Source organism: Coenobita brevimanus, chromosome 55 (assembly GCF_032717465.1).
Source record: "Coenobita brevimanus isolate Jiangsu-jjx chromosome 55, ASM3271746v2, whole genome shotgun sequence".
Lineage (NCBI taxonomy): Eukaryota > Metazoa > Arthropoda > Malacostraca > Decapoda > Coenobitidae > Coenobita > Coenobita brevimanus.
In genome coordinates, this window is record NC_137008.1 from 43,264,393 (window position 1) to 43,336,481 (window position 72,089).

Here is a 72,089-nt window from a genome sequence, read left to right on the forward strand (position 1 = left end):
ATGTTTCTGCACACTTGCCAGGAGTTCTGTGCGTTTCTTTTATTGTTAAACGTGTTTCTTTTTCAGACAAGGTGGTTCTGTCGCGTTCGTCTCCCGACCTGCGTGTGCCTGCAGTCGGGGATTAGAAACTCGAACCGTGGCGGACATTCAGGTAGGCACTGGTCGCTGGCCTTTCTGTATGGAGGTTACAACACACAAAGATATGGCAACCTGTACAACAATCCCATTATCATTTTCACTAATGACACACAGCCTCAGATCCACACTTTGCCAACATAGAGAAGCGTTGATTTAGGAGGCCACTCTCTTCCTCTTAAGAGCAGGGTCTGTCCTATGGTGGACTCAAACTGACGTACACTAATACACATACCCATTTAATTTATAATATCTGGATATATTTTGGCCGTATTTCTTGTACAACTGTTAAGCTGGTGATTGGGATTTGTGTGTGTGTGTGTGTGTGTGTGTGTGTGTGTGTGTGTGTAATTCACCGGGTCGGTCAGGATCACTTGATGGTCGTGATCGTCAGATTTTTACTCTCCCGGAAGGGAGCTGAGAGCTCATATAGTCCGATCTAAGGGCAAGGCTGTGACCTTCACACACCCACACACCCGTCCCCTTGCTCAAGGGGGACAGTAACCACCCACTTCGTCAGTGAAACTTTTCACAACCTGAGCGAGGCGCGAGCTCCCGTCTACCAGATGGCAAGCGAGAACGTTACCACTGCGCCAGCGAGCGATGTGTGTGTGTGTGTGTGTGTGTGTGTGTGTGTGTGTGTGTGTGTGTGTGTGCTTGTGAGCGCGCACATATAATCACTACCGCTGTATGTTGAGGTAAAATAAAGTTACAAAAATCTAGTGCCACATACCATCGTCTCATGTTTAGTTGAGGAGCACTTGCCGCAGGTTAGGAAAAATATACAGATAGTGAGAGCTACTTGACAAGAAATAAAATGGAGAGTGCTAGCAGTTTCATAACACTTTTTTTTTTTGGCATATTTTAGCCTTGAAAAGAATGTTTAAGTAACGGAGTTGTATGTACAGACCATCATCATTCGTACGCTGAATAAAATCGTCTGGAGGTAGCATGAATGAAAGGTAGAAAAACTTACCCGTGATGAAAAATTTAATGTTCGTTTTAATGTTCGTGAGGCTTCCGTTTGTTCAGTGTTAACGTTGGTCGTAACTAGACTATAACCTTTGTGACTCGAAAAAGGGTTAATATTCTCTCTCTCTCTCTCTCTCTCCTATTTCACACACACACACACACACACACACACACACACACACACACACACACACACACACACACACACACACTGTTATGCCCCATTCCCTTTATCACATAAATTTTCTCTTACCGTATTTCATGCATGTGGCAATCCTCTCTCTCTCTCTCTCTCTCTCTCTCTCTGGATTCCATTGGTGTAGGGGGGGTTGAGATGAATAAAGTCGTTTGGAGTCAACCACAGTTTAATTCTCAAGTGGTTCAGTTCTTTACAGAAGATTAACATCATATTATTAAATGTACGCATACGATGATGTAGGCAAGTCCCTAATTTATAAGGATCAACATCGAAGCACTTGTGAGTATGGGATATGGTTCAAATGCATCGCACTATACATAATGCAGTAAACAAGGTGGTAGGAAGGAACACTAATGTTATTCTGGATCGCAGGATTCTGTAATAATAGCAGAATGTCAGATTTTGTCTTTTCCTACACTTCATCGTTTAGGTATGTCCGCCAGATATTGGCTTCAACTTTTGAATTTTGATTATGCACAAAACATTCACTCAGATTAAAATTATATGTTCTCAAGTACAGTAATTAATGTTACAAGAATCCTCCAGCCCCTCCACTCACGACAACAAATACTATGCAAAAATACCCACACACAGACACACACACGCACACAATATACTGTATATATAATTCACTCTCATCTTAAATTCACTCTCATCATAAATGTCGGGACCAACTGCTTAGCCCCGGGCTCCTACGCTCCTCATGGGGCAATGTAGGATTGGATGATGGATGGATATATATATATATATATATATCTATATATATATATATATATATATATATATATATATATATAGTATAGATAGATATATAGATATAGATATATATATATTTATAAAAACAGAACCTACATATACATATATATATCTATCAAACAATCTATTTTTATATATATATATATATATATATATATATATATATATATAACCCATTGGATCCCAGGGGTGCTGGGCGAGGCATGGCGCTGGGTGGGTGCTAGGCGTACCACCCTCCGCCTATCGGCTCATGGTCGCGAAGCTCATAGGTCCCCTACCCGGGGTTCCCTACTTTGTAAAGACTTGAAAAATCCCAGTTCTGTCCAATATTCCGGACACCGGGCTCCACTGGGATATATATACATACATACATACATATATATATATATATATATATATATATATATATATATATATATATATATATATATATATATATATATATGTGTGTGTGTGTGTGTGTGTGTGTGTGTGCATAATTTCTGATATTAAGTTTACAATAATGCCAATATGTTAACTGTTTTTAAGGAAAATAACGTGGTTTAAAAATGGAGATTAATTAACAAGAATAGTGAGAAAAACTTAGGCTAAGAAGTGTAATTCACAGTACTGCAAAATGCAAAATTGGATATGGAGTCTAGCAGATTTAGGAAAAAAAGAAAAAAAAAAAACTGGCGGAACCATTAAAGTTGAAACTAACATACAACAGAACCTGCAACGATATGTTTTAGAGATAGTTTTTACCGAAATATATGTAATATAAAATCTCTTGACATTTCGATTGTATGAATGAACGCTTTTTTTTTTTTTTTTTTTATGCAGCTTAATAATTAAATGGTTTTGTTCAATCTCTACGAATACATCCTTCTAGTCAAATGGGAAAAAATTATATTATGCATTAACAGTTTCAGTGCTGTGGACGCACTGGGATGATGTCTTTTATTCAGACTAAAATCTCTCACACATACTCGGTACATGTCACTGATGACGACGGTAGAGAAAATTTGTCCTTACCGTGGCCATCCGTGGTCCTCTCCGTGGGCATGACGCTGTGATGTCATCCGCTACGGTGCCTCTACAATTAACCTACAGTTAACGACAGTGGAGTTGCGGTGGACCTACGAAACAAAGGTAACGCTACGGAAGGTGACGGAAGAGCTCACGGTTGTCCCCAACAAGGCTACGGTTGACGACGGAAGACGACGGTCACGCCACGGATGATCATGGTGAAACTACGGCGTAGTCAATTGGAACCTACGATACCCGCGGTCTGCACGGATGCTTAGGCGGTGCCGCTACGGTTATGAAGAGCTAGACGTGTTGTTGAGAATGCCTTTGGCATTTAGGCTGCCATGGCAGCAAGACAAGATTTGGAAGGTAAAAACTCATTGGCATATAGGCTGCCATGGCAGCAAGACAAGATTTGGAAGGTAAAAACCTATTTATATCTACTTCTAACATCACACAAGAAAAGTTAAAGCATCCCGTGGCAGCAGGACAAGATTTGAAAGGTAAAAATTCATTTATATCAAGTTCTAACAACATACAATTAAAGTTAAGAGTTTGAATAATTATTTAAACATGCATTTCTACAAACTCACATGCAGTGTACAAAATCAGCAATATTTCATAATGGACATGTATTTACAATATATTTGTACTGATGACGGAAGGCCCCGGAAGACCTGTGGTGGCCTGCGGTTAATGATGATGGCCTGCGGTGGTCCCATGGTAGAAGATTTACCGTAGATCAACGTAGAAAATATCAAACATGTTTGACATTTGTAAGGTTGACGATGAATGATCACGGATGCCTACGGATGGCTACAGATACCCCCGGCACCTCTCCCAGTGGATCCAGGAAGACCCCGGTATACCTTACCGATGTCATCCGTAGCGATTGCCGTGTATGTGTGAAAGGGGGTTAACAAAAATTAATTATATTCGTGCATAGAAAATCGTACCAGTCATAATTTCTTCCTTCAGCACGATGTCGTTGATTTACAGTATATTCTTTCTATCCCTAGATGACTTTGGAAGTACGAGAAAGGCAATTCCTACTATCGCAGGCCACTTACCTTGCTGAGGGTTGATGTAAGGGACTAAGGTATCCTGTGAGTCAAGAGCTGCTTCTTACCTGTGTGTGTGTGTGTGTGTGTGTGTATTCGTTCTCATGAAGTGTCTTTCCATTAGATTTCTCGTGAGACCTAAAACAGGATTGCACGGTTCTTCTTCTCCTCCTCCTCCTCCTCCTCCTCCTCCTCATCATCATCATCATCATCATCATCATCATCATCATCATCATCATCAATCAATCAATCAATCAGTCAATCAGTCATCATCATCATCATCATCATCATCATCATCATCTTCATCATCATCATCATCATCATCAATGTCATTATCATTATCATCGCATCCGCGCTCGCAAAGCGAGAGAGGGTATTATAATGTGATCGACTAGTGTGTGTGTGTGTGTGTGTGTGTGTGTGTGTGTGTGTGTGTGTGTGTGTGTGTGTGTGTGTGTGTGTGTGTGTGACAAAGTAACTTGAACAGCTTTGATCCGAGTTCAACCTAATTTGGTGGAAGGGTTGAACGTGTAAAATAGTTAACCTAATGCTTTTGAGGACAACAGGTCCAAGGTCAAGGTCACGTGGCAACTATCTTCAACATATATTATCTGATTTTAATGGGGCGCTCACCATCCACTCACTCGATGTAGTGCTGCTTTGGGTGTCTGCCCTTTCCTTTCTTCCTTCCTTCCTCTGCTGCCTTTATTTCCTTCATTCTTTCCTCTTCCTTCTGCCTACAGGTGACTTTACACTCCCTTCTGTCTTTCTTTCCTTCATTCTTTCCTCTTCCTTCTGCCTATGGGTGACTCTACACTGAGTGACAAGCCAAATGGTTTCCTGTACATCAGAAAACCATTTACTACGCTGGGTGGTAACCTTATAACCAACTTATGGCACCTGGTGGTTTAGTGGGTAATTAAGGCGTTCCAGTCAGATCGAGCCTTTGTAGGTTTATGTCCGATGTGTGGTTGGGGTTTATTGCTAATGAAAGCCCACTCAGGGATGAGTGACTTTGGTCACTCTCATCTTAAACGTCAAGACCAATTTGCCAATCCCGGGCTCCTATGATTGTCATAGGGCAACATAGGATTGGATGATGGATGGATGGATCTGATTTGGAGCAGACTTTGCGGAGGGGTTGAAGATAAGGCAAGAATAAAAAAAATCGATTTTGTGTGAAATTCTCAGGGGTCATGGTCAAAACGAAAGGTCCGATGTCAGAGTCACAGGGTAAGGTCAGTTACGAGTATACCGTAGTTTAAATCTTTTTTTTTTTTTTTTTTTTTCATGGAAAGATTAAGCATCAGACAAGAAGAAAGGGATTAAATTTTGGGAACAACCATTCAGAGGTCAAGGCCACAGGGCGAGGTGAAATTTCAAGCGTCGTGTCTTTTTTTTTTTTTTTTTTTTCTGGTTTAGATCGAACTTGGTGGATGAGTTGAGGATTATCTTAGACGTTGAGTGATTATTTTTGAAGACAATAGATCATGGGTGATGGTCACATGGCAAAGGCATCTTACGGATTTTATCCAACGGAGGTTAAACCTTATGGAAGGCTTCAGGTTGAAACAAGGAGACTGATAGGCTACTCTATTTTGCATACAGTCACAACAGTTTTGAAATCACATGGATAGGTCAACTTTCTGAATCACCGGGCAGTCATCTCAAACACTTCTTATCTGATCTGAATCAAAATTTCGTGGAAGGATTAATGGTAAGGCAAGAATGAAGTAATTTATATTTTAAGAGAAATCTGTCGAAGGTCAGCATCATATGACAAAGACAAATATTCTGCCTTCAGACCACTTGATGGGAGCGGGTTTTGCATTCTTAGCGCTCTACTTGCTGTGATGATCATTACTATGCTTGTCATCATCATCATCTTCATCCTTATTAGTATCATTATCAATGTAGTTACCATTATCACTATCATTATCATTATCTAGTCCAGTGGTTCTAAAGCTTTTTGGTCCGCAACTCTCCAAATATTGTTGGCAAGACTCGCGACGCCCCATCTCTCTCTCTCTCTCTCTCACACACACACACACACACACACACACACACACACACACACACACACACACACACACACTTTCAGGCCTACTGTCTCTGGTTGTAGCTATAAGATGGTAGAATATCCTCTGTTCTCTTACACAAGTGTACAAATACGTTTGCCATGAATAACTTAACCTGCATTAGTGAGATGAATGGGCCTGTATTTTGTAGCATAATAACTGCATCCTCGATATGATGCTAGAGATAGCAACTCAGAGCTCATCCTCCACACCAAGCCGTGATTACTTGTTTTGAATATATGTCAGTGAAAAAAGAAAAAGTGGTTTCACATAAAAGGTCGATCCAAAAGGAACTTGTACATTCAGTGTGGCCTTGGATAATCCAGAATATTTCCCTGTGACTGAAATCCAGAATTCGTCCAGTGTTGTTGTTACAAACTTTGTCCATGAAGTCCTATCACTGGACTGCTCCAGCTGTGTGTCCTCCAGGTCTGATGAGAGTTGATCCACAGTAACAGTGAAAGGTTGTCGTATCCAGTCATATTTTAACGCATTTGTCTCTTTCAGGAAACTGTTCTTGTAGTGGTCCAGAAGGCCGCGAAGGTTAGCCTCACTCAGTCTGTTCCCCTACATGAATTGTATCAGTTTGGAAAACACTTCCACACTACCCTCCTCAATTTGCATGGCCCATTGATCCAGCTTCCTTGTGAATACTTCGCTCTTATTAGACATAAAAAAGATGTTTGTGTTTGGTCCTTGTAGTGATAATGTCAGCATATTAAGTTTTCCGCATATGCAAGACAAATAGATCAGATTTGATAGCCAGTCAGGGTCAGTCAAACGGTCAGCGAGTTGGGATCCAAAATTGAGTAGGTACATTCGCCAAAATCGATTAGGTATATACGCACCTCATCTTGCAACTCATGCCGGCGGGTGAGGACTTTCCCACGGGAAAGCCACCTAACCTCGGTATGGAACAGAAGGGCTTCATGATTAAAAGGCATCTCCTTGCAAAGTGTTGCAAACAGCCTAGTGTTCATGGGACGTGATTTGATATAATTTACACTGTTTAACTCTGGAACGAGGGTTAACCATCAAGATTATCCCTGTAAATAAGACAGTGCTTAAACTTTATGTGAGGTGTCACTTCTAAGATTTTTGCAGTTAGTTCTTTCCTTTTACCTACCGTAGCATTGCCCCAGCACCATTTGTATACACACCAACACATTTGTCCCAAGACATGTCCTTCTCTTGTATTTTGGTGTCCAGCTTCATGAAAATACTTACAGTGCAAGTTCCTGCCAGTGCAGTGGAAAAAAAAAAAAATAACATGTCTTCCTGAAGCTTTCAATCAAAATTGTGCTTGATGAATACAAGCAACTGTGAAGAATTTGATATAGCTGTTGATTCGTCCTGCAGCAAAGTATATTTACCATCTTTCATCCCGTCGGTCAGCTGTCAATTGAGATAAGGGGACAGTTTCAAGCTCATGTGCCATTTTATCACTATGCATATTCCTACTCAGCCACTCCGACGGTTTTGATGAGGTTTCCCCAGTTGTATGAGGCATTTTTGACTGCAGTTAAGTAGGCTACTCTGTTTGATGCTATTTGATCTTTGGTAGGGACTGTGGTTTGCTGAGACAACACTTGTTTTTGGCCCTGCAGCTGTTCTTCCTTCCAGCAGTAAAGTTTATTGGTTTATCAGCACAAGAGAATTGCTTGGTTTGAAGATGCCTTTTCAGTTTCACTGGCTTTAAGCTATCGTGTGCAACTCTTTCTGAGCATAAAATGCACTGGGGGTGATGCATCTCGTTAATGACACAAAATGTGAATCCGTAATGTATAAATTCCTTCTGGTACTTCCGACGTTTGGTTGGAGAGACTGGAGGGCTTCACCCATGCATTGGTCAATGTCCTGTATTTTCACTGGAAGTAGATGGCATTTTTGAAGGAATGTAGTCATTTGTTTCAGATACGTTTTTGTTATCTATTTTCTTATCTTTGTTCATAGGTGCATGGATTACCTTCAGCTACATCAAAATGTCTATGTCAAATACTAGACATGCAGTTAACAGTTTGGATCCTGTTAATCAGACAACAGTTTTTCCCAGACATCAAACCTCATGTGCTACATGCGCTGCGTTGCCGTGGACAGATGCCAAATGACTCCAGATCGGTACCAAAAATCTATGTCTGATACTACAGTAGACATACAGTTAAAAGTATTGTTGAGAAGTAGGATTTGCTAGTTAGGTTGTGCTGGAGTATTCCCGGCGATTTTCGATTTTTTTCGCTACATGTCAGAGTTGCCAGTTAGCCTGCTATTTGTGAGTGGAGGTATTTTGTATGTTGTACATTAATTTTTGTGCTCTTTTTCACTGTAATGTTTTATATAGGCGATTGTTTGTTAAATCATGTAATTTTATTTAAGTTTGTATGATAAATAATTTAGTGTTACGCAGTGTAAGAAAACTCAGGATATAATGGATGTCCCAGAGTTGGCAACTGTTGCTTCCACCGAGAATGTAGTAGATAATTCTAGAATACAGGAAGCTTATATAAGTATGTGGAAGGGACTGGAGGTTTGTCAGTTCAGTTTGAGTTTAGTTCAATGTCAGTGCAATTAGCGAAGATTGTATAGCCCCAGTACTTGTGAAAACAGTGAAGTGAAGTTGGCAAGCATTAATTGTTATTATTTGTATAGTCCCAGTACTTGTGAAAACAGTGAAGTTGGCAAGCATTAAGTGTTATTTTTTAGATAATAAATACAGGAAAATTAAGAAGCCGGTGTTTATTTACAACGCCTGAGCTGATCTCGCTGTTGTACAACGAAAGGCAGACCTTAAGAAGAACAACTCATTGGGCAACGTCCTTCCTACATTGAACTACTGTTTTTGATGCCCGTGGCGGTGTTGGATCGGTATATAACAGCTTGGATCTTTATAATCAGACACCAATTTTTCTCAAGCATCAAACAGAGTAATTTTGAGAATTGTAAGGTTTTTAGTGTACGTAAAATGCATGAAAGCCTGGCAACCCAGTCATGTGTACCAATGGTGTTTGGCGCCAAAAGCTCCTGTTGTGTAAGAGTTATGGTCAGGATGAGGGACAGGGGGAGGGGGAAACAGTATCTTGGTCCTGGGCAATATGACAGAACGCCTACCTTTTTCATCAGTTATATCTTTGGACTCAAAAGGAAAATTGAAAATATGCAAATTACTTAAAATGCTGTTGGGTAGGTATCACAATCTGACATTTGGTAAATTTTCCTTTTCCATCATAATTTACCATAAACTTCAATGGTAAGCATGCACAAGATGTAACGAATATTGCATATGTAGGCTTTGAAACTGTTGTATTGCATTGTCCAACGTTTGGTTTATGAAACAAATGTTGATTTTCCAACACAAATCTGGCAAGGTTTTCTCACCCTCATTCCAAACGCCTTCCACACCTATAACAGTTAGTGTGTAATGAGTATGATACATGACGCTGCTTAAAAAAAAAAAAAAAAAAAAAAAAAGATACACATTCTCTGGATTCAAGTTGTCACTAGTGACTACATATCACTTCTTTTAAGTCTATCTCCCCCATTATCCCCCCAAAAGAACGCCTAGTACTGAAAAGCGGTCACATTTTTTTCTCTCTCTAGAAATCATCTCGCTATCCCTTAAACATCTCACGACCCTCCAAGGGGTCGCGACCCACGGTTTGAGGCCGGATTTATCCCACTAGTATACTTCAGGTGGGTAGGCTCCAAAGAAAAAACGAAACACAAGAAGATGGAGATGGTGGTTAATCTTTTAGATAACTGTCCTGCTCCCTCAAAGGACGAGAGTTTGATCCCAGGATATGGCAGAGAACAGCATGATTTTCACGCCTATCGTGAATGTGGCAGCCCTAGTATGTGTTCAGCGTTAGCACCAAAGTGGTGACTTATGTAGGTGTGTGGCACGTGGGAGGACAGCTAGGCCTCAGTTAATGGAATCTCGAGTCTGTCATCATTGAACAATTAAAAGGAAAAAGAATATACAGTAATTTCAGAGTGCCCAGCAAAAGTGAATTCCCGCTCCACTCACTCATCATTCAGACTTTAGGAAAAGCAAGACTTCCAGTGATCTCTCTTCCCAATCACATGGTTGTGGTACGAATTATATGGGGGTACAGGAAGACTGATTGGATTAGTACGTCCAGCTCACAAGTTGATTTATTGAGCTGGTCAGACACTTGGACAAAATTTGCTTCCCCCTTGTTGTATTCACTCAATACTTAATTCAGGTGCAATATAATACTGGCGTAGCGAATCATATTCAAGTGAATAGTGGAACACAACAACGGGTTGAAAGGGTACAACAGGGAAGAAAGGTTGCTGGTGTTTTGAAACAAGTGATAAGAAATAGGGAAGTGAGCATGGAAGTAAAAAATTCGCTGCATGATATTATTGTGATACCAACTCAAACGGATGGAAACGAATCTCGGGACACAAGAGTGAGAGCGGTGGAAATGAATGATCTGAGATGAGCATGTGGCGCTATATGGAGAGACTGACAGATGACGAGGTGAATGAACGATATAGTTTGGATGTGGATGATAAAAACCGTTCGGAGAAATACACTGAGGTGGTTTAGCCATGTGGAGAGGATGGAGGCCGAGAGACTAACGAGGAGAGTGTATGTCAGTGAGGTGGAGGGGAGGAGTGGGAGGGGGGAGAGGGAAGGGGAGGCCGAGGATGAGGTGGATAGATGGAGTGGAGAGGTATATGAGAGAAGGATGTGTGCGCAGGTGAGTCCAGTGAAATGGCAGGGGAAAGGGCGACATGGAGGCGATTTGTTTGTGGCCACCCCTTACGGGACTAAGGCGTCTGGCAATAGATATTCTTCGTTTTCATCGTTTTCGTTTTCGAAGGGTCCAACATGCTCGCATGCGTCGGCCTTGGTCACCTAATGGCGGCTCTCCATGCTGCTCCATCTCTGGCAGCTTCCCTACTTAGTCCCTTAACCCTGAGGTCACACTCAACGATCTCGTCCCAGGCCTTTTTCGGTCTGCCTCTCGTCATTCTGCCGCCAGCATTAACACTTCGCACTTTCTGCATATGACAGGGTGGATAGACAGTGAGTGTGGATTATGGAGTAGATGGGAAGTTGTTGAAGGCCATGAAGAGTGCTGCAGTGCGTGTGGATAATGAATTGAGTGAATTTTTTTATTTGAAGGTTGGATTGAGACATGGATGTGTCATGTCTCCATGGTTGTTCAATCTCTATATGGATGGGGTTATAAGAGATACAAGATAAGGTAGAGCAGTGGATGGTGGGGCGGCCCTAGTGAGAGAGGGCAGTGTTTGGAAACTACCTGTACTGTTGTTTGCATAATTGATACTGTGTTGTTAAGTGAAGACAAAGAGGAGCTTCAAGGCTTGCTGAATGAGTTTGGGAGAGTGTGTAAGAAACGGAATCTAAAGGTGAATGTAGCGAAAAGTAAAGTTATGGTCTTCGAGAGAAATGACGTCAGTGAATGTACAATGAGGCTGAATGAAGTGGAAATGGAAAATGTGAGTGCGTTTAAGTACTTGGGTAGTGTGATGAGTAAGGCTGGAAGTTTAGAGGGTAAAGTGCTTGAAAGGGTGCAACAGGGAAGAGAGGTTCCTGGTTCCTTGAAAGCAGTGATAAGAATCAGAGAAGTGAGCATGGAAGTGGAAAAGCTACCACATGACAGTACTGTGATACCAACTCTAATGTATGGAAGTGAAGCTTGGACCTTGTTGGAGGGACAGTAGTCAAGAGTGAGAGCAGTGGAAATGAGTTATTTGAGAGGAGCATGTGGAGTCACATGGAGAGACAGACTAACATATGAGGAAGTGAAGGAGCATTGTGGTGTGGATGTGGATGTGATAGGAAGCGTTAGGAGAAACACACTGAGGTGGTTTGGACATGTGGTGAGGATGGAGAGTGAGAGACTGACAAGGAAAGTGTGTGAGCGAGGTGGAGGGGGGGGAGAGGGAGGGGGAGGCCAAGGATGAGATGAAGGGATGGAGTGGAGAGGTATATGAGAGAGGGGAGTGTGAGCTGGGAGCAGGGCAGTGAAATGGCGGGGGACAGGGCGACGTGGAGGCGAATTGTTTGTGGCCACCTCTTACGGGATTAAGGCGTCTGGCAATAGATAGACAGATAGACTTTCTGCATCCAATTATAATCCCTCATCCTCTCCACGTGCCGAAACCATCTCAATCTACCTCACCTCATCACAACAGCAATGAACTCCAGTCCCATCCTACCTCTCAACTCGTCCATCGTAAACCTAGCCCCCCAAGGCCTTGTACTTAAGGACGCACTGCACATTGACCTAATCACTGCCATTTCTGTTCGTTTGAGCCTGCGAATATCCTCTTCCATTACTGCCCAGGACTCTACCATACAGCATTACACCCATAACACATGCCGCATACAAAGATCCCTTAGCACGGAGAGAGAGCCCTCCCAATGTCGAGAGAGGCAACAGCTCCCTGAGCTTCTTTCACCTACTCCTAGCCATAACAACTGTTCGAGAAGAGCTGTTTACTAAACAGTCACCATGCTGGAACTGAGACCGAGGGAGGGGGGTCTCTAGCGGTCTCTGGATAAACTAACCAGCCAGACACAACAGCACCAGCAGGTTCTTCCCACCTGGAATTTTTTTGTGCGATCATAATTTCCACCCGGATGCAAACACTTTGTCTGCAAATTATGCAAAATTTACGAATACTGGTTTCAAACAGTCAGGTCACAGAGTCTGGTTAATGGATCGTCCAGATAATGACTGTGCAGACGATCGAAAGATTACTGTAATGTACTGTATCATTATTTTATTGTATTTTATGCATAGTTTTCATCCTTTACTCATCGGAAAGCTTTTAGGATAGAGGGTTGAGATGGAGAGTAACACAATATCTGGCACAAAGACGAATGTTGAGCTGACTGGGGGTGCGTACTATGCAGTATCCGGCATTACATGTAATTCAGCTACTTGCTTGGCTGAATTCCAGCAGATAAGTGAGAGTTTACTCATCTCCCTATTTCTCTATCTCTCTATCTACATGCAGTATAAATAAATAAATACATAAAAATCTATACATAAATATATATATATATATATATATATATATATATATATATATATATATATATATATATATATATATATATATATATATATATATTTTCATCATAATCATCATCAGCCATTGCAAGTACTCTGCTGAACAAAGGCCTCTACCACCCTTCTCCACAAATTCCTTGACTGAGCCAATCTCTGCCATGTTTTCTCTACAAACTTCTCTACCTCATCTCTCCACCTCCTGTCTGGCCTTTGTCAGCTACGCTTGCTTACTAACTCTTGGAGTCCAGTCAGTCAGCCTCTTGCTCCATCGGTTATCCCCTATTCTTGCCACATGGCCTGCCCACCTCCATCTTTGTTCATTAATAACTTCAATAATGTCTTTTACCCAAGTGGATCTTTTCCTGTCTCTTAAAGATATGCCTAACATTGATCTTTCTATTGCTTTTTGAGATCGGATTAGCTGATCTCCCATTGATTTTGTCAGTTTCTAGTTTTCACAGCCGAACCTCACAGATGGACTTATGCATTCGTTATATACTTTTTGTTTCGTACATATAGGCCACCTACTTTTCATGATGTCTCTATGTTTACCGAAAGCTTTCCATCCAGCTGTTATGTATCTTTTAATTTTGTCATGAATTTTCGTTAATTTTAGTATTTGCCCCAAGGAATTGTACTCCTTGACTTTGTCAAGAATTCCTGCACTTATTCTGATGACGCTTTTTTGTGTATTTGGATTAAACATTAGTTTTACTTCAACTCATCTTTAGCCCTACTTTGAGATTTTCTCTATTCAGCTCATTGAACATTTCTTGCAATGTCTGCTATTTCTGAGATTAGGAAAATGTCATCTTGCAAATCTTAAATGGTTTAGCTTTTGTCCATGTATGTTTCTCCTTTGTATTCCAAGTCTAGCTTTCTGAAAATGATTTCAAGACATGCTGTAAAAAATTTTAGTGAAATTGTATCTCCCTGACACACGCCCTTCTGATTCTTCATTTTTTCTGATTTTTTTTTGTAATTTAACTGTTGCAGGTTCGTATTTATATAAGTTTTCGAGCAATTTTACAATGTTTTCATTTACTCCTTGTTTTCGCAGTGAATTTATAGTTGTTGTGTGCTCCACTGAGTGAAAAGCCTTTTCGTAATGAACAAAACCTAAGCACAGTGGTTTATTATATTCTTTAGTTTTCTCATTTAGCTGATTCATTGTGTGTAGATGATCAATAGACGAATACCCGCTTCGAAATCCTGCCTGTTCACAAAGTTGCTTTTTTTCTAAATTAGTTGTTATTCAGATCGTAAGGAATAATCAAATGGATCGATAGTTACTAAGATCTTTTGAGTCGCCTTTTTTTGTAAAGTAAAATAAGTATTCCATTGCACAATGTTTTAATAACTGTCTTTATTTTTTTATACACTGAGTAAATATGTGGGTGAGCATGCTTTTTATCCATCTACTTTTGCATCCAACAGTAAATATGCAACTATTCCATCTTCTCTGCGAGCCTTCCCTCTTTTCATATTGTAAAGAGAAATGCTTGCTTCGTCTAGTGTCACATCAGGTAATTCACTTGTGTCGACTCAAAAGATAGCTCTTGGTACTATTGTCTGTGATGTATACAGTTCTTTGTAAATTCTTCAACTCTCTTCACCATCTTATCTCGGCATTTAATGACTTCACCGCTTTTGTCTTTCAGTGATATATATATATATATATATATATATATATATATAGAGAGAGAGAGAGAGAGAGAGAGAGAGAGAGAGCGAGAGAGAGAGAGAGCCAGATTCGATCTCAGAGGTGAAACAAATAAGGTGACTCAAAATAAAAAGATATGCAGGTATATGCAATAAAAGTAAACAAAAACAAAGTAACCTTTCAGTTAGACATAAATGAGCAGATTTCTGCCTCTAAGTTGTGTTGAGTGTGACACTGATGAGTTGGAGAATCAGTTGAGGTTGTAGGGAAAATTAATACGAACAAAGCCCATAGTCGTTCAGCAATAACCCTCGGTCTCTTGAAGAGAAGAAAGGGGATGAAAGTAAAAGCAAAGAAAGATGAAATACAATAAGCGGAATTTAATAAGCTTATCAACAAGAGGCAGAAAAAAGAAAATGAACTACTGTCTAAACATGGATCAGATCAAAGAAACCATCAATAAAGAAAAAGTCTGAAACAGGTCCGAAGGAAAATGGCACTAGGAAAGCAACAAATTATATTACTGAAAGACATGAATGGTGAAGTCATTAAATGCAGAGATAAGATTCAGAAGAGAGTTGAAGAACTTTACAAAGAATTGAGTGCATCAATACTACCAATAACTATCTTTTCAATGGACACAAGTGAAGTGCCTAAGGTAACACCAGAGGAAGTAAACATTTTTCTTAATCATATGAAAAGAGGAAAGGCCTCAGGACAAAATGGAATAGTAGCAGATTTACTCTCGGATGCAAGAGTAGAAGTACAAACGAGGCTCGCCCAGTTACTTATTCTGTGTATAAAGAAGAAAATTCCCAAATAATGATGTAATACAATAGTTATTTTGCCTTATAAGAAAGGCGACTCAAATGATATCAGTAACTTTCGACGCGTGAGCTTATTACCAGTTATTTACAAAGTCTTCACTAAAGTCATTGCGAACAAAATACTCGTAACAGGAAATTTGGAAGAAAACCAACTTTGTGAACAAACAGGATTTCGAAGCGGGTATTCACCTACTGATCATCTACATGCAATGAATCCGCCAACTGACAAAACTACGAAATATAATAAAACCACCGTGCTTAGGGGTTGTTGGTTACGAAAAGTCTTCGTCTCAGTGGAGCACATAACAGTTATAAATTCATTGCGGGAACAAGGAGTAATTGAGAACATTGTAAAACTGCTCGAAAACACATATAAAGAGGGAACTGCTACAGTTAAATTACATAAAGACTCGGAAAAAATTAAGACTGATAAAGGCGTGCATCAGTGGGGAAGCAGTTTCATCAAAATTATTTACAGCATGCCTTGAAAGCATTTTTAGAAAACTAGAATGGGAGATCAAACGAGTATACATAGACACATTTAAGATTTCCAGATGGCATTGTCCTAATCTGAGAAACAACAGAGACTTTGCAAGAAATGTTACATGACCTGAATAGAGAAAATCTGAAAGCAGGGCTAAAGATAAGCCGGAGTAAAAACTGACGTTTAATCCAGATACACCAGAGAGCGTCATTAGAATAAGTAAAGAAAGCTGAGGGGTACAATTATTTCGGGAAAAAAGTAAAACTAGTGGAAGACCATGAAAACGAAACAAAAACACGTGTTATAGTTGGACGGAGAGCATTCGGTTAACACAGAGACCTCATGAAAAGTAGCTTGGCAGTATGAAACGACATGCATATGGCGAATGAATAATCCCAGCAATGAAATACGTCTGTGAGCCCTGGAAACTGACTACCAATGGGAAACAAATTAATCCGTTTTCAAAGGACAATGCGAAGGTAAGAGCATGGAATATCTTTGAGAGACAGAAAGAGATCAACTAGGATTAGAGTGGAAATTAAAGACAAAAGACATTAACCCGCACAATGCTGAAAAAAAAAAGAAAGAAAGAAAACATACCCCTCTACTCCGGCCGATTTTGGAGTTTTTCCTGGCTAAATGGGCTTGATGCATCAATATAAGATCCCTGGCACTGATAAAAGTAATCACTAAGGCTAGATAGTTGGTTAAATCAAGGCAGGCTGTGCCACTCTACCTCTGAAATATGGTACTGAGAAAGCAGAGTGTCCGTGAGCTTGTGAACCGATTTTGATTTTTTTTCGGGCTAAATGGGCTGAATACATCAATATAAAATTCCTGACACTAGTAAAAGTAATCATCAAAATCAGAAAGTTGGGTGAACTGAATCAGGTTGGTGCCACTCCTCCTCTGAAATTTTCGAGGTTACTGAAAAGAGCTTCTGTGAGCTTGTGAACCGATCTTGGATCCTTTTTTTGATTAGTAAATGTGCTTAATACATCAATATGCGATCCCTGACACTAATAAAAGTAATCACCAAAGCCAGAAAGTAGGTTGAATCGAGTCAGGTTGCTGCCACTCTACCTCTGAAATCTTCAAGGTTACAGACAGAGCAGAGCAGCTGTGAGCCTGTGAAGACTCACTCGCCTCCCGCGCTCCAAAATCAGTGTTGTAAGCACAGCAGAAAAACTGTAGAAGTTATAGGGATACGAAATTATCTTCAGTTTTACTTTGCATGCAATGACTCCTCAATGATGCAGGACGTAGATCTACGTCACCGGCGTTTTTGAAAGGGACGTAGATCTACATCACTAGCATGAAACAAGTGAAAGAGGTTTTAACAGAACAAAAATGGAGGTGGACAGGTCATGTAGCAAGAATAAGGGATAACCGACGGAACAAGAGTGACTGACTGGACTCCAAGAGCCAGCAAGCATAGCAGAAAAACAAAACAAAAACAGGCAGGAGGTGGGGAGATCAGAAAGAGAAGTTTTGGGACAAAACTGGCAGAGAATGGCTCAGTCAAGGAATGCGCGGAGAAGGTTTGGAAAGGCCTTTATTCAGCAGTGGATTTGCATTGGCTGATTATATATATATATATATATATATATATATATATATATATATATATATATATATATATATATATATATATATATATAAAGAGAGAGAGAGAGTACTGGAAACCATTTTCCAATTTGCATAATGAAGCTGCGCCACAAACAATTCTAAAATTAGATTTACCCAGACATCCAGGCTCCGGTATGTACTGTACAGTTACAGTTAAGAGGCCAGTGTCAAAACATTAGCCTAAAGAGACACATGATGCTCAATATAACCTGGAAAAATAGTGGAACTGCAAAATAATCGAAAACTGCTGAAGAAACAGACTTAAGAAATACAGTATCAAAAATGTACAACATGTAACCCGAAAAAGATATCAATTATAACTTTACCATCAGACCCTGAAAGGATTATGCAAATATGGAGAGGGCGACTGCTTTTAACCTTCTTAAGAGATCCATTACGTTCATTGGTTAAGCAATAAAATTTCACTTAGGATTTGCACTGGGATCTGTGTGTGTGTGTGTGTGTGTGTGTGTGTGTGTGTGTGTGTGTGTGTGTGTGTGTGTGTGTGTGTGTGTGTGCTGGGGGGGAGGGAAATGATACATAGCTAATAGTACTATGAGATGGAGGAAATGACCTGAATAATAAGACTAATGAGGAGCAGTGTTACCCCGTATGCATGTATATATGTGTATGCATATATATATATATATATATATATATATATATATATATATATTATATATATATACAGTATAGATAGATAGATAGACAGATAGATAGATAGATATACAGTATATATATGTGTGTATGTATGTATGTATGTATATATCTGTCTATCTATCTATCTTTTGCCAGACGCCATAATCCCGTAAGGGGTGGCCATTTGACTTTGAGTTATTTGTTTTACGGGGAGGGGCACTAACTCTCCACCAACCTACTTGTTGACACGTAGGGAGCAGGCATGGTTTGGATGTATGGTTACCACCCAGCGTTGTAAATGGTTTCTTGGCTTTAAGGAAACCATTTGGCTCGTCACTCAATGTAAAGCCACCTGTAAAGGAAGGAAAAGCAATTAGAAGTGACAGGAAACATGGTAGAAATTGGAAGAGAGGAGGGCAGGCACAGAAAAAAATGATAAAGGCTAATGAAGAAGTAGGCAGCTCTACATTAAGTGAGTGGATAATGGTCGCCACCACCCACCACGAATATATATATATATATATATATATATATATATATATATATATATATATATATATATATATATATATATATATTGTTACATAGCCTATGATTTCATCATCCCTTGTATAATTCAAACTTATGATACAGTTTCGTTCATGATTGCATCATCCTTTGTATGATCTTAATGTACAGTATGCTGCATGTTTGTTCACGATTCGCCACGTGGCTTCCATAGTGACCAGGCTTGCGTGTTCTACCTCACTCCCCCCTTCTCCCCCTTATAGTAGAGTAAGTCGTTCTTTCTGTTGTTCAGAGCAGGATTGTCAACTCTTTGTCCCCTATGCCTTCATTTGCGCGTCCTTCTTACAAGTTGAATCAAGCTCTGCCAGCCCCTATATAATGAGCTCAGTCTCTGCATTAGTTGCCACTTAGATCTACTCCTCATTATGTTCACATCTCTGTCCTCCCCTGTACAGTATATTATTATTTTTGTGAGTGCTCAGGAAGTCTCCAGCCATCTAGCTGCTGTATAATTTGAGTACAAGTGTTATTACCATTTTTCTTGTACTGTATAGCTTAAGGAGTTAATTCGTAAGCCTGGTAAAGTTTTTATGATTCATATTGGTTCCATACTGTCAGCCAGTATTAATAATATTTTGTATCTGTAATAATGTTATATCTTGCTTTAACTGAGCATTATCCGGGTTTCTCATTTTATCAGGGCTGACTTAGATAAATTTGCTCTTGCTAAATTCTTGTTAATAGAGGCTATTGCAGTTAACCATATATGTAACCTGTTTTGCCATTACATTATCCTTATGAGTCCTGAATGTTTAGTTGTTAGTTTGAGCATTAAACTTTAACTTGTAATTTTACCAAAGTCTTTTATTTTGAACCTGGAACTATGCGGGATAGTAGTGATTTTAGTATTCTCACTTGAAGTGTTCATTATCTCTCTCTGTTCCGTAACAATATATATATATATATATATATATATATATATATATATATAAAATGTGTGTGTGTGTGTGTGTGTGTGTGTGTGTGTGTGTGTGTCCCTATGGCGGGGGGGGGGGACACAATCTGGCCGCACTATGGGGTGGTACTATCACTTTGCGGCCAGGTTGTGTTAGGAATAATTCTGTCACCGTATTCCCTGCGTGTCGTGAAAGGCGACCTAAAGGGGCGGGGACTAGGGACCCCTTCCTCAATTATATTAGTTCCTGTAATGAGACAGGGAATAGAAAGGGATGGGGGATTGAGATATCCCCGTACCCTGAAGACTGGGTCTATGAATGTGTGTGGATGTAGTACGATTGAAGCGAAAAGGAAGGAGATTGGGAGAAAGTGAGAAGAAAGTTGGATGTGTTAGCTTTAGTGAAACAAAGATGAAAGGGAAGGGTGAGTCTATGTTTGGAAGTGTGAATGGAAGGATGCCAGGTGTTGATAGAGGAAGGTCGAGAGAAGGTGTGGCCTTGTTAGTGAGGCAAGAAGTGCAGCAGTGTGTGACTGAATGGAAAGAGGTGTCATCGAGACTGATGTGAGTGACAGCGAAATTTGAACGTGAGTTGTGGGTGTTTGTGAGTGCATAAGGGCCTGGTAGCGAAAGGGATGCAGAAGACAGGGAGTTATTCTGGAATGATGTTGATGAGTGTCTGTAGAGTTTTGGAGCAAATGTGAATATGGTAATGATGTGAGATCTGAATCCTAGAGTGGGAATTTAGCAGCTGAAGGTGTAGTTTGTATGCATGGTGTGCCTGGAAGAAATGAAAATGGGGAACGAATGATGGGGATGTGTGCTGAGTGAGAAATGTTGATGGGAAATGTCTTGTTTGAGAAGAAAGATATTTATAAGTATACATGGGTGAGACAGGAGGGTGGAAGGGTTGTTGATAGAGCATTGATGGGCTATGTGGCTGTGTCCAGGAATGTAAGAGGAAGATTGTTGGATGTGAGAGTTTTGAGAGGGAAGGGTGGAAGTCTGTCTGACCAATACCTGGTGCAGGGAAGGTTGTGAGTAGGTAAGAGATGAGTGAAAGCTTAGAGAGTTAGGTGTGCCAGGGGGGTTTTGAAGGTCAGTGAGTTGGATAAAAGAGAGAAAATGATGGATCATCAGGAGAAATTGAAAGATGAGTGGAACGCAGTGAAAGATCAGGAAAATGGCAGTGTGGAGGAGGAATGGCAGTTATTTAAGAGTGCTGTGGTGGGTCATGTGGAAGAGGTGTGTGGTGTGAGACGATTGAGTGGTGGTGTAAGAAAGGGAAGTGAATGGTGGTGCGAGGAAATAAGTATGGCTGTGGCTGAGAAGAGACTTGCATATGAAGTGTGGTTGCAGAGGAAGGATGAGGTGTCATATGAGAGGTATTAGGAAAAGAGGAATAGGGCGAGAAGGGCTGTGCATGATGCTAAAGTGGCAGTAGATGAGAGGTAGGGTAGGCAGTTGACTGAGAATTTTCAACAGAATAGGAAAATGTTTTGGAAGGAGCAGAAAAGTGTGCGAAAGGGAGAGTCTGGGAATGAAGAGCCAGTAAAAGCAGAGGATGGAAGGATGTTAACTGAGATGGATGCAGTAAGGAAGAGATGGGAGGAGTATTTTGAAAGATCGTTAAATGCAGTGGTGGAAAGGGAGGCTGAGATAGTGGCAGATGGAAGGGTGCAAGGAATAAAAGTGGTGGGAGAGTTGACTGATTCTTTGATCACCATGGAGGAAGTGCAGGAGGCAGTAAAGGAGATGTTTACAAAGAAAGCTGCAGGTATGGATGGATGTACTGTGGAATGTCTGAAAGGTGGTGGAGTGACTATTGTTGAGTAGTTGGTAAGATTGCTGAATTTATATTTTGTGAGAGGTATGGTGCCAGCTGACTGGGTGAGTGCTTGCATGGTTCCGCTATATAAAAGTAAGGGTGATAAGTATGAATGCACTAGCTTAGAGAAATAAGTCTATTGAGTGTTGTAGGCAACGTGTATGGTAGAGTGTTAATTAAGAGAGATAGAGAGGATACAGAGGGAGTGATTGATGAGCAGTGTGGCTTTAGGAGAGGGAGGGGATGCGTGGATCAGGTGTTTGCTGTGAGACAGGTGTGTCAAAAGTATTTAGCGAAAGGTAAGGATGTGTTTTGGGTGTTCATGGATTTAGAGAAAGTGTATGATAGAACTGATACGAATGCTTTGTGGACTGTTTTAAGACTGTATGGACTTGATGGTAGGTTGGTAAAGGTGTGAAAAGTTTTTTATGTAAATAGTAGAGCGTGTGTAAGAGTGGGAAATATTGCGAGTGGTTGGTTTCCTTTGAGAGTGGGGCTGCGGTAGGGATGTGTGATGTCGCCTTGGTTGTTTAATATTTATTGGATCGTGTTGTAATGGAGGTGAATGCAAGAGTTTTAGGTGGAGGTCTGAGTCTGGTGAATGTTGATGGTAGAGAGTGGAATCTGAATCAGCTGCTGTTCGCAGATGATACTGCACTGGTGGCTGATTCAGAGGACAGATTGAGACACTTGGTAGAGGAGTTTTGAAGGGTGTGTGAAAGGAGGAAATTGAGAGTAAATGAGAATAAGAGTAGAGTGATGAAGTGTATAAGGTTGGTAGATGGTAGGAAGATGAATATAGATTTGAATGGTGAATTGCTTGAGGAGGTAGAGTGTTTTAAGTATTTAGGATCACACGTTGCTGTGGATGGAAGAATAAAGGCAGAAGTGAAGTTTAGAATGATTGAAGTAGGAAAGGCGCTGGCAGGAACGAAAAACATGTTTAGATGTCGTTCGCTTTGAATGGATGTAAAGAGAAGGTTGTATGAGGGTGCTGTGGTACCGACTGCATTATATGGGGCTGAAGCATGGAATATGGGTGTAGCAGAGAGGAAAAGTTTGAATGTAATGGAGATGAGGTGTCTGAGGAGTATGTGTGGAGTGACGCGTATGAATCGAGTGAGAAATGATGAAGTGCGAAAGGGAACTGGAGTTGTGCGAAAGATAGCTGGTCGAGTTGAGCAGACGGTGTTCCGATGGTTTGGGCATATGGAGAGAATGGATGATGAGTGATTAATTAAAAGATAACTGAATCGGATGTGAAAGATGTAAGGCTGAGAGGAAGACCACGATTAGGATGGATGGCTAGTGTGAATAGAATGTTGGACGTGTGAAGGATGTCTATTGAGCAAGGAAGAGTGGCTGTGACTTGAGAGAAATTGTGATTGAATAAACGATGACGCAGCCCTAAGGGGATATTCGCCCGCATTTGGTCTGATCAAGTCAGGTGCGGGTAAGGGAATGGGTCCATTATAATGTGGTTGGGGTAAACCAGCTCTGCTGTCGGGCCCTGCTGCGGATGTCGCAGATTGCACTGCGCAGTTGACCCTCGTGCGTTGTGGTGTGAGGATCTGTCCCTTCTCCTATTGGGGCTAAGATGCAAATGAATGTATGTGTGTGTGGATAAGTAAATTGGTAGTGTGTCGTCCTGTCCCGGCTACCTCCCTTTCTTTGGGGGAAGTAGCCTAGGTATCTGTCTGTGTGTATATATATATATATATATATATATATATATATATATATATATATATATATATATATATATATATATATATATATATATATATATATATATATATATATATATATATATATATATATATATATATATATATATATATATATATATATATATATATATATATATATATATATATATATATATATAACATAGAGATGAATAGGTACGTAGATAGATAATTCTGGTATATACTACTATGCATTTCAGCGGCTGTGTTACCTCGATTTTCTGGGTTTTCTCGGTAACGAAGTGTTGGATCACTATTATACTTTGCCACAGTTTATTTCACACCTAGCGCTAATTTCTGAATGCATAGTGCATTACCAGAAGTGTATGAGTAAGCTACATACTCTTGACAGTTGAGAGAAATTCCCGATATCCAGAGACAGTATTCGGACACAGCCATCACTACGTCACTCCTTAGACCCCACCCACCTCTCTCCCCCTACCTGTATGATCCCTCCTTCCTTCTATCACTCTTTACCCCCTCCCTCTCTCAACCTCCCCCCTTCTCTCTCTCTCTCTCTCTCTCTCTCTCTCTCTCTCTCTCTCTCATGGAATTCAGTTAAAATAATTTCAACCTTGCACTAACCCACGAGATGTATATGTCTCTCCAACTGGTGCATGCATTAGCCATAAAACAATGAGGTGTGCGTAAATTGTCTTTCTTTGCCTTTGCCTTCATCTGGGCTATATACTCTTTGTAGCTCATGGATTAATTTCCATTTTGCCTTGTAGCCTCTACCCTAAAGTACGATTGGGGATGAGCGCCAGAGCAGTAACATGATGAATTCGAGATATTTTATTATTACACTGTATTATTATTATTATTATTATTATTATTATTATTAGTAGTAGTAGTAGTAGTAGTAGTGGTAGTAGTGGTAGTAGTAATAGTAGTAGTAGTAATAGTAATAGTATTACCGTTAGTATTGTTATTATTTTTATTATTAGTAATATTAATAATATTATTATTACTATTATTATTACTGTTATTAATATTATTATTAGTATTAGTATTATCTTTATTAGTATTATTGTGTATAATATATATCTATAAATCCTTTTTAGGACAGAAATGAAAACGGAAATTAATCCATGGGATAACTTTTTAAGAAAGAGAACTACAGGTTATATGGAAGAGTATTTCATAGTTCAAAGTACACTGTGAGCGGAAGCGGATATATGATGAGGTGACAAGTGATGACAACATGAGTGCACAGCATAACCTTTCTTTTACTCCACGTCATTTTCCAAGAACAAGTCTTCCTCATCATCGCTGTCGAGGTTTATGATGACGGGATCTATGCTGTGGTGTATGTTGTCTGTGGCCCAGTACTCCTCCTCATAGCCTTGTGACCGGCGAACCTCACCTGCCCACACCTCTGCCGTTACACCCATTTTTGCCTCCTCCAGCCTGGCCTGCAAGTCTGCCCGAGTGAAGTGTTGTAAGGACGAGCGCACGTGTCTTTTCATGTGCCCCCATACTTGTTCCATGGCATTCAGTTCTGGATGGGCTAGTGGCAAGCGAACGACCTCGTAACCCCGCATTCGAATGGTGTTGTCGACGATTTATTGTGGCTGTGGACGGTTCCGTTTGCATATGAGCAGGAGCTCAGGCCGTGTCGCGTGTGGCGGGAAGGGCAGCCTGTGTTTCTCCAACCATGTAATGAGGTCAGCTTTCCTGGTGGCAGTGGTTGGGCAACGACTCTCCTCCGTCTGCTGGCTGTGATATGGCGCATTGTCTAATACAAGCACAGATGGTTGAGCCAGCGAGGGCAGGAGCTGTGATGTCAGCCAACGAAGGAAGAGCTCCCCGTTAACCTCGCCGTGGTAGTCACCGCTGGTTGTCTTGGTGTGGTAGCACAGGAACGAATCTTCCACAAAACCATCAGCGGTGCCGGCTGCAACTACCACAAAGCGGTCCCCTTCTCCGGGGGGCACGTGACGGCTGTACGTGGTGCTTGTGGCAGGTTGCGTTGTGTCCACCCACTTCATGCTGTGGTGCATCCTGGTGGTGAACCATGTCTCGTCAAGGTACACCACCTGCATCCCTCTCTCCCGGTGTTGCTTGAGTGCCCTGAGAGCATTAATCCGCCGGCATACAACGTCCAGGGACTCCTTCCTCACATACATAGTCCGCTTTGATGTCCTATAGCGGAATCCCATATCGTGGAGGAGTAGCCACACGGACGTATCCGAGGTTGCCATCGGAATGATGCCGTCGATCATCAGCTCCTCCGTCAGGGAAGCAATAGTCATAACTTCTTTGGCGGCGAACTTTGAATGGACTTTGCGACGAATGGCCGCTACGGTGAAACTGTCGAATCCGGCCGGTGTTGTGGGAGGTGTTGCAGGTGGTGGTGGTGGTAGTGCCTGGGCCGCCCCTGCCTCGCAGTTGGTGGTGCGATGCCGCCTTTCCACTGCCCTCACCGCGCGGACGCTCATGCCGACCGCATAGGCAACCTTGTCATACGGCCTGCTTGGTGATAGGTCAATATTACAACATTAGTGATATGTCTTTTACCTTTGGTGAAGTATTATCAGGGCTGGAGACAAAATTCACCTTGATCCATTACCGCTTTAACAACGAAACCTTGGCAAAGAAAATGTATAAATAAAACACACACACACACACACACACACACACACACACACACACATACATGAAGGTGGCTTCTGTCCTTAACCCTTAAATTTCTTACACCACCCACCATATGTGAAAATGCATGATGTGCTGTATTATAACCAAGTGAATACCTTATATGGTGTATTATTGGATCATATGACAATTTCTTTACCCATGTTCGGGTATGTATAGATAGTTTATGCGTATCCGTTGATATGGAGCCCATCACTCATCAAGTTAGTGATGGGAATGAATGGGTTGCAGTAATATAGCTATAAACGACACGCACCTGTGCAAACTGAACCTCAGCCGATTGTCTCTCTGTTCCTTGGTAAACAAGGATAAAAGCCTCATGACAATGCCATTCCTGCAGCCACGGGGACAATGACGTAACTTATATGCCATACTGTTAATCCTTGGAGCCAACGTCCTGTATTTCTGGGGTATTACCGTAGAGTGCAGCCACAAACCCGTTTAACAAACCATGTAACTTCGCAACACCTCAAACTGCTCATCTCCAGTAAACCATGTGTTTGCCATCAGTCTCGCTCGTTATTACCCTCCACATTACCGTACCCAAGGCTTTACTTCCACATTATTTCACTTTACAAAAATGACGCGTGCATGTTGGTATACCATATTTCTATATACTTCAGGAATACAGCATGCACCGTAAGTTATGAATCCAAGAGAGAGAGAGAGAGAGAGAGAGAGAGAGAGAGAGAGAGAGAGAGAGAAGGGGGGAGGTTGAGGGAGGGTGGGGGTAAAGAGTGATAGAAGGAAGGAGGGATCATACAGGTAGGGGGAGAGAGGTGGGTGGGGTCTAAGGAGTGACGTAGTGATGGCTGTGTCCGAATACTGTCTCTGGATATCGGGAATTTCTCTCAACTGTCAAGAGTATGTAGCTTACTCATACACTTCTGGTAATGCACTATGCATTCAGAAATTAGCGCTAGGTGTGAAATAAACTGTGGCAAAGTATAATAGTGATCCAACACTTCGTTACCGAGAAAACCCAGAAAATCGAGTTAACACAGCCGCTGAAATGCATAGTAGTATGTACTGCATATTTATCTATCAAGCACAAGCTTTTTTCTTTCATCATCTGTCACACGTATTTTCCGAAATGACACCCCTTTTAATTTTTTTTTCCACTGACATTTTTAACTCTGTACACTTTCTCCTTCTCCTCTTCCTTCACCTCTTTTCTCCCTCTTCTTTGAGTCTCCGTGTCATCTTTATGTCCCTTTCACGCCTTGTCCCTTGTTCTCCAAACTCCCTTCTTTACTTTTCAATATTTAAAATTATCCCTTTAATGTTTTTTTTTTTTCTCTCTCTCTCTCTCTCTCTCTCTCAAAATCCACACACACACACACACACACACACACACACACACACACACACACACACACACACACACACACACACCCTCTTCGTCTTTCTCCTCCTCCTCTTCCCCTTCCTCCTCCTCCTCCTCCTCCTCTTTCCCTTCCTCCTCCTCCTCCTCTTCCCCTTCCTCCTCCTCCTCCTCTTCCCCTTCCTCCTCCTCTCTCCCCTCTTCTTCTTCTTCCTTCTCCTCCTCCTCCTCCTCCTCCTTCTCTTCCTCCTCCTCCTCCTCCTCCTTCCTCTTTCACATCTCCCTTGTTCACCCCTTGTCTCTCATTCCCTCCTCTCTCTGTCTGTCTGTCTGTCTGTCTGTCTGTCTCTGTCTGTCTGTCTGTCTCTCTCTCTCTCTCTCTCTCTCTCTCTCTCTCTCTCTCTCTCTCTCTCTCTCTCTCAGCCCTGACCTCGCACGCCCCCTATTTACACAGACAGTCAGAAGCAGCTAAACTAATCCTACGCTAATTGCAACCCCGCTCCGCCACTCCCCACCTTCCCCAAGCGTCGTGTCATGGCTTGTGCGGAGGTCCCCCCTGTCGTTCCCTTCGTCATGGCACTTTCATTACGTTCTTCAGACTGGTACCATTGCTGTCCTCTCATTACCTTCTCTGGGATTCTTTTATTACGTTCATTAGGATCCTTTTATTACATTCTTGGTCATTCTTTTATCGCACTTTTTGGGATGCTTTAAATATGTTCTTTTGGGTCTTTTCATTAAACTTTTTAGTAGTATGTTCTCTATAATCCTTTCACTACATTCTTTAGGACCCTTTCATTACTTTCTTCCAGGTCGTTTCATTAAGGTCTCTGAGCTTCGTTACCTTTTTTGGGATCATTTTATTATGTTCTCTGGAATCTTTCCATTACTTTTTTGTACTTCCATTGCGTTCTTTGGATTCATTTTATTTTTCCGTTATTGTCCGTTATTATGTTATGGGATCTTCGTAATTTTTCTTAATGAGTCTATTATTAGTCTATATATGGACGTTTTATAGCATTTTTTCTGAGGGGGACGTTTCAAAGCATTTTTTAGCGGCCTTCATTAAGTTCGGCCTATCATCGCGTTCGTTTTTTGGTCCTTCATTGCGTTTTAGGGGCCCTTTACTATGTTTTTAAAGGCCATTCATTGCCTTTTTGAGTCTTTTCATTCCATTCTGTATGTGCCTTCCCCTACGTCCTTTATGAGTCTTCTATGAGCCTTTAATTATATTATTTGGTGTCATTTCATTACATTGTTTACGAGCCTTTCATTGCCTTTTTGAAGTATTTCATTGTGCTTTAAGAAGTCCTTCCTTAGGTCATTAGGAACTTTCATTACCTCATTTATATTGTATTCATTTCGTTCTTTAGGGGCCTTATTTTTCGTCATCAAATGGTTGCAAATGCGTTCCTTCAAGGCCTTATACTGTTTTCTTAGAAATCTTTCATTCGGTTCTGTGAGGACCTTTCATTTGCTTCCGTATGTGACTCCCACTACATTATTTGGGAATATTTTGGCACATTCGTTAGGTCTTATTCATTGCAATTTTAAGGGCCTCTCATTACGGTCTTTAGGGGCAGGGCAGTAGGTTCGTTTGGACCTTCCATTTCCTTCGCTAGAAGCCTTTCAATATGTTCTTCAGTGTCCATCGATTACAGTCCTCCTGGGCCTTCCATTGCATTTTTAGAAGCCTTCTATTGCGTGTGTTATTCGCCTTGCATTACATCCTTTAGGGGCTTTCCATTATATTCTTTATGGGCCTTCCGTTACATCGTTTAAAGGCCTTCCAATCCATCCCTTAGGGGCCTTCCATTACATTCTTTAGGGGTATTCCATTGTAGGGGTATTCCATTGTAGGAGCCTTTAATTACTTTCTTTAGAGGCCCTCCATTACATCCTCTAGGGGCCATCCATTACATTCTTTAGGGGCCTACTACATCCTCTGAGGTCCTTCCATCGCATTCTGTAGGGGCCTTTAAGTACCTTCTTTATGGGCTTCCATTATATTCTTTGGGGACCTTTCATTATATTTTTGATGGGCCATTCTTTACATGTATTTTAAATAGCGGACTCTTCATTACATGTTTTAGTGGCCTTGCATTACCTTCTTTTGTATTCCTTTAGTATATTCCTAGAGTTCAGGTACTTGTTCTTTAAGGCGTCCTCGTCTGTTTTGAAGTTATTCCGTCACTTTACTATTTTTTTATTTCACATTTTTTGTGGTCTCCCCCCCCCCCACTTCAATTACATTCTTTCCGGATGATCTACGTTTCTTTATGGCCATATCCTTTCTTTCAACAATTCGTAAAGACCATTTAATATGTTTTATGGCTCGTTGGTTCGTTCTTTAGGCTCAGTTGGTTTCATTCTTTAGGGTTTTTTTATCTACTCTTTATGACTCTCATGGACTTTTTTCTTACTTTCCTGAACAACGTTTTATCTATTATTTAACGCTTTTTTCATCTGGTTTGGATTTTCTCTCATGACTTTTTGCTAACCTTTATCATGTATTTGTAACCTCTGTATCTGTTTTGGTATTTTAATTCCTCCATCAGAACCATCTCATTGCGTCCTTTGGGATCCCGTTATTAGTTCTTTATGGTAATTTCATGTTTTATTGCCCACTGATGCAGTTATTTTGGATCTTAGTCTTTTCCTTAAGAGCCTGTTGTCTGTTCTGAGGTTCTGTTATTAGGTTCTGTAGACTTGCCGGATCTCATGTTAGCCATTCTGGGTCCCTTCATCGTTCTTTTTAGTAGTCTCATCATTTTGGAGTTCTTTCATTACGATTTTTTCGGTCCGTTTTACTTTTCTTATGATTTCCTACTCTGTTTAGGGATTTTGCATCATTTTATCTATTCTTTATAACAGTCAAGGGATTCTTTCAGTATTATTTGCAATTATTTTGCCATTTAATCACGACCCTCTCACCTGTTTAGCAGGTCCTTTCAGTAAGTTCTTTAGAATCACCTAATTTCATTAATCACGACAGACACATTCCGCTTTCTGAATCCTCTTCGTCCACATCTCTAGGCCTCTCTCATTCCGATCATCGAGTCTTGTTCTTCAAGGTGCTCTTCTTCAGTGTTGTCTTCTGCTCTCTCTCTCTCTCTCTCTCTCTCTCTCTCTCTCTCTCTCTCTCTCTCTCATTCCAGTCATTGGGATCTTTTCTTTCTGTTCTTCAGGGATCTCTTAGTCCTTTCCCAAATGATGCTTTATTTTTTCTTTATATCCTTTCGTTTTGGCATTCAGTGTCCTTGCCTGTTGACCTTTATGCCTTCTTAATTCTTTTCTGGGTTCTCTGGCCTAATGCATCATGATTTCATCGTTTCCTTTAACACCATCACCCACACATTCCGTTTATTAAGCCCTCCCTTTCCGCTTCTCAGGCCCTTCTCATGGCGTTTATCACAGTGCTCACATTCCCTTCATTAGAGTCTATTCGCATGCATGAGACGTTCGTAATAACAGAGGCTCTGATTGTAAATGTATATGCGTTAGATTAGGCAATGAGGTGATGGCTTACGCTCGCGGACTAGATGTGGACCGAGGATGTTGTGTTCCATATAAACAAAAACGTGTGTGTGTGTGTGTGTGTGTGTGTGTGTGTGTGTGTGTGTGTGTGTTTAACTATTTCTTCTTTTTGCATTTTTCAAAAAGAAATAAACCATTGCCACGTCCGTTGACCAACATTAATCGTTTATTACCACATCATGTAAAACTCCTCCGTGGTCCTCCAGCCAGCACCTTCCCAGCCCCTCTCGCCCACTCCTCTCCACCCATCCCACTTTTTTTATCCGTACCCCCTGACACACACACACACACACACACACACACACACACACACACACACACACACACAATAGACAGAGAGAGAGAGAGAGAGAGAGAGAGAGAGAGAGAGAGAGAGCGAGAGAGCAAAATCTTTTACCTCTGCCACAACATTTTCTCATGTATCACCCATCGTTGCAGGGTGTACTCCTCTTTCCGTACTCCATCACCCATCATTATCTAGTCCCCTTTCACCCACATCAACTTCTCCTTTCGGCAATCCCACCAATTTTTGTTTTTCCGCCATTGAGGTATTGCTTTATAAGCCTTCCTGTATTATTTACCTCTTGAGTAATTTGCTCCACCCTTTTCTCCCGCATGCCTCACCATCTACCACGATCCCAACCCATCCCGTCCACAGCTCTCCATCTCTTCTCCCCATTTCGGGACTGATAAGGGGAATACCTACCGTACAAGGTCTTTCATCGCTGACATAAACAATAACGATGAAAATGAGAGAATCTTCCTGAGATGTGGTCTAGTTTTAAGTTCTTCTTCCATCTATCACTCCAGCCTATGCAGTCAACGAAACTGCGTCAGAGCAAGTCCGATTTCGACCTCCGTGCGAATGTGGCCAGAAACATAAGATTCTTCCTCACTCACCAGCAGAAGCTGGCAAGGAAAAAAATGAACGAAAAGAAGCATAGGATACTGTGCAGCATGACTCCACAGCAGGAGTCCCACCAAGATAGCCCTGAGGGGCCCCATCCTGGCTGTAACATGGTCTGGGTTGCGGTATTCTTCTCAAAATTTCGTGTTTCTAGGTAAAAAAAAAAAAAAAAAAAGAACGGCTGTGTATCTTGGTGTTTCATTGGACTCTAGGGGGCATCACCCTCGTGGGGCAGCATGAAATCTGGGTTGGGTGAAGCTCTACCACTATGCAAATTTTCTTGTTTGTAGTTAAAAAAAAATGCATGACGAGGGTCACCCCTCTTGGGGGCGAGGGAGTCCTATCCTGTCTATTACCTAGGCTTGAGGGAAATTTACCACTGTGCAAAATAAAGTTTTCTTACTGTAGGTATATTCATAATACTATGGGTGTACATACCGGCAGTGTCTTGGACCCCGTGGGACCACACACCCTCCAGGAGTCTATGACGATGCCCCCGGGGATTTCAAGATCCAACCTTTCCATAATCTGGTCGTGGTGAAGATTTACCGCTGTGCAACATTTCCTTTTCCTAGGCACTCTCGGACGTTGTCAGTTGCCAGAAAAAGCGTTATCTGAGAACCACCTGTGTGGTAGGTCTCCATATTATAATTGCAAATCATACTAGATAGATAGATAAATAGATAGATAGAGAGACAGATAGAAGCAGGAAGTCAAATGATGAGAAGGTGTTGTGTTTGCGAGAAGCGAGCAGCGCTAAACGCTTACACGGAGGAAAGCTGACGACAGCGGCCAGTAAGGAGATGATTCAGTTAGCTGTCAGCAGTCCTCTCGTGAGAAAGTTCTGTTGCCATGAGGAAGATACGTAATACACACACACTACTACACGAGATGTTAGAAAAGAGAGTGGAGAAGGAGACAAGCGACCCTATAGAGAGGTCGAGACGGAGATTAGCTTTAGAACAGAGAGAGAGAGAGAGATAGCGAGACAGGGAGGTAGCTACCCAGGACTTATACTATTATACCTGTTTAATATTTCCAAGACAAATAAAAATAGTCCATACTATTCTTTACCTCTCCCGTCACTACATGACATCTGGTGGGGAAACTACTACAAGATATAAAAGCCGCTCGACCACAAGTCTAAAATATACGCCTCTACAAGCAAATACAAAGTCGCTGCTTTATGATACAAAGTCCTTAAGACATTTGGTAGCAGCGAACGTATACGAACCTCGTCTACGAATCAACATTAAATTCCTACAAAATATCAAGATTGACAACAACCAACAATATCAGTTCCTGCCCCCTCCGTCTCCCAGATCATTACGCTGATGCAGAGGTCAAGAGATCACTCGACGCCTTGCAAGTAGCTTAACGACAAACCAGCAAATCTGCGGACATCGTCTCCGAATTAAAAGCAAATTTCTACAAAAGCAACCGAGACTACAAGGTTAGCTTCAGTTCTACAAAGTCTACAGCCATCTACAATCAACTACAGCCATCTACAATCAACTACAATTAACAACTCTACGTCGTCTGTATAATCTTCTACACGCACCTACAAGTAGCGGCGGTCTTCATCCTACAACGAGTAAATCACAAGAAAAAAGGACCAAGAATACATCAAGAAAGAAAGAAAACATACAAACAAACAAACAAACAAACGAAGAGTGAGAGACGACTCACAACTCATAACCACCAGACCTCACCCTCCTCTCTCTGCTACATCCACCCAACCCCCACCGCTTACGCAGGTGTGAAGAGGTCAAGACAGCAAAACATCAAGTCCATATTCACAACTCGTCTTACTCACCCGTCTTCACTCAAGTTACTCATCGCTACTCATTCACTCACCACCGCTACCAGTGTGGGAAGTTGAGGTCATCATGCGTGCTTGCTGAACAGACGCCACGTCAGTCAACACACCACCTGCACCACCACTCACACCATTTCCCACCACGGTAAAAATTAGTAAGTTACATAGTTACTTCATTTATACAATACACAGTGATAGACAATAAGCTTCTGCACAAACATATAAAACGTGCTGTATAGTTACAGTTTAAATACACATACTTACTTCAGTTATCTGCATAACTCAAACACTAAATAATCACCAACAATAAATATTCTACACTGTATATATTCATTCATTTATTATAACATTTATTTACTCCCAACGAGTGTTACCATTTATACCTACATAAAATACGTGTTTCATATATACAACTATACATTATTACATCTACAAGTGATAAAGAAAATATACCATCACAGTTACTCAGTGAGCAATTAAAAGAACTGTATTAAACATTTATTAATTAAAGCTACCTAGTGGAAACAGATAAATTAAATTACAAGGTAAACTAGAAGAAAAAAAAAATGGCCAACACAAATGCCGTTAGCAAGAGTGAACATCTTCAACACAATCGTGAAGACAATGATTTCCACACAGTGCTGACACACATATTACTCACGATAGGTACAGGTGAACAAGTCAGTGTGTATAGTTAATACTGTATATATGTATATATATTTTTTTTATATAAAATAACAAAATATGGGACTATATAATATCATTTTCAGTAGTATCTGTGCATTATAAACTAAACTTTAAAAAAGTATCTCAAGGAAATTAGTCAGGAATTATGCAACCATGAACAACATGGAAAAAAGCGTACACAAGCAAAGAGAAACAAACTATGGAAAATCAATACATACAAAACAAAAAAAAAAAAAAAAAAAGAAAAGGAAAGGAAAGAAAGAAAGAAAAGTAAGAAAGAAAAAAGAGAAATAGAGTAAGATCACATAACAAACAAATGAAAATAAGTGTAAGTGTTACTACATAAGTCAAAATACCACGTAAACTACAAACAAAAAAAGCAAATTGTTGTCTCCACATACAAGTGGCACGACACATCATCACTATCATCGACCGCAGCATATGTTAGGACTGCAGTTATTACAATTGTTACTCCATATTATAATTATGTAACGACAAACGATTGCATTATGTTACACTTTGCCAATTATGTAACAGTTGCATTAACAAGATGTAACTTTTATGTAACTTTAACTACAATTATGTACCTACAAACGATATGTAACAATTATGTAACGACAAACGATTGCATTATGTTACACTTTGCCAATTATGTAACAGTTGCATTAACAAGATGTAACTTTTATGTAACTTTAACAACAATTATGTACCTACAAACGATATGTAACAATTATGTAACGACAAAACAGTTGCATTAACAAGATGTAACTTTTATGTAACTACAATTATAAGGCCAACACAATTATGCATTAACACAATATTTGGTAACAATTCATAAAATGTTACAATTATGTAGTACCACAATGTTAGTACAATATTATAAGTCATACAATTATAGCACAATTCTGTATTACCAGTATCATCATACAAGTTAGGTGAAATATTAGACATTACTAAAGTGATAACTCAAATATGTAATGTAATAACCTAGCAGTATTACCATTGCACAATTATATGCGTAATATTACTGAATAATCACTATTTACTATGAATAATATATGTATACAATATTCATACAATTATGTTACTTTACAATATTATGTATTTCACTTAATTAGCTTATAAGTTCATTATAATGTATATATAATATGTATTAATATGTTATGACTATTAAATGTCGATGGTACGCCATTTTGCGCGGCAGAGCAATGTGGTAGGTCTCCATATTATAATTGCAAATCATACTAGATAGATAGATAAATAGATAGATAGAGAGACAGATAGAAGCAGGAAGTCAAATGATGAGAAGGTGTTGTGTTTGCGAGAAGCGAGCAGCGCTAAACGCTTACACGGAGGAAAGCTGACGACAGCGGCCAGTAAGGAGATGATTCAGTTAGCTGTCAGCAGTCCTCTCGTGAGAAAGTTCTGTTGCCATGAGGAAGATACGTAATACACACACACTACTACACGAGATGTTAGAAAAGAGAGTGGAGAAGGAGACAAGCGACCCTATAGAGAGGTCGAGACGGAGATTAGCTTTAGAACAGAGAGAGAGAGAGAGATAGCGAGACAGGGAGGTAGCTACCCAGGACTTATACTATTATACCTGTTTAATATTTCCAAGACAAATAAAAATAGTCCATACTATTCTTTACCTCTCCCGTCACTACATGACATCTGGTGGGGAAACTACTACAAGATATAAAAGCCGCTCGACCACAAGTCTAAAATATATTTCTCTACAAGTAACTACAAAGTCTTTATGACACCTGCTCCTCCTCTTCCTCCATCCTCGGGAGATGCCGTGCCTCGCCCACTCTGTAGTGTTAAAATAAAAATGCTTATAATAATGCCTAACGTCTATATGAGGTTCATTAAGGCAAGTGTTCAAGTTTTACTTAGTATCAATCTTCTCCAAGGGTACGACATACAATGGTGGAAATTATAATTCACGTCCCCGTTTCAGTTATTCGTCCAGACAGACTGATTATTGCAGAGTCGCACTCTATTGTTACAACTGTGTGTGTTTACCCAATGTATTGTTTTTACAGTAAATAACTGTGCATTTCAGTGATATATACTAATGTACTGAAAATCATCATGTATAAGTTAATACTCTGGAATAATCCACTATTGCCTTTAATCCATATACGACTAGAGACCACTCCAGATTTGGATAGAATTATTTAGCAGTTTATTAACAAGAAATAAATAGCTAAGAAACAGCCAACTGCTTCATTACAGTGACATCTTTTCTTTCGTAATTTTGCTATCACCAGACAATTTTACTCACCCTAGGGAAGGTCGTTCGTATTTAAGGGACTGAAAATATTTTCTGATAACGATATATGATAATTTAATACGGTATATCGTCAAGGGAAAATAATGTAGCTGATGAGGCGGTGGGCAAAGCACGTAACAGATCTGTGGTATTTTTATCTGGCTTGTCAAATCCTGACGATATCATTCATCTTAAGATTCACTTTTGGAAGTGGAAGGGCTTGAGATGGCTTAGCTCAAGAACTCCTTCGCTACATTAGGTCTCTTAGCTAAAGAAATTCGTGGTGATAGGAGTACATAACACACAAGACGTCACCGTGGTGAAGAACTCAAAGAAATAATATATACATGTAACTGATGAGGCTGTAGGTGTAGCACGCAGAAACACTGCTTTATAATAAAGCAAATTAATAAATACAAATGAGGCCTCCAGCGTGGACTCGGGTTGAGTTACTGAAACTGGATAATTAACTGAGTGGAATATGACCTGTTTCGTAACGTCGTTGAAATTGTTGTGCTTAGCTCCATTTTGCTATCGTGTTGTGCCTGTACCTAGTTAGCGCAGCCTTGACAACATGCAACCCTCCAAGTATTTGAATAATTCTCAGGGTAATAATGGTTCCAGAGACATGAATGACTGATCATTCGACTATATAAGACTATTTGGCGTGTCACTGTAATAGGTGCAGTTACCTGAAGGCAGCGTTACACTAAATAAGTGAAAATCATCTCATATGTGTCGAATATTTGAGTATCATTTTTACTAAGCAGCGACGTGTGAGGAATCGTATTTTCCGAAAACATGTATACTTCTGAGAGTCATCATGCTTTTAACTAATTTACTCTCGTGACATCTTTTTTGTATTTCTTTTCTTGTTACCTCCAGACACTTTTAATTAGCTTATAGTGGTTCTCATGCACTGATGGGATTAGAAGAAGTCTTTACTAACCCTTTCAGCACCATCTCATATATATATACTGTATATATATATATATATATATATATATATATATATATATATATATATATATATATATATATATATATATATATATATATATATATATTTTTTTGTTTTTGTTGGTACCTCCAGACACATTTTGTTCGCCTTTGGAAAGTCGTTTTTAAGGTCAAGTTCAAGAAAACTGGTGGCCCGATAACTCGGTTATGAATTATTATTATTATTATTATTGTGGTAGGTGGGGGCGCTTACCAGCCACTCACTCGACGTAGTGCTGCTCTCGAGTGTCTGCCCATTCCTCTCCTCCATCCTTCTTTCCTTCTATCCTCTTCTGTCTTTATTTCCTTCATTCTTTCCTCGTCCTTCTGCCTACAGGTGATTTTAGACTCCCTCTTCTGTCTTTCTTTCCTTCATTCTTTCCTCTTCCTTCTGCCTGTGGGTGACTCTACACTGAGTGACAAGCCAAATGGTTTCCTGTACGCCAGGAAACCATTTACTAAGCCGGGTGGTAACCATAAAACCAAATTTTGGCGCCTGGTGGTTTAGTGGGTAATTACGTCGCTCCAGTCGGATTGAGCCGGTGAAGGATTAAATCCAAGAGGGTGGTTGTGGCCTAATGATCACATAATGCCACTCAGGGATGAATGAGGCTGGTCACTCTCATCTTAAATGTCAGGATCAACTTGCCTAGCCCCGTGCTCCTACGCTCCTCATCGGGCAACGTAGGATTGGATAATGAATGAATGAATTATTATTATTATTATTATTATTATTATTATTGGTATTAGTATTTATTATTATTATTATTATTATTGGTATTAGTATTTATTATTATTATTATTATTATTAGCCATACCACGTTGAGTACACCGCTTCCCGTCCGATCAGCGAAGTTAAGCAACGTTGGGTCTGGTTAGTACTTGGATGGGTGACCGCCTGGGAACACCAGATGCTGTTGGCATCCCTACGTGTCAAGTGGGGTTGGTGGAGGATTAGTGCCCCTCCCTGTAAAAACAATTAACTCAAAGCCCTTGGCCACCCCGTTTGGGATACATGGCGTCTGGCAATGAATGAATGAAAATATTATTAGCATTAGTATTATTGCTGACCTCATTTTCCCAGTTTACAGTAATTCCTTTTACTCTGACAGTTTTCTTTACATATCATTTAATATATTGGCCAGTCGACTTTGCAACATGTTCACGTAGAGTTTGCTACCCAGGCCAACGATTGGGCTGGGGTGTAAATTGTTGCACCCTCAGAATGTGCAGAATTTTACTTGTTTGAAATCCTCATGAAAAATCATTATGACCATGTAAAACAGACTTTATCAAAATACCGTTTTTTAAAAGCCAAAAGTATTTTTTAAATTGTCATAATGATGAACTTTTTGAAGTTAGGATCTTTTTTTGTAGTATATTTATTGGAGATCCTCAAAATATAAGATTTGCCTCCTAAATTAAGAGAATTGTTTCAGTGTATCTAATATACTATAGCACTAGCCGTGTGTGTGTGTGTGTGTGTGTGTGTGTGTGTGTGTGAATTTTGGGTAGCCGAAATTACACATTCAAATCGCACCAAAATTGGCGCAAAAATCGCAAAAAATTCGGTGATGTGAAAAAACTTGGCCCCATCACGATTGAAAAACTTTTACTATATTTAATGAGCGATCACATTTTGACCAAAAAACGCCGCTCCCCGCGCCCGGCATAGGATCTCCTTAGAAAATTTTGCTCATAGGTACAACTAAAATATACCACAGCAGTAGCCGTGTGTCTGTGTGTGTATTTCGGACTTGCGTTCGGACAACTTCGGTTCCATTCCCGAAGCTGCAAATAACATAATCAACTGGTTAGCTGCAAAAAGTCCAAGTGACAACGTTAGACTAGAACACCACATAAACAGACCATCATGGGCCCTTCGATGTCGCCTTGACGGCCAATAGTGACAATGTTAGACTAGAACAGCACATAAACATGACTTGGATTACCTGAAATGATTGCAGTGCGCGTGCAAAGCGCGAGAAAATGAGTGAGAAGCACGAGGATACAAGTGCGAAGCACAAGAAAGCAAGCGCGCAATGTGAGAGCCCTCCGCAGGAGCAAGTGCGAGGGACCCGAAGGGCTCATGAACACTTGTAAAGATTTAAAGAGAGAATATGTGTAACCTGTTTTGTCTGGCGATGCCTGGAACCACTGTCGGCATACGCAAGCAATGTGAAATAGAGTTCTGGCACTCGCCATAAGTCGAGAAGTGCTTATGTGATTATTATGGGAAGGAAAAAAAAAAAAAAAAAAATCACTGCAACCAAAGCAAAAGCTGAATCTACAGTGAAGTGTGGAGAATTTGAATAATACTCTTATTTAACTATTTTTTTTACCAAACCCTAATCAACTTGAAACGGCTCTGCTCGTTCGAAAACGTTCCACAATCCACATCATAGTGTGGAATCCTATTACATGATACTTTTTTTTCTTTTATCATGATCAGTACTATATTGGGCATTATCCCGAGCCTCTAAAACATTACTGATCACAAGGGCTGGCGAAGTAAGAAAGTAATAAGAAGCCCAAGCAGCGTGCGAGCCACGGGATGGTGGAAGGAACAGTCCATTAGTGGTGATTTGTGGACTCTGCCGGAAGCCACTCACCCCCCACCCCCACCCCACTCTCCCTCTTGTTCCATCTCGTCTCACTCCCTCTCTCTTACCACCCACTACTCGCACTCCATCCCCTCCCTCACCTAATCCCCCCAGTCCCCTTTCTCCTCCTTCCAGCTAATATCTTCCCCCGCCACCCCAAACACCCAGCGTTTTGACACTGGGTTAGTAGGGCGGGGCGGGGAGTGTCACCTGGGAGAGAAAAGACATGTAACTGGGATCATATGACAAAACTCTTTATAAACGTCCTTGACCAACAAATGTCCATAACAGTGTACTATTATACTAAACAGGTATTTTATTAACTGATTTATTTTATTATTTTTTTTTTATTCCTTCCCGCGAATACTCACAATTGTTTGGTTGTGAAGTGTATGGAGGCTGTACGAATGCAGAACTTAAACTCAAGAACGTTCCCAAATTAGGAACTCTGGGCCGTAATCACACTCTCATGGGCTGAAGTTTTGTACATGAATGCTTGTTAGGTCTCAGCTATATGGTGGAAGCCTACGATATTTGTATGCTCTTTTCTTTCTTCTTTCTTTCACACACTTTTCAGTTTGGTGCCACCCCTTCATTTCTGCATCATTTCATATCAGACAAGAATGTTTTCATTTATATCCCCAAACACTTTTTTTTTTTTTTTTTTAATTAGGGTTGTTTAACTTACTTTGCTGAGTCAGAGATCACACCACATAAACACAAATTTTGAAATCCTGCGTACTTGGATGTTCATTACTCATCTTGGCAATTTGCCCGAAGTATGTCAGAGCATAGGAACTGTGAGTAGACCATCCCACATTCCGTTGGGATTGTTGGGAATCTTTATTTACTGTCCTTTTCCACCTCACCAATTCTTTACCTTCATGTACAGCTATTGAAAACTTGACAGCCAAGTTAGAGTGAATGTTCTTCAGCTTAAGTTCTGTATAGCCTTGTAGTGTCACCCATAGAGCTGCCGGATACTTCACTGCCAGACTGCAGCATCTGTTAAATACGATGGACAGTATGAAACTGGAAAATGATTCCCTGACGATAAATAATCTACTTTGGTGACCTACTGGAAAAAAAATTCTTATGATTATTTTAGAACACTTTCCTTGATAATTTATTGAGCTCTGCCCACTGCAATTTGGTCTAAAACTGATCTCTCTCCATGTTGAATAACAGACTGTAGCAAGAAATTAACGCTAGGAAATAGCAATAGTCAAGAAAAAGTGCTATAGAAAGAATAAAGAGCCGTAGTACTCTCTTATTCCGCCACTGAGCCGCGGGAAATAGGCTGCAAACGAACGAAAATCTCCGCCAAATTAAGGTGGACGTACCACGGGTGCCGGGCAGACCGAGCTGATGACAGACTGGTGGAATATATTGAAGGGTAATATTCGTAAGGTAGTTGTGAAAGTTACTTAATCTGTCCATCACGATGACGTATTTTTTACTTCTTGCTTCTCACAGAAATTTTAATTCATGTTTTTAACTGTTGGAGTTAGATACAGCATTCAATACCCATATTCTGCGTGGGTGCTCTCCTAAGTAGAATATATCGTCCGGTAGAAATTACAATATAATCAAAACGACGTCCTCTGACTAAAAGAGTACATGACGATGATAAAGCTATGCGTGGAGTGGATAGCTTCGGATATGGGTTTGGCAGTATCGAGGGCTAAGCTAGTGAACGAACTTTTTAGGCTTCTGAATCCACCCTGTCCATCTGTACCAGGAAACTCAGGAATGATGTCAGTTATGATAACACAGTGGTGACTGAGTAATATAACTTGGGTTCATAGTAAGGCTGATAAAGACATACATGATTAAAAATCATGTGTGGATTAGGCAGCCTCTGAGGTGGAGCTGGCAATTCGAAAGGCTGAACAGTGTATGGATGGATATATGTTTAATTTCACTGGACTTATTTGGTATTTTCAGTTGTTTTCCAGCATTCTGTTACTGTGTCCTACCCATCCTAATGAAGCAGTGGGTAACTAAATGGTAAAGATGAAACTGTTAATGATGATGACGATGATGATGAGGAAAAGGAGGAGGAGAAGGAGGGTTAGGAGGATGAGAATGAGGATAAGAAGGAGGATGGGGAGGAGGCACAGGTTATAGATTATTATATCGTGTGTTGGTCGCAGGGCTGATAATGAGCTGAATTTATAATCCGGGCCAATTAGTGATTTTTTAATGGACCCAGTGGGTTAAGCTGAAGCTACGCAAGGGACAACACTTAAATCAACGATAAACGAGCTAAGGTGGAACAGTTGGCTGTATGAGGAACTAGTGGTGGCTGTAATACGATTAAATGATAAACAAAACTGATAGGAAGCCATAAAATACTTCCACCAATCCCATATGTAGTTTAACACTCTTAGGCTGTTAAATAAAATCGTATTGCCTCAGCTGGAATGGAATATTTGAGTTGATCCAACCATGAGATGGTAATGAAGGTCCAGTATAGGCTTGTCAGATATATGGTCACTTGGCCGAAGAATATCGTGTGAGTTAGTTGGTTAAAATAGAAAGAAGACACGAACATGAAAATTTTAGTAGTTACCGGTAGGTATAATCGATACGAGATTGGCATTTCTTAGTTGTTGAGACCACCCAATAACAAATTTATTTGGTAGTAATCTGGTAGAATACGCAAATAACTTCAAAGTACTGCCCACGACGTACCGGTATTTCTTTAAACTTACTACAAGTCATCTACGACCAGAAAGCAACTACTGTATCTATCATCCAGTCCTTTACTGTCACAAGTGTAATTGCCATGGGATAGGCTACTTAATCCAGGCATTTAAGGCAAGTGTAGCCAATCGTTAATCCTCGAGTGTTTTTTGTGACCAATAAACCTCAGTCCCTCCTCGGACGCAACCCTTATGGGCCCCATCCGGTCGCAGTGCCTTATACCGCAATACAGCCTGGCGTCCATTTGACAACATAGTTATCGCCCAGAATAGTAAACGGTTTCCTGAGCAACAATAAAATTATGGTCTTGCCAGTCAGTGTAATGTTATCTGAACTTCCAAAGAGTGTTTGCTGGACACCCCTTCTCCACCTACAACAAATTGGATAATATAATGTAAGAATTTGAGCAGTAAAACTGAGGAAACTTGTCAAGGCTGCTCTTGCAGGCAATTTGTGCAAGTTTGACCCTAACTCTATGTTGCTATGACTCACTCTCAGCTTTTTAAAAATCTGACATTAGCTACAATAAATAGAATATCGGTAACGACCATGAAAATCTCAGTCTCGTCTGATCCACTTTCAGGTGAATAAAATCGTCTGGCGTTAGCTGGAAAAAAATACCAGAGACGACTCAACTATGAGAAGGATAATATTATGTAAGTCAAAATGGCCGGAAAAAACTGATACATACCATGCATACATATTACCTACAGTATAATTGTCAATAAGCTTCACCATATAAATGGCGAAGCTTAGCCTATTGTTTTCGTAATATTATTATTACCGTATTTGTCGTTGCATTCTTTTTCTTAGATCTTGATGCAGGAAGGTACCCTAGGGTAACCATGTACTTGTGCCAAATGTATGTGACCCTGACCTATTTTGAAGGTCATATACTCATTTTTGGTACAAAAAATGCATATTTGAAATTGAAATATCTCAGAAACTAATTGAGATACATTTATTTGGTGCAAAGTCCTCAGATAAAGTTTGCTGAGAAGTTTGGCTGAATATTTTGCAATTTAGCCTAGTGGAAAGTACCGAATTCAAATCTGCTCAGTGTTTTCTTTGTTGCAAGTTTTAGAGAAAACCACAAAAGCTGTTAAGCTGTAACTTCACAGAAATATAGATGTGATCCATCTTATTATCTGAAAGAAATATGGTTACAGTTAAGCATACAGGTAATCAGTTATTGAGACAACTGTAAAATGTACCCATGCATTCTTCCACACCTTTGTTTTCAGATCTTCTTGATATTACACAAGAAGCTACCTTAGGTTAATCTAAGCACATGTTCCAAATATGAATGACCTTGAGTTACTTTTAAAGGTCACAGACTTATTTATGATGCCAAAATTTCATACCTTACATACCATAAATAGTTATTGCAAAGCTTCCTTACTGTGGCTACACAGTAAGTAAATAAGTAACGATTTATAACTTACCACACCAGTGGTGAGTTATATTGTTATTGTCATCATCATCATTATTATTATTATTATTATTATTATTATTATGAAGAAGCAAATTGCTCGTACAGTATTCACTGAATTTCAAAGCTATGGCCTTCATACTTGGCCATGTGAGTCCCCCAGCTGGCGACTTCATTTGACCCAGTATCATCCAGTTCCCAGTACTGTTTTCCAGTTACATCCAAAAACCTATAAAAAATAGTTTACTCGCGGATTTTCAGAAACCGCTACAGGAACAGACTTGAAGTTTTGGGGGGGACATAGCCAAGATCGGGGAGCAGGTCGGACATGACGATGGACCCATTTGGGCCTGTAGTTTCTGAGATCGCCGAGGGATAAATGGAAAATAGTTTAAGGTCATTGAGTGCAAAGTTAAAAAAATAAATAAAATAATATTGAACTACAATCACCAAACTTAGTACAATCATAGAACTTGATATGCTATGCATGGCTATCAAGTATGAATGACCTTGGCCGAAAAGTCAGGGTCACAGCCAAGGTCAAAGTCTATTTACAGGACAGGTAGGGATTATGTGGATCACTTTCTGTTGTATTGTTGAAGTCGCCGAGAGTATAGATTACTGATTTTGTTGTTGTTGTTATAACCAAGGTATAGACTTGAAGTTTTTGTGGGACATAGCCAAGTTCGGGGAGCAGGTCTGAAATGATTGTGGGCCCATTTGGACCAGAAGTTTCTGATATCGCCCAGGGGTCAATGGAAAATAGTTGGGGCTCTCCCATTTTTGCCCTGCTAGGATTAGGTTGCTTTCACTGTCGCCCAATATGTTATCACACACACTAAGGGGGCCCTGTTTCATTTCACTTCGATGTGCTCACTATTTGAAGAGCACTGAAATCGCCATGTCCAGCAACAACCACAGTGTTGGGACACTGGGGAGTAAATTGGCCCCTGCAGTCAAACTGAGGAGGGCAATTTCTTTTTTCTACTTATTATTATTATTATTATTATTATTATTATTATTATTTAATTATTATTATTAGATAAAAAAAAAATCAGGGACTAATGAAAGATGATAATGTGTGAGTGTCGCACATGGAACCGATATTTGATACAGATGTCCAGTATTAATAATGGGCTAACTGTATCATGCTGATGGCAGAATCATAGCGAAATACTTGTAGAAACTTACAGCATTTAACAATGGCAAAATTTACTTAACCTCTGTAGTCTGATGATGCGTTATTTCAATCTTGCTACCAGTTGGCATTTGTAGCTGTTTGCCTTGTGGGGAGACCTTTCATGGTTGATTTAATGGGGATTGTTTCTGGCCCTTCCACTGCAACTGATTTCCCTCAAGTTTAATGAAAATCTAAATGTAAGAAGAAATGAGGACAAGATAAATCATCTTGGTAAACAGATTAAGTAAGAATTAGCTTGTGCTGAAGAAGACAACAGCTGGTTTAATATATCACGCATAAATTGTCACTTTGAACTACTAAGCTGTTTTGTGATTAATTTCGTTACCTCAGGAGCATTTCAACAATATCATCAATTCTGGTAAACAGTTATGTGATGATTTTAACTTTCCTCAGTTGCATTAGAAGGGTATAACACTGTCACTTCCGACGGCTACTTCAGAGTATCTATCTTCGTATGCTAACTCATTTTGGTTATTTTCTTGGAAAAATAAAGTACTGGTGTCATCAAAATAATAGTACGTGCACCAGGCGTTGCAAAATATTATGTAAATTGTCAGTTTACATGATAAACTTGAGCAGTTGTTTATAAAATCCTGGCTTGACTACCTTTAGTAGTTGCCACTGATCAAAGATGTCAAGTACAACCCATAATTGTCCTTGGCCCATATCCTCCTCACCTTCGGAGACTCACTAGCACCTCTTCCTTACCGGTTTATTTTTGCACACGGAATGTGAATGTTATTTTATGTTATTTTTAGAATCTGTTTTGGTATCTAAAGAGCATAAATCAAGGACAAGAAAATATCAGTCTAAACATGCTAAATAAATCGCAAAGGAATAGGTGCTAGTCGATTTCCCGAGCTGACGAGAATACCATCGTTTGTGTTCTTGGGACCAGTCTTGCCACCTCCCACTGCCACATCTCGAGGCTGCTATGGCACTCCATCCGCCACAACTCGTTAGCCCCGAGACTGTGGCATACTCTTGCTGCTATTAGCCCGTTTTATCTAGCTTAGAGACCCCGGGTCTAACCATTTACAACTGAAAGAAACTGCAACATCATGTACGTAAAATCGTCTGAAAACTAGAAAAATGAATTATGATATGCAACATCATGTACGTAAAATCGTCTGAAAACTAGAAAAATGAATTATGATATGTCACTTTACTAACGAGTTTCAGTGTTAGTGTTCTAGATATTTTACGTGGGATTCTCCCCAGTGTCTGTAACCTCATTTTTCCTCATATGAAACAGGTTTTGAAGGCAAGGGGAAAAAATGTGAGGAAGGAGGGAGGAGGAACAGAGGTCAGAAGGATACCTACAAATGACATGGAGTCGAAATTTTCTTTGCCATCTTCAAGTTCCACTCGATAAAAATGAAAAAAAAAAAAAAAAAAGTAGATCTTTCTGCAAAAGTCTTCATCCACTTAGCCATTAACACTCGCAGCTGAAAAATCATCTTGCTTTAGCTGAAATAGAGTATTAAAGTTGTCCCAACCATGAGAGCGCTAATGATGCCAGTATTAATACTCAGGGTCGTATGACTTACTTTCAGCTAAATAAAATTTTTGGTGTAAGGTGAAAAACATGCTACAGTTGCCCCTAATATCAGTGGGTTAATACTCAAAGAATAATGTCTGGTACACAAGACACAACTCAGGGAGCACTGTAAACCATCCCGTATAATGAATGACTCGGTAAACAGCCGTAACAATCCATTGCTATCTTATGTTGTAAAGCTTGAGGTCAGGAACATGGTTCAACTTTTTTAGCTGAACAATTATGAAACTCTTACCCAATATTCTGACAAAGTTGTTGGGTTCCAAGAATCTTATCACTGGGTTTCAAAAGTCAGTGATCACTGTCTTGTCATTCATCGCAAGAGAGTGGTTCGATATCAGTATCCGCAGTCACACATTTAGAGTTCCGCTTCACCCGAAGCTAAACATGCCGTGATAAAATTTCATTCCGTTCCTGCCTACACATGCTTTGGAACAGCAACTTCTGTTGATCATTCATTATGTTCTGAAGGGCTCTTGTTACTTACATATTATTAACTAAATAAGCACCCGCGCGCGCGCGCGCACGAGAGAGAGAGAGACAGACAGACAGACAGACAGACAGACAGACAGAGACAGAAAGAGAGACAGAGACAGAGAGAGACCGAAAGCCAGCAATGAAAGCATAAATAACAGTAACTGCAAAGAATAACAGTAAATCTGCAAGCAATACCCATGTCCTCCTGAGAATGCTGCGATTTGATATGTTTCCGCGGCTTTGAATGGTGGTGAGTTCTCAGACCTATTTATTAAACAAATCGGAGGTAACAGAGACTAACAGGACTACCTGTACGTCGAAAAAGAGGTCAAGATTAATGGATATTGTCTCCACGAGTGTCATTAATGCAGGCAATTTGTTTTTGTCCAAGTCCCATTCGTCCCTCAGAATACAACATGCAGCCGTCCAAATCAGATTCAGATTTAATTTCTAGGTATGAATAATATGGGGTAATAAAAACCTTGTCCAAAAGTATCATGGCCTGTTTAGGGAATGTACGACGAGTGCAGCGATCATAGTTGTCTTTTAGTTACATCAAAGTGTGTCCCTTGTCCCTTCCAAGAGAGACACATATTGCTGCTTGTCTCGTTGACCCCACTGGGCAAAGCTTTCAGCAATAATGGATAGCTTCCTGGAGTGCTTGTTGCGGGAACTCGAACCGTGGAGCTCGTTAGGACCATCTGGATGAATCACCCTGTTGTGGCGACGATCAGCCATGCTTGCCACTTGCTGCAGTTCCCATCCACTCTGGCCTCGCTCTCTCATCTCAGCTGTCAGTTCGGCAAGCCTTGCACTAAATTTATGTGCAATAAATCCCTTTGCTGTCAGTGTTTCAGCCGGGGACAAAAGTTCTAATACTTCACTTATGTTTCTCTCATCCCTCTGTTGGCTACTATTTCTAAGGTAGGAGAAGCTTGGTATGTTTCTCTACCTAAGTAGTGTGATTTCCTTTTATGTGATGCGACAGGGAGGAAAGTGACGGACATAAAGTAGATGCAAGGGAACGGTAGATGAACTTTAGCACCTGACTGTACACTTGTGTCTTATATTGGAGATAACATCAAAAGATTTTGTTCAACCGAGGGAATATTTTCAACCTGACACCAGACGATTTTGTTCGGTCGACAGAAATTCCAGTAGTCACAGGGATAAAAGCAGATCTGTTGCTCAACAGACCTTTAACTCCTTCAACCCGAGAACGTACTTTAATTTTGTTTTCTTGCTATCTTTTCACTATTTTTCTTTCTGATGTTGAGGAGACGTCTATTAGTGACGAAACTCGTTAATGTCGTATGTAATCCCTTATTTTAGAAGTCTTTACTTATGTGGATTGCATCGTATGCGAAGAGTTGTTCGAGTCAGCGAAGTGAGCGAAAACACAGTTATTCAGCTGAATTTTGTTGTTTAAATTCTTGCCCCTCATGGTTTGTAAAATTTCCCTGCGTGAGGAGCCGTTATACCACTTTGAAATTGTTATAAAAATTGCCTTCCAGTGGTACCAATTTTTTTCCCCCCAAAGTGCCAATTATAGCAGCCCCCCCCCAAAAAAAAAAAAAAACTTTTGACAAGAAGTTTTATTTATTTTTTTTCTTCAAGACCAGTTATGGCATGACGTACCTTTTTGAGGCTGTCATGAAACTTTCAGTTTAGTGGTACCATTCATTTTCCAAAACGAGCCAATTATAGCCGATAAAGGCCAAAAATACAGCCTTGCGTATCCAGACACATTCCACACCCGTAGTGTGAAAGCCCATTTCTTGATTTTAATTTTCAGTCTGGTAAGGGACATCATCATTATCAACACCATAAACATCGTCAGCATTTCTTATCACTACTCAGAAATGGGGTGAGGTAAGAAATAAAGTTGGCCACACCGTTTTCATAGGTAGCAAGTCTACGTGGGCTAGCGAACCGGGAACGGTCAGATGAGAGTCTTTAACCCGTCACCACCCTGTCACTCCTAACTGTTATGTGCAAAGATTTAGGCTCGTATTTTATTCTTTCTAACACCCCTTCCTTACTGATTGATTTTTGCATGCGGATCATTAAGAATCTCATGTATTTTATTTATCGAATATTTGTCATTGTTACAAAGGTTCCAGTATCATTTAAAAAAAAATTGATGTGTAATATGTAAAACAAAACACCAAGGAAGATATGTTAGAAAACCTCCTGTGCTGTTGAGAACATGGACGTTAAGGTGGTGGTCGTGTCAGCAAAGGAGGCTAACAGTATTTTTTTCCAGTGAGTTCTAGGAAAGGAGGCTAACAGTATTTTTTTCCAGTGAGTTTCTATCAACATGTCATATAAATATTCAATTCTGTGCTGTTTATGACTGCGCTTTTAATGTTAAAGAAATGCATAAGACACAGAATAGAGTATTAAGGTGAAACAGCAGAAAATCCCCATGGAAGAAGTAAGCCTACAAAGCTGACGCGAATATGGGCCTTAACCCGTTCAACGCACGGATGCAGATTTTGTGTTGTTAGGTGTCACCCTCACTGGATAAGGACAAAGGCATAGAGGAATCAGATTATCCAGGACCATGTGCAGCCGTTTTTTTTTTTTTTTTTTTGAAATCAAATGTACCTTCTTTTTGTACAAGCTTAGTATCTGTGTTAAATCCCGGAGCTATCGAATCATGAAAATAACACATGAAGTGAAATTACCAAACCCTGCACAACGTCAACATTAAATAATAAACCAGTCATTAATAAAGCTAAGGCCTTACATCTCTCTAACAGTCTACTTGGGGTAACTAAGCGTGGCCCGTAAATGGTAGATTTTGCCCTTCATCATTTGTAACTGGCAACTGTTAGTTATATTAATATTTTCATTGCTTATCCCCTTCAGTCATATGACGTATTTTCTTTTATTCTTGTCATTTTCTGATAAAATTTTATTTCACCTTAACACACATTATTTAAACAGTAATGGGAGAGGCCTTTCCTATGCCAAAAAAAAAAAGGAAAAAAAAGATAAAGAGAGAAACCATTATGGATAAACTAAAACAAGAAAAATGCCGCATGATTAAATAAGTTAAGTATAATGAAACATTATCCACGTTGAGTGTTAAGCATACAGAAACACAAACGGAACATTCTCTCATTTTATTTTCCAGGAAGCTTATGCATGACTTTGCTATAAGGTTATGTTTTCTTTTTTTAAACACTAAATGCGAGAAATGGGAAAGTTCATATGTAAGCACCCTGTCAATACGTGGGTGAACCTTTTTATCTCCTTTACTTTCATTTCAATGAAGAAAGTTAAATCTGGGAAAGCCCCAGGAATTGATGGAGTGTGTGGTGAAATGCTGAAGCATGGGGGAGAGATAGTAGTAGAATGGATGTGGAAGATGTGCAGATTGGCCTGGGAGGAAGGTAGAGTCCCGGAGGATTGGAAGTCAGGTATAATTATTCCCTTGTACAAAGGAAAAGGGGAAAAAGAAGTGTGTGGTAATCATAGGGGCATTTGTCTTCTTAGTATAATAGGAAAAGTGTATGGTAGGATACTTATTGACAGAGTTAGAGAAAGAACAGAGAAATTAGTTGGAGAAGAACAGGGAGGCTTTAGGAAGGGAAGAGGTTGTGTAGATCAGATATTCATTCTCAGATCTTTAGTGGAAAAGTTTCTAGAGAAGGGAAAGAAGTTGTATGCGGCTTTCATGGATTTGGAGAAAGCATATGACAGGGTGGATAGACTAGGATTGTGGAAAGTGTTAAGAATATATGGAATAGATGGGAAGTTGTTGAATGCTGTGAAGAGTATGTACGATGGTGCAAAGGCTGCAGTGCGTGTGGATGGTGAACTAAGTGAATTTTTCTCTTTGAAAGTTGGGTTGAAACAGGGATGTGTCATGTCTCCATGGTTGTTCAATCTGTACATGGATGGGGTAATAAAAGAGGTACAAGGTAGGGTAGTGGATGTTGGAGTGGCCCTGGTGAGAGAGGATAGTGTTTGGAAACTCCTGTACTGTTGTTTGCAGATGATACCGTGTTGTTGAGTGAAGACGAAGGGGGAGCTGCAAGGCTTGGTGGATAAGTTTGAGAGAGTGTGTAAGAAACGGAATCTAAAGGTGAATGTAGGGAAGAGTAAAGTGATGGTCTTTGAGAGAGGTGAAGTCAGTGAATGTACAGCGAGGTTGGATGGTGAGGAATTGGAAAATGTGAGTACGTTTAAGTACTTGGGTAGTGTGATGAGTAAGGATGGAGGTTTGGAGGGTGAAGTGCTTGAAAGGGTACAGCAGGGAAGAAAGGTTGCTGGTTCTTTGAAAGCAGTGATAAGAAACAGGGAAGTGAGCATGGAAGTGAAAAAGTTACTACATGACAGTATTGTGATACCAACTCTAACGTACGGAAGTGAAGCTTGGACGTTGTTGGAAGGACACAAGTCAAGAGTGAGAGCCGTGGAAATGAGTTATTTAAGAGGAGCCTGTGGAGTCACATGGAGAGACAGGCTGACGAATGAGGATATAAAGGAGCGTTGTGGTGTGGATGTGGATGTAATAGGAAGCGTTATGAGGAACACACTGAGGTGGTTTGGCCATGTGGAGAGGATGGAGGGTGAAATACTGACGAAGAGAGTGTATGTGAGTGAGGTGGAGGGGGAAAGAGGGAGGGGGAGGCCGAGGATGAGATGGAGAGATGGGGTGGAGAGGTATATGAGAGAGGGGTGTGTGAGTTGGGAGCAGGGGAGTGAAATGGCGGGGGACAGGGCGACTTGGAGGCGATTTGTTTGTGGCCACCCCAAACGGGATTGAGGCGTCTGGCAATAGATAGATAGATAGACTTTCATTAGAAATAGTAGCAGAAGATGAAGTTATCTGCATTAAGCCCAGTGTTTATAATTTTGGTTTGCGATCATCAACTAGGTTTAGAGAAAATTGAATGTCACCTGTTAAACATTGCGGTCTCTGTGGACACATCGTTATTTTACTGAAGCACCACAAGAGGATTTATTCGTTAAGAACAATTCTGGCGGCCAAAGGAAAGAAAAATGTTTGAGTAACCTATCAGTAAAATGCGCTTTGTGAGCGCGTGACGAGCGAGCCATCGTTTGTACATACGCCTGTCATCATAATTTCATCTTGGTGTAAACTTTTAAAATTTCAGATTAGGCAGTTGAACAATAACAGAAGAATAATTGCCCTAAAATATTTACTTCTCAACTCTCTCTCTCTCTCTCTCTCTCTCTCTCACACACACACACACACACACACACACACACACACACACACGTGTGCTTGCGCGCGCGTGCAATCAACATATGAAAATGAAAAACAACTCATGCCTCGTACGTATCACTTTCAAAATGCATTAAATCAATTTCACAGTGGAGCATGTCAGTTGATGCCCTCGGTACATTTCCTTGGAAAGATGGGACTCCAAATTTTTTTTTTTTTTTTTTTATCCTCATGAGTACATATATGGCTAAAAACAATTTTTTTTTGAATGTATCTTCTACCTGCTGAAATAATCTCTTCTCTATCTCACATAGTAGAAAATGTATTAGCCTCTGAAAACCATCGCGGTCGGGCTGTGTCGTTTCGGGCCGGGCCGGGTTGTGTCGGACCGTTCATTTCTCAGAAGAACATAAAAATCGTTTCGTTACGCTTGCTCATTTCACTAGCTGCGCTCGCTCGCTTGTAACCACTGTTCCAATTTCCCTTACCCGAATAAATTGGTAACTTTAGATTTAGCATGAATAAGATATTCAGCAGTGTTCGTGGAAGCCAATGATTTACTAATCTTCGTGGTGATAAGAGCAAGTGGCCAAAATTGATCTCTCACGTAATTAGCATTGCGCTACACAAGCAAAATTCAAATAAGTTCATTGTCATAAACAAGAATTAACACCAAGGGAAGTGAGGGTCTAATTACCACTGAGTTATTGGGAGGTGTTTCGGATAACACTTTTGAAATAATTGCCTTAAATTAAAGTCTGGTGGAGTTACGTGATGTACCTTTCATACCGAGGCCTGATATTACCGGTGATATATCCAGCAGCTTAATTAGATGTGATAACGCCGGGCCTTATGCACAGACAGGGGTGGTGTATGTAAATGAAAGATGTGGTTATTAATATTTAGGAGAAAAATTGCAGATTTGCAGCAACCGTGGACAAAAATATGAACAGTGGCACAGAATTACACTCGCTAGCCGTTGTTTTTCTTCACCCTGTCATACCAAAAAAAGCACGTTAGTAGTCAGAAGCTTTGGTACGTCTCTCGAGTAATAACTAACTAACCTCTTCTCAGTTACTTATTGTGCATTAATCCTGCTGAAGACAGCCTTAGCGTGTGTTCAGTATGGAAGGTGGGTGTTTGCGCCGAAGTAGTGATATGTGGAGGTGTGGTACATAGGATTACTAATGGGCCTTATGGAACGGGCTAGTAAGCCAATAACCAGAGTCGGACGCATTTAAAAAATAAAAAAAATAAAAAAAAAAAGCTTCAGGATACCACATGAACTCTACAGGCTTTTTTTTCGGTGTCCCATCCCAGCGACGAGTTCCTTGCAGCCCGGGGTATGTGCAGAGGGTGGGAAGAGTTTGTGGCTCACGCGAGTATCTTATGTTAATAATAACTGTTTGATCCTAAGGATCAAAAGTGACGTATTTTTTTCTTTCTTTCAATACAAAGTAGAAGGAACAGGAAGCCCGAAAGATTGTTCCCTCCGAGAAAACAAAAATAAACGAGATGCGGTTGCAAGGCACAACAAACCCGTCCTCGGCAGTTATATTAGTGCTGGCGTATAACAACAACAGGATATCTAGTCAAAGATCTCATATCAAATTTGGAGTAAATGGGGTGAAAATTGACGATTTTATGCCCATTTAAAATTTTAGGCTCGACCCACCTGACACTGACTCCCTTACAGCTAACTTGGGGGGTGACCCCCCCCTGATGGAATGAGGCATGTTATAGGATGCAGATTTGAAATATGCACCTTTAGGTTTTGGTTTCATGCCCATATGACGAATTTGAAAGGAGTTATGGCGAATAAACAATTTTTAATACTTTTTTTGTTTTTACTTTTTGGGGGGCCTTTGCCAAATTTTGCCCCAAATTTAATCAGGTGATCAGAAGGTCATATCCCATCATTAATTTTAGTCAAAATCGCACCAGTAGTTTTCGCGTAAAGTTGTTAACAGACAGACAGACGGACAGACAGAAAAACAAACACACAAACGGGGCAGATACGGGTAATAAATGAAATAAATGCGAGCCAAATTCAAGATGCGCTCATTTCGAGAAACCTGGACACATTGCGTTTAAAAGATTGGATGTCATAGGGAGATGGAAATACAGAAAGAGAAAGACTGTTTCAGAGCTGGCCAGTTGCATACATGAAGGACTGGGAGTAACGGTTAACGCTTGCACTGCGAGTTATACAGAAAAGGGTGAGAATTTTTTGCCAGACGGGTGCTACGCGCCCGCCTTAATGGAGGATTGCAGGAAGATAATTAAGATGAGCAATGACAGTTGAAGTACCGACAGAAAAGGAGATAGCCTAAAGATGCAACAGTGCGGCGATGACAGAAGTTGAAGGGGATCGTAAGAGGAAGAAAGCTGATGAGATGAAAAGCCTTCTTTGCATATTCCTCTCACTTTGTCTACGATCATACTGTGTTAGAATGCCGGTGGCAGGTGTCAGGGAAGAGAGTAACGAAGCCACAATCACAACTTGCAAAGTTACCTCCATAACTTGTATACTATCTTGCCTTTCTCCCGTGTGTCATTCAAAGACCTCCCATATTACAGCCAAGGCAAGGACAGGGAGGAATGTGATTTTTTTTTTTTCTCAAGAAAGAAGGAACCAAAGACTGGAGTCCCGCAAGTTATTATTTTCAGGAAAAGCAAAACAGAGAGCCAAATTCAATATCAGTTCACTTTGAGGCGCCTGGACACATTGTTTAAATAATTATATCCTCATGAAAACGTTCTTATGACAGGTTTGGTCGAATCTGGACCATGCTTAGGAATTATATAACGAGGTACTTCTTCGAAGGAACATAGTATTGCCGTGGCCAAGAAGCTCGTGTAACCCAGTGAGTAGTGGAAATACAGTAGTCAGCTGCGGTCATACTATACTCCATTCATGAAAGAATATTGACAACACAAGTAAAATGAGGAGCAGATGGGAAGAATACATGAAAGGCTGCTGAATGGGAATGATATCAGAGTGACCACACACATGATGGTTTGGGTGTTGTGTAGAGACAGGATATTATGTTTGAAAATGTGACATTGTGAGAAGTGAAGAATGCTTACATGTGGATGAAAAATGGGATGGCGACAGATGATGATGTGTATGCATAGGTGATTAAGTACCATGGAGAGAAGAGTGTGGAATAAAGTGTTTATTGGAAAAATCAAAGAATGCTTCGATGAGTGAAACTGTTTCAGTGGAGTGGAATAATGCTATAATTATACCTTTGTAGAAGAATAAAGGTGATCGAAATGAGTGGAGAAAATAGTGTTGTAAAGTAAATTTTTGTCCTGCAGGAAGAGTATATGCAAAATTTATCATAAACATAATAAGGGATATACTAGGAGACCAGGTTAGTGACGAACTGTGTGGCAGGTGATTTATGGCTAGTATAACTATCATGAGACTGATAGTGGAGAAACCTAGTGAACGAGACTGTAAGGTATTTGACATTAATGAATTAAAAACAAACGAAAGGGTAAACAGAGATTATGGAAATTTTCAATAGAAATGGCTTGAGTGAAAACCTCCTCAATTCTGTTAAAAATTCTGATGATAACAGTGAATCGTGGGAATGGATATGTGGGTTTCTAAAGCAAGTGATTTAATAATAGTTTTATGCAGGGTGTCCCGCGAGATTTTTTTTTTCAAACTTCAGAAGGTAATCTTGGGACTTAAACTGAGCAGAAATCCTAATTCAGCATGGGTTCACATCTCAACCATATCTGGACTACAGTTACTGATAACCTAATGACGACAATGGTTTTCCTCATAGTTCAGTCACAAGGTCATCAGTAGCTGTAGCTCCGTAACAGTTGAGAACTGGATTCATGTTGACTTGGCATTTTTGAAACCTTAAGATTAACTCTAGAATAAGCTTGTGAAGTTATATAAAATCTTTGCAGGACGCCCTTGTAAATTAGAGTTATGAAAAGAGGAATGAGAATGATAATGAATGGTGAACGGTGGATTATCCCAGTTATGGGTATGAAGATGATGCCATAGTACCTGCTAATGGTAAATAAGAGTTTTCCACAATATTTCAGAGTTTTGTGGATGCTTCTGAACGTCGCTTTTTAAATGTATAACGTACGAGTAAATAAGAGCAAAGTGATGGTTGGTGAAAATAAAAGTGATTCCCAGTGTGATGGGATTGTGAATGGAGATGAACCTGAATTGGTGAGGCAGTTTAATTACCTTTGTGCAATAACAGCGGTAACAGAAAAGTGAAGTTAACGTGCACAGGAAATGGAAAGTAGAGTGGCAAAGGGAAGGAATGGCTGGTGTTATGAAGGCCTTGATTTGGATCAGACGTCAAAGTGTAGCAGTTGTAAACGGATTGCTTAGTGGAGTTTAGTGCCCACAAAATCAAACTGGTGGGAGACTTTGATGTGGCATGAAAACGAAAAGTCATGAGGATTAGTAGTGGATGTCGTGCTACTGAGCAATTGTTGTGGTGTGTGGGGAGTGAATACAATAATGTCTATCTCTGTCTATCTATAGCAAGACGCTGTAATTCGGTAAGAGGTGGCCGTTTGTCTTTGAATTAGCTGTTTTACGTGAAGGGGCACTAACCCTCCGCCAACCCACTTGTTGACAAGTAGGGAATACAATAATGTGTGATTCGTAAAGGATGGGTCTGTGGACACTAATGCAGTGGGTGCTTTTCATATGGAAAGAAATAGTATAAATAGGGTGGTGAAAAGGGTGTACCTGAATTTGGAGGTGGGACAAGGCATGGTATGCCACGGAGAAAATAAATAAATTTAGTCCAGTGGGAATTTTAAAGAGCGTGTATTGCAGTATGGATGAAATTCTATTGTTTTGTTTTGTATTGTTTTTTGTACTGTAACATGTCCTGATCTGGCATTAGTCTTGTACCACTCTGGCACCATTGGGGAAATTTGCGTTGCTTAAAAAAAAAAAAAAAAAAAAAAAAAAAAAAGGTTGCCTACCGATACGAAATCATTCATAACTCCTTTATCACTGGTGTTAAAAGTCGAACTTTGTGCTTATTTATATGTTTTTCGGGTCACGAAATGCACAGATGATGTTTCCTTATGAATACCATGTGTGAGAACGTTTTCTTTTATGGAACTGTAAATTTTCGTATATGAAATGGAATCGCTGTCGTAAAGTCCCAGGTATAAATGCATTATTCAGTTTTGGTATCGTGTCTGTCAACTGCTGGATGTATATGTTCTCAGTTTAACGTGTCATAATATGGAGTTCAGAGCTTATCTTAGCCTCAGCTGCAGTAATAGTTTTCTTGATATTCGGTTATTTCTTTCCAGACAGACTCCCCCATATAATTGCCTCAAAGTTTCAACATTTTTCCCCTCATACAGATTGGTGCATGATATCTGTATGTATGGTAATGGCTCTCTACTTATGATTTTGTTTATCTAGACAGATATACATATGTGTTCAACTGTGTATGGTTCTACTACATTGGCATATGATCTAAAATTTAATAATGAGTGTTGCATGTGTTGATGACCATCTTACTTATTTCTTATCTTACTGATTGAAATAACAGCATCACCACTAACATAGCTGAAAATGGTTGCTTCTTTAGCTGTAATTATGACTCTTCTCAGCTCATAAACTGGGGTCCTGCTAGAACACAATATCAGAAAAGTAGTGAAATACGATGTGACTTGATAGACATGTGTCAATACAGTGTTATCAAAACTGTGTATCAACATTCACATCTGAGCACCAAACCAAGCGCTATTTGTCCAAGATGTATAAATCATCAGAAGATACTGAAATACGATCAAAGAAAAGGTCAGCTATACCCAATTTCAAATTCAAGGAACGTTTCATATTCTGTAGGCAGCCATGCTTACCAGATGATTCTCGTCACCTACATAGGTGGAGGAAAGTGCTTCAGTGCCAAAATTGCTGATAATTTCAAGCAGTGGATACAACATATATGTTACCTACACAATGAGTACCTGGCAGATGAGGTTAGAGCAGCCCCAGATCTGCATCCTGCAAATGGTCAGTACCACTGATTGCTACAATTACTTCATGGACCACAGACATGTTGCAGATGTGACCAGCAAAGAGAAGGGTGTTTCCCAAGCCTGGCTTTGATTTAGCGTCTAACAGCTTGGTTAGTGAAACTGGCATGAACAAAGACCTCGTATGGAACCCTCTTGAGGTTGAATGTGTCAGTGCAGCTCATGGAGATCATCAGTTTAAACGTCGTGTATTATTTGTGAAATTAGTTAAGTGTTTTGATGAAGACTTACCGCTGTTGTTTGGAATGGCGGTGCTAACCCTCTAGTGTTTCCTAGCAAAGCCTCTCAGCTATTCAGACTTGTTGATGATGATGCTTTTGAAATGAGTTGTATTCCTAACACTATCGTGAATGACAGTACACAGAGAACACCCAAGAGAGACACTTAGGAAAACCGTTTACCACGTGACGATGTTATTGTAATGCATTGCTTCTCAAACTGTTTGCTGCAGTCACTCAAACTTGATAAGACAACCTACTATCCTGGTGGGGAATATCGTCGGTACCAGTGTTATCACTAACATAGCAGCAACACTGCATATAGCACTTGGAATCCTACTGAGATACAAATCCCTCACTGAACAGTGTGCAGAGTCTGGTGTGGCCTGTTCATATCCAGTCGAAAGTACCAGCTGACTCTACATTCCCTTCTTCATGTCCAGAAAACAGTTCTGAATGTTACAAGAAGACCCAACTCATTACTTTGCTTAGTCATTACCTGGTACAGCACTTGCAGGATAACACTTACGAGCTACTCATACCCAAAGACAGTGGAGTCCCCATCTCTATCAAGGATGAGGAATTAAACCCAAGGGAAGAGGCGAATAACATATGAAGAGTGTGATGTGATCATCTTGTATCAGGCAGTAGCATTAATATCACAGGGCACTTTGAACATCATGTACCGTGTGATGATACAGATGTAACGCTGCTTCTTATGCTCTTACACCAGCCAGAACTTTAATTGTGCTGTGATAATGGAGAGTTTTGTCGCAGGTAGAAATGATGTTGACTTTGAAGCTACAGCCTACAAACACAAGAACATCACGAATCTCCTTGCAGGCATGCCAGCACTTACGTCTTACTGGCTGTGACGCTACCTCATACCCTACGGAACTGACAAAATCACTTCTCTGAAAGTGCTTGGAAGTGGAATGTCAATTAGGATGCTAGGTGTGGAGGGAGCCAATAAGTAGATGATATCTGAGGCAACACGATTTGTAGCAGCCTGTTATAGGTCGAATATTGAAGGCAGCATGTCTGGTGTACGGAATTTTCTTTGGTCAAGTAAAACGGCGAATCCAAAAGTAACATGTGCTCTGAAGTTGAAGTCACTGCCTCCTGCTGCAGATGCCTTCACAGAACTTGTATCGTGCGCATTATCAAACGCTGATGTGGAAATCGGCACTGTCAAGCATACCAGCAGATGCTAACCCACTACATTATGGATGGATTTTAACGAAGACAACTGACTTCCCAGTAATATTACCTGACGATGTCTCCCCAGTGGCATACTGAAGATGATTAAAAGTGGATATGCTTCAGCACGATGATGTTTATCTGGAGAATATAGTTGAATTGTTGCAAAGTTGTACTGTCCCATGCTTTTGCAGTTGTCATCCCGATGAGTGTAGCCGTAGGTACATGTAGAGAGATAGGGAGGTTGACTGTGGATCGTCGAAGCACTGCCAGAATAAAGTCGTGAGATGTAGTATGTCTCGAACTTGTCGCTGTTTAATAAAATGATGAGTCGTCAGCTAGAGTGAATAGGTAGGTCTCTCACTCTCTTTCTCACCTTCCCCTTTTTGTGTATTATAAGCGAGGTGAATTACAGAGCAACTCTTGCATTACAGAGTTTATTGTACACAATTATACTGAATTGTGAAGTACAGCGTAATGTAGCATGACGACAAAACCTCCTATGCTGACCATATCTCCTGCCTTCCGCTCTTCTTTAACCCCTTCTGACCTGAAGGGAATCTTTCCGACATTATATACAGCTTGGAGAGGATGTGTGTGTGTGATGTAGCGTCTGTAAGATTTCCATTCACCTGAACTAACCGACTAGAGCTGGTTACTCCACGTGTTTGAATACGTCATGAAATTCTTGGTCATCTGGACTACAAAGAGATTGAGATACCGTACAGCATATGTTAAGACATTCTTGATGGTCTAGGACAACAAGATTGTGGATATACATTACGTGGATTGGCATTTTTAGTGAGAAGCTGTGTATGTCTCCAGCAGACACTACATCCTGCACATTGTGATGAGATACATACTAGTGCCTATTTAATGCCAACAGTCACGCAGGAATGAAATGTAACAATTACTTTATCAGAACTGTTAGGCCACAGGTTTATCAAGAGGATATTTCATATCAGGACATGCCGTAACACAGAAACATTAAAACTTCATCCATGCCACAATGCACGGTTCGTCCACAAAAACCATTTTAGCAACTACACTCATAAGGTAAATAAGTATTTGAGGAAGCGAGCTGTGGAGGTTCGTAAAGTAAGGAAACTAACAAAGGATCGAGCTAGGTGGAAGAATTTTGTACGAAGGAATGTTATCCAGGGACGTGATAGTCGCTCGAGTGACTCAAGCTGAGAGGTAACATGACGCGCATGAATGTGGAACGTTATGTTTATGAGGTTGAGGCAGGATTCCATTGGCTTGAATGGTAAGTCAGTGAGAGTTGTCCATGTAGCTGAGCATAATGTTGAATAGGTCTTTCTCTGCCATGCCTTTTTGTTTTTGTTTTTTCTGGTTCCTACCTTAACCCATCATTTAATGGGATGATGATGATGATGATGATGATGGTGATCATAAAGATAGCCTCATCGTCATGCGACATCATGAATACAGCTAGAAAATACCATTAAAGAGAGGGATTAGACGCGGAGGCTGATATTCACCGAAATTATTCACAACATGTCTTGAGGAAGTTCAAAGATATTTTTAATGAAACAGCAAGGGTATTAACATTAACGGTGAGTGATTGTACAGTCTTATATTTGCTGACGACAGATTGTGTGTGTGTGTGTGTGTGTGTGTGTGTGTGTGTGTGTGTGTGTGTGTGTGTGTGTGTGTGTGTGTGTGTGTGTGTGTGAGAGAGAGAGAGAGAGAGAGAGAGAGAGAGAGAGAGAGAGACTGGGGAAAAGTACAAATTATAGCTGGCCTTAGTTGGGAGAGCTTGAAAGTAGGCTTGAAAATGAAGGAAACGATTATTATTTTGAACAGACATGTTCAGGTTCTTACAGGAAACGTAGTAAATGAAGAGCTAAAATGTGCTGAATAATACACATAATCAGGCCAGGCAGCTCAGATTGTCAAGGTTCAAGACAATGAAATCATGCGAACACTACTGGAATGCAAAGCTTTTGTTAAAATATGTCAATGAAGGATAAGCAATTGCCGTTTTGTTAGAAAATGACAATTATAATCAATGTGTTCTTGCAGTTCTACCTTCTGGATGGGAAACGTAAAGTCTAATAAATGCTTGGAACGTAAACGTAGGAGTGCTCAGAAGGGAATGAAATGAGTTACCGTATGTTAGATGTCACATGGACTGATAAAATTAGAACTTCTTGGATATGGGAACACACGAAATTACAGGATACAATTATTACAACCAAAAACAAAAATGAATGTGAGCAGATATGTCCATTTCAAAATACATAACAGATGGACAACCGAGGTAACCCAATGGCAACCCAGAGAAGAAATGATAGGAAGAGGAAGACAAAGAAGAAGATTGCGAGATGAGATATGGAGTTTTAGGAAGAAATTGGTGGATTAGACAAATAACCAATGGGTGAAAGGGGAGAAAAATGGACGAAGCTTTAGCCCTGCAGCAAATGGTGTTGGTCTGCAGCAGCAGCAGCAGCAGCTGCTACTGCTTCTGCTGCCGATGATGCTAGCAATGTAAGGAGAAGAGAAGAAAGTGGAAGTAGGGACGGTTGAGGAGATGAAGGAAAAGAGGAAAGCACCTGGATCGCGTCTAGGAAGGAGGGCATGGGAGCAATGTAAGGGAGGAGGAGTGAGGGAGAAGTGGTGTGTGTACCACTTTTGCACTGGTTCATACCTTATTTCACCCTTCTAAATCCAGTGTTTGTACAAACTCAGTCTACGTAATTTCTGTTACATTTAATCTCAGTCTTAAGCCTTTCACCACGAAAACACCCCAGCAAATTCTAATCTGTCTACAGGAAGACGATGTTCTTCAGATTCAGACAGATATCTCAGTTGATTCGTTCGATACGAACCTTATAATACAGCCTTGCCACCAACAGATAATGATATTGAAGAGAAACCTCTTGAAGGGAACGGGTTGATTTTAGCTTCCCTATCTCCCAGAATTGTATATATATTGTTTTCTTGTGCAAGTCAGTATTAAAAGATGCAAGCAAAAAAATCGAAGAAACGTCAAAGTAGAATGTGACACTGAAAATGATGGAGATAAGAAGGTGCAGTCACTAAGAATATAAAGCTTAATTAACGGCTGGTGTACCCTGCAAAGGTGTTCCCTGATAATAGGCAGACAAGAGAGGTGAAGATAATAAAAATTTACCTTAAGAGTGGTTGAGTCAAACAGAAGTGGTCCACAAACAGTAACTGACTGGCTACCCAGCCACATGGATCGAATAAAAAACAGCGAGCTTGTGGTAAAAAAAAAAAAAAAAAAAAAAAAAAAAACATTGGCCTCTGAGGTTTTAAAGGATTTCAGTCAACTCCTAACATCCTTTGTTGTACTGTAGGCCAATGCTACCTGCATTAAGAGTAGACTATTCTGCAAATTCCCTTCGTTTCACCACGCTTACCAGACTGACAAACAGATCAACGTTCCTCACTGTTCTTTTTATGGTGACTTTGAAACATGCGGCTTCCTTGCTATGTCCGAAAATCGTATGATCAGGGCCAGTTTAGAGATGAACAGAAAAAGAATAATTTGACCACACACACACACACACACACACACACACACACACACACACACACACACACACACACACACACACACACACTCAGAGGAGTAGACTGTAGCACCAGTCGAGCAGGGCAGTACTCCCGAGGTGGATGGAAAGCTGATGACAGGGAGTGCTGGAGCTCCCGTTTCATCAGCCCTCAGGACTAGTTCCTGACCATCTCCCTTTGCTGAACTTTTTCAGTGTCTCATTTACACTGAGAGTAGGCCAGCATGCTCTCCAGTATAAATTTCTCTAACTATCTTCACCAAACTACATGCACAGTACACACTACACTTCCTATTCAAAAATCAACGAAAATGGCGTCCACTAATCAAGCCTCGGAGTCCCCAGGGGGGGGGACCATAAATGCCCCCGCCATCTGCCCCTCTCCCGGTGACGACTCGAGGTGCCTGGAACCACTGCCTGACTCTCTTCTTCTTCATTTCTGCAACATTCGCGGCCTTTCATCTAACTTTCGCTCTGTTGAGCACCACCTCTCCTCCTCTAAACCTCATCTTCTTTTTCTGACGGAGACTCAGCTGTCTGAGGCAACCGACAGCAAACCCTTTTCTGTATCCTCCTACTTTCTCTATACTCATTTCAAAGCCAAAGGTGGCTGTTGTGTATACATACGCAACGACTTATCTTGCTCTCGTGTTCCTGAACTTGATTCTTCTGAATTCTCCACACTCTGGCTTCGGCTTTCCTGTCATTCTCTGACTAAATATATCTGTGCTGTTTACTTATCCCCTAATTCCACTGACTATCAAAAATTCTTCGACTATCTTACTTCTACGATGGAACACATTCTGTCCATTTCTCCTTTCTCTGAAATCTCCATTCTTGGAGATTTCAATGTTCACCACCACCTTTGGCTCTCCTCTCCTTTCACGGATCCACCTGGTGAACAAGCCTACATCTTTTCTATCCTTAATGACCTAGAGCAGCTTGTACAGCACCCTACCCGTATCCCTGACCGCCTTGGAGAGAGCTCCAACATACTTGACCTCCTCCTCACAACTAATCCTTCTGCTTACTCTGTTAATCTTTTCTCTCCGTTGGGCTCCTCCGATCACAACCTTATTACCTTAACCTGTCCTATCACTCTGGTACGGCCTGTGGACCCTCCAGGGAAACGTCGTCTGTGGCATTTTGGAGCCGCGAACTGGGAGGCCCTCAGGCAGTACTTCTTTGATTTTCCCTGGAATGATTATTCCTTCCATGGCCGTGAGCCATCTGAGTGTGCCTTGCGCATTACGGAGGTTATTCACTCGGGCATGGAAGCATACATTCCCTTCTCATATCCTTTGACTAACGCAAGAAAGCCTTGGTTTAATCACGCTTGTTCTAATGCTGTCCGCAACAAGGAGAAGGCCTACAAAAGGTACCGGAGCCAACCCACCCCTGAATCACATCATCTTTACGTTTCTGCCCGGAATCGTGCTAAGTCTGTTCTTCGCTCTACTAAAAATAATTTCATCCATACTAAATGCTCTCAACTCTCCAACTCGAATTCTTCCCGCTCCTTCTGGCACCTTGCCAAAAATCTTTCTAACAACTTTACCTCATCATCCTTCCCTCCTCTTTTCTACTCTGATGGTTCTGTAGCTATTTCTTCTACTGATAAAGCAGATCTCTTCGCACAGACTTTCTCCTCCAATTCCACCTTAGACGATTCCGGTGCTGTTCCTCCATCACTTCTCCCCTCTGACTTCCTCATGGCTGACATTAAAATTTCTTCAGTTGATGTATTTTCTGCCATCACTGGCCTCAGTACTAACAAGGCATATGGGCCTGATGGGGTCCCTCCTGTTGTTCTCAAGAACTGTGCTTCTGTGCTTACACCCTGCCTAGGCAAACTCTTTCGCCTTTGTCTGTCAACTTGTACCTTTCCTTCTTGCTGGAAGTTTGCTCTCATTCAGCCAGTCCCAAAGAAGGGTGACCACTCCCAACCCTCCAACTATCGTCCAATTGCTTTAACGTCCTGTATTTCAAAAGTTTTCGAGTCAATTCTAAATAGAAAAATTTTAAGGCATCTTTCCTATCACAACCTTCTTTCCGATCGTCAGTATGGGTTCCGTCAGGGACGCTCCACTGGCGATCTTCTCACCTACCTTTCAGACTCCTGGTCATCCTCCTTTCGGGACTTTGGCGAAAGCTTTGCCATTGCACTTGACATCTCAAAGGCTTTCGATCGAGTCTGGCATAAATCTTTAATTTCCAAACTGCCCTCCTACGGTTTCTATCCTTCTATCTGTGCCTTCATCGCTAGCTTCCTTTCTGGTCGTTCTATAGCCGCTGTTGTAGACGGCCATCGTTCTTCTCCTAGATCTATCAACAGTGGTGTTCCTCAGGGCTCTGTCCTATCACCAACTCTCTTCCTTTTATTCATCAATGATCTTCTAAGCTGTACATCTAACCCTATCCACTCATACGCTGATGACTCCACCCTTCACCTTTCCATTCGGTTCCCGCAACGCCCATCTCAACAGTTACTTCAAGAAACAAGGGATGAGGCTATGGCACACCTAATGTCTGACTTGGCTCGTATCGCTGACTGGGGTAAAAATAATATGGTTGTCTTTAATGCATCTAAGACTCAGTTCTTACACCTATCAACCCGACAAAATCTTCCACAGGTATACCCATTAATGTTTAATAATATTCAGCTTAATCCTGCATCATCCTTGAACATGCTTGGGGTTTCATTTACTCAGGACTTATCTTGGAAAGACCATATTACATCTCTTGTAAAATCTGCTTCCAAGAGATTGGGTGTGCTAAGCCGACTCCGCTCTTTCTTTACCCCTGCACAATTGTTGACTCTATACAGAGGTTTTATCCGCCCCTGTGTGGAGTACAACTCTCATGTGTGGGGAGGCTCCCCACATACAGCTCTTCTCAATAGGGTGGAGTCAAAGGCTTTTCGTCTCATTAACTCTCCTCCTCTTACTGACTCTCTTCAACCTCTGTCTCTTTGCCGCACTGTTGCATCTTTATCTCTTTTCTATCGCTACTTTAATGGTCACTGCTCCTCTGAACTGTCTGCTTGCATTCCTCCACCTCTACGACGGGCGCGTAGCACCCGTCTGGCAGCAAACTCTCATCCCTTTTCTGTCCAGCTCTCTAATGCAAGAGTTAACCGTTACTCCCAGTCTTTCATTTATGCAACAGGTCAGCTCTGGAACTGTCTCCCTCTATCTGTATTTCCTGCTGCCTATGATCTCCAGTCTTTCAAACGCAGTGTGTCCAGGCATCTCCAAATGATCGGATCTTGAATTTGGCTCTCTATTGTATTTTGTTTTTCTCTTGGAGGGAACTGTTACTGCGGGCCATGGCCTTTGGTTCCTTCTTCCTCGCATAAAAACACACACACACACACACACACACACACACACACACACACACACACACACACACACACACACACACACGTGGACGTCCAGTCCATAAAGACTGCAACCTGTGTTCTCAGAAAAACTGTCAGATTCAGAGCTCGTTACCGCACACCTGACTCCTTTGATTTCACCTTAACCCTATTGCCTTACCTCACACCATATTTCCAGCCCTACCTCAACCACCCCTCCTGTCTTAGGTTACTCTACCCCATCCAACCCCTCTAACCTTATCTTCACCCTTCCTACCTCCTCTCCACGCTACTCCTCCTTTCTTACCCCATCTTCCCGCACACAACCCGTCTTGCCTTGCCTCATCTTCCCCGTCTGAGTTACTCCCACTGCACACCTCATGCCTTACCCCATCCAACCCCATCTGCCTTAAACCCAGCCCCACCCCACTTGCAGCAACCCACCCTACCCTTCCTGCCTTGCCCAGCTGCATTCCTTCTACATAATCCCATCTCACCCTCCCTGCCTTACCCCACCTATCCCCTCCTGCTTTACCCCACGTCATCCCTCCTGCTTTACCCCACCTCACCCCTCCTGCTTAACCCCACCTCACCCCTCCTGCCGTACTCAACCCCACCTTTCTGCCGTTTCCCAACCCACTCCATCCCAGTCCTCTTGTCTTACCCCCATCGCTCCCTTTCAATCTTACCCTACCCAAACCCATCGCATCGCTCCTGCCCTACTCCATCCCTCCCCACCCAATCTTTCCGGCCTTACCCCTCCATCAGTCCCTCCTGCTTTCCCTATACCAACCCTCTTGCCTACTGCACATAATCCTTTCAGCCTTACCCCACCCCGCCCCACCCTTCCTGCCCTTCTCCACCTCATCGCTGCCGCATTACCCAGTCCTACCCCTCATGACCCATTCTTTCCTTTCTCGATAGCTCCATCCCTATCCCTCCTCTTGCACCTGCTCTTCTCTCTCTCTCTCTCTCTTTGCGTACCTGATGACCTAGTTGGAAATTTGGGAAACCCGGTGGAGGTTGGGCCTGATGAAGAGAGGCAAGGGTTGGAGAAGAGAAGGAGAGGATGCTGGAGAGGAGAGATTTGTGGTGTGAGAGAGGGAGTAGTGGAGGGAGAGAGGGATGTGATGGTGCAGAGGAGGAAATGGCGAAGGGGAGGGGATGGTGCATAAAGGGAGGGGATGGAAGAAGGAGGAAGATGATATCAGAGAGAGGCAGATGTTGGTGGAGAGAGAGATTGTAGTTGAATGATGGAATGAAAGAACGAAGGAAGAAAGTCATCATCACAAAGAGGGACCGATTTCGAGAATGGGAAACGGGAGACAAATTTTGGTGTTGATGGAGAAGTGAAGAAGTGAAGTGTTAAGATGAAAAGGAAGTGATGGAACTGGAGAAAAAATGATGAACGTCATAAGTGTTGAATGTGAAAAGGAAATGCTGGAAATGAAGAGCTGCAGAAGAAATGCTCGTATTGTGGAGAGTTTCAGACGAAGTGTTTGAAGAAAAGAGCTTCAGAAGAAAGTTTGGCTGCGGAGAACTGCAGAGGAAGTATTAAAAAAGACAGCTGCAGAGGAAGCGTCAGGAGAGGCAGTGAATAATATAGGTGTTTTGACTGGCGAACCGCAGGGAAGCTGTTGTACATGGACCCCTGAGAAGGAATTGTTAGACGGAAAATGTGGCGGGAAATAGTGTTGGAAGATAACAGATACAAAAGAAGTTTCGGATGTAGATGAGAAATGCTGAAAGCGGATAGTTGCAGAGGAAATATTGGAAGTGAAGAGATGTAGTTTGAAAGCTGCAGATTAAGATTTGAATGTGAAAAGATGCTGCGAAATTGTTGAAAATGGTTGGAAAGACGAAGCACTATAAGATCTAAGAGATTAGCGGATCCTGGTGAGTAAACTGATTGCTACCACAGTCTTATTTCTAGTTTTTGCTCTCTCCAGACGAGTCAGCTCAAATAAGGAGCGACTTTTCGAACAGGAGAGATTAGATAAAGCCTTCACGGACTCGTTCACTACTACGATGATCCCTTAACAATAGAACTGATGGAAGTGAGCCTTGGGACGTATTTTCTTGGGTTTCGAAGACTCACAACTACCTCTTCTTTAGCAGTTTAGTTTGTTTAATATGCTTTCATAATCTCTTAAATGATATTTGTACTATATACTTCAGTAGCGACATCCATTACATAAATGGCACAGGGAAAATAATAACATTGCATATTCACAAATGATGTGACAGGGAAGAGATTTTTGAGTGCCTCGTATGTCCGCTAGAACTTGAGCTTCCTGGGGAGGAGTGGCTCATACGAGTGCGGACAAGGCACCCAGCACGGCAAGAGACACGTGATATTCGATAGCATCTTACATAGGAAAGATGTTAGATTTCTACGGAAATTAGGGTCTAGAGTTGTGATTAGTTGATCCATGATTTATTTCTCTTGGTCTTATAGGTAATCCTTATTTTATTTTGGTCCATATTTTATCGATAGTGCTCAAGTAAAATTTTCTCAGAAAATGTGAAGTTTGAGAGTGTAGCCTCTTATGTAGATGTGATACAACCAGTACGTAGCAACGGTGGTGCCAGTGGTCACTGCTTCACAGTCATCACATCCTCACAGCTTAGGAATTTGGGAGAACTGCTCTTGAATTTTCTAAATTCAGGCCCCTATGACAATCTCAGCTAATTAGAAATGTATGTCATTAGCTGGAGTAGAATACTAGAGCTGTTCTTATCATGATATATATATATAAATGTATGCAACTCATGGCCAGTCTAGGTGGCCTTTATAGATGCAGGAGCATATCTAGGAGCAGTCTTTCACATCACTAATATCTAAAAACGCAGTACTTGATTCGCTTAGACTTTAGAGACTTTTGGGAAGCCACACCACACCACACCACACAATATACCACGTTCTCACACCTCATCACACAAAATCAACCCCCCAGCCGAGGGGAAATGAACTTTTCGGCATCTAGTACTTTTTTCTTTCGGAGGGGGGGGGGGGTCCAAGTGCATGACTTCATTTTCTTGCCAGGAGACAGCAGAACAGGACTACTGTACATGCAGTATATACACATATTATGTAATATGTACCAGTACCCCTTTATCGAGAATATGGATATATCGTTCACGATTAGTGAAACGGGCATTAATCTCGCTATCATACAACATATGGATAACCAATAAAATGTATTCAAGAAAGATCAATCCCTAGTTCCATCCCCTCGTCACCAGCACGCACTCGATACTAAGTCACAGATCACCACCCCACCACCTGTGTGTGATTGAGATGCAGCGTCTCTTGAGTGGATTGTTTGTATTGCCTGGGGACGCTCTTGCACGCGGGGGTGGCAGACAGATGTAGAAGTTCCATGTATTTTCAGAATAGGAGCATCTGTTGTGTAGTAGCGCGATAGAAAGCTGGCCGACACTAAACACTGAGGTTCCATGAGACTTCGGAATATGGGTTGACTGCTAACTGGCTTTGAAGCTTATGCAGTTCCTATATATACTTTGCGATTTTCTCTGCACATTACACCTCGATATCCAACTTGTCTCAGCAACTGATGCAAACTAGTTCGGTATCAAAGTGATATAATGTAAATATAAGACAAAAATGTCAAGATGCAATATGTAAAATAATTGGCCAATCAATAGGAACTGTGAGGACTCCTGTGTCACGTGGATTATGCTCCTTTGTGTATCCGTTGTGTACTGTCACAATCAATAATTCGACAACACATCCCCTCCGACAGTAGCAATGTAACGTATGACTTGAAGAATTTGGACAAGGGACTGACAGCAATGTGAAGTACAAAAAAGAAACGTATAAAGAACAATACTGTCTGACGTTCGGGAAGGGATGAGAAATATTTGCGAACATTGGCATGGCACTGTCAGTGGAATTTTTCTCGTAATATTACGTGCTGGTGATACGTACTTAATCCGGTCAGAACAAGGATCTCTCTTTAGGTTTATAGAGTCGTCAGCCAGTAACAAGAATAAAAGAGAACTTATAATTCGAATGTGGTTAAAGAAAATAATATCTAGCCCTGTGACCGTTCTCTCTCTCTCTCTCTCTCTCTATATATATATACATCATCATCATCATCATCAGCCGTTTTGAGTATCCACTGCAGGACCGGCCTATCCCGACTGAAGTCGGGACGATACAGCCAATGTATCCCTACCAAGTGGCTTAGGCTGTCTGGTAGAGATTGTACAGTATGTAGGGTGAGAAGTGCTTGTAAGTGTAATTGTAGTGGAGTGGCTTTGGATGTGTGTGTACTGTAGTCTGAGAACCAAGTGTAATCGGCCCGCGCAAGCCGAGTGGGTGCAAGCATAGTTTACAGTAAGCGACACTGGTTCAACCACAGCACCCCTTGTGTCCGCCAATGCAGTACGTGGCCGGGTGAACACTCCCAAAGTTTATTACCCTGGCGGGGCGCGAACCCTGGCCCACCCGTGTACGAAACGCACACTCTACCACTGTACCACAGAGGCTCAATATATATATATATATATATATATATATATATATATATATATATATATATATATATATATATATATATATATATATATATATATATAGATATATATATAGTGGTAGGTGGGGGTGCCTACCATCCACTCACTCGATGTAGTGCTGCTCTCGGGTGACTGCCCTTTCCTCTCTTCCATCTATCTTTCCATCTGTCCTCTTCTGTCTTTCCTTCATTCTA

At 40.9% G+C, this 72,089-nt stretch overlaps 1 protein-coding gene and 1 non-coding gene across 2 annotated transcripts; one reads left to right on the forward strand and one right to left on the reverse strand.

Moving 5' to 3' along the window:
* Positions 1 to 25,127: 25,127 nt before the first annotated feature.
* On the reverse strand, positions 25,128 to 26,003 carry LOC145401314 (uncharacterized). The gene has a single exon (XM_080273639.1). The coding sequence runs from the start codon at positions 26,001 to 26,003 to the stop codon at positions 25,128 to 25,130; it is 876 nt and encodes a 291-aa protein (XP_080129765.1).
* Positions 26,004 to 38,575: 12,572 nt separating this feature from the next.
* Positions 38,576 to 38,694, forward strand: LOC145401555 (5S ribosomal RNA). Its single transcript, XR_013897643.1, has one exon. It is a non-coding gene; the product is annotated as a 5S ribosomal RNA (ribosomal RNA).
* Positions 38,695 to 72,089: the final 33,395 nt, after the last annotated feature.

Coding starts and splice junctions, on each gene's coding strand:
- LOC145401314 (XM_080273639.1), bottom strand. CDS start 26,003: ATGAGCGTCCGCGCGGTGAGGGCAGTGGAAAGGCGGCATCGCACCACC.